At 30.0% G+C, this 72,089-nt stretch overlaps 4 protein-coding genes across 4 annotated transcripts in view; 2 read left to right on the top strand and 2 right to left on the bottom strand.

Moving 5' to 3' along the window:
• The window catches only part of LOC113402576 (uncharacterized), a 6,562-nt gene extending 1,107 nt beyond the window's left edge, over window positions 1–5,455 (bottom strand). Inside the window, exons 1-4 of the mRNA XM_026642867.2 lie at window positions 5,347–5,455; window positions 4,394–4,619; window positions 2,009–2,160; window positions 1,086–1,244 (exon numbers count right to left, since the gene is read on the bottom strand). Of these exons, the coding sequence (XP_026498652.2) occupies window positions 1,086–1,244; window positions 2,009–2,160; window positions 4,394–4,619; window positions 5,347–5,425 (616 nt within the window). The 5' untranslated portion in view covers window positions 5,426–5,455. The remainder of the gene's footprint in view (window positions 1–1,085; window positions 1,245–2,008; window positions 2,161–4,393; window positions 4,620–5,346) is intronic.
• Window positions 5,456–12,581: 7,126 nt separating this feature from the next.
• Window positions 12,582–17,324, bottom strand: LOC113402602 (circadian clock-controlled protein daywake-like). The gene is made up of 5 exons (XM_026642898.2): window positions 17,096–17,324; window positions 16,457–16,682; window positions 15,503–15,657; window positions 14,180–14,338; window positions 12,582–12,779 (listed from the first exon to the last, which is right to left on the bottom strand). Exons 1-5 carry the CDS (start codon window positions 17,154–17,156, stop codon window positions 12,604–12,606), a joined length of 777 nt encoding a protein of 258 aa, XP_026498683.1. The 5' UTR covers window positions 17,157–17,324; the 3' UTR covers window positions 12,582–12,603.
• A 14,050-nt stretch (window positions 17,325–31,374) lies between these two features.
• On the top strand, window positions 31,375–41,936 carry LOC113402598 (circadian clock-controlled protein daywake-like). Its single transcript, XM_026642895.2, has 5 exons — window positions 31,375–31,778; window positions 35,296–35,515; window positions 38,245–38,375; window positions 38,785–38,940; window positions 41,611–41,936. Exons 1-5 carry the CDS (start codon window positions 31,697–31,699, stop codon window positions 41,775–41,777), a joined length of 756 nt encoding a protein of 251 aa, XP_026498680.2. The 5' UTR covers window positions 31,375–31,696; the 3' UTR covers window positions 41,778–41,936.
• Window positions 41,937–48,431: 6,495 nt separating this feature from the next.
• On the top strand, window positions 48,432–66,916 carry LOC113402599 (circadian clock-controlled protein daywake-like). The gene is made up of 5 exons (XM_026642896.2): window positions 48,432–48,672; window positions 59,940–60,159; window positions 64,030–64,160; window positions 64,500–64,655; window positions 66,651–66,916. The coding sequence occupies exons 1-5, from the start codon at window positions 48,594–48,596 to the stop codon at window positions 66,812–66,814; spliced, it is 750 nt and encodes a 249-aa protein (XP_026498681.1). The 5' UTR covers window positions 48,432–48,593; the 3' UTR covers window positions 66,815–66,916.
• Window positions 66,917–72,089: the final 5,173 nt, after the last annotated feature.

Below are 72,089 nucleotides of genomic sequence, written 5' to 3'. Positions count from 1 at the left end.
TTATTTTGTAAAGTTTCAAGCTGTAATGTTTCAAAATTGCTCTTGATGATTTATTAATTAATGATTCATTTTAATACATTATTACTATGTGGTTACTTGCGGTGTTTGTGTTCAGATGCCGTCGTCGAATTAATTTCATTACTATTACCGCTTCCAATACAAAATGGTCAACTATGATTACAGTATGGTTATAATCAAATAATTGGCTTTTGTCAAATCTAAATGATTAACAATCAAAAGTTGAGACGTCAAAGGCATACTTAAACGAATATTGCAAAGTAATTCCCTAAATCGCATTTAAAGTCATATAGAAACTCGATCCATATTTGAATAAAATGTTGCCTGTATTTTTGTTTCCGTATTACGCAGACACATACACACTTATAATAATTATTTACAATTTAGATTAATTTTACTATAACAAATTACAAGTTGCAAATTTGTTGCACTGCAATATTTTTAACCCAACCTCTTCGTATATCAAATATAAGATCTCTGCTAGTGAGATATATTTTCCTTGTACGCCTGGCAGCAATTACTGTGGTAACATATTTTTTTATGGGGCTTAAACCGACTGTATTTTAATTATTACATTTTCATGTGTTTTTTTATAACTGTGCACATTATTATACCAATTTTAATGGTCCATAAGTAGTAGAAAATTGTGTTTCAAAGCTTTATTATATCGATATATACATATTTAGGTCGAATCAATATTATCAAATATGCATAATTTTCTACACAATATAAATTTTATATATTTGTTTACATATGAAGTGAATTAAACCTGTAGCATTTTTGGTACCATAAAACAGAAATAATGTTTAAAATTATAAGCCATCATAAAATGTTTTGGTAGGTACCCGAAGGACGACTAAGAATAATTCAGTGTTTCGACTATTATTTTGAACCAAACGCGTTTAAGGTATTTCAAGGCTTTATACATTAACCAAGAAAAAACATTACCGCTGTTTTTGTTAAATTTGAGACAACTATACAAACAAAACCTTATAAACACATAATTAAATCAAATTTTGCAGAAGTATAATATTGAAATAAAGGAACATAATTCATATAATACTTACTACTATCTTGGCCTCCCAAAAGTATTTTTTGAACTACCAATTTAGCGTTACCAACATCATATTTGTAATTGAAGTCGTCCTTATGACATTTAAAATATATATCTCCATCGTCCTTCTTGATCAAGTCGTACAAAAATTGCATATTCATACGGAGTTTTTCTGAAACATTACACAACTTTATTATGATTATTTTAACAAGGATTAAATTGGTTACACAGCTGTGTAACCAATTTAATCTCTTTTGATCATAGAGAATGATAGCTAGAATTATAATAGATATTGTAGTTGCAGGTCGTTATTTCGTGTTATGGTGAAACTAAGTCAAACTCAACATTACAAACAGCTCTTGATTGTCAAGTAAAAAAAAAACTTCGGAAAGGAACACCTCAGACCTGAGAAAAACCGATGGAAGAAACTCAGCGGGATCGTTCTTTTTTATATATATTTTTAAAAATCGTATTTCCAATTTAATTTTTCATATTTCTGTTTGAAACGGAGATTAGAGACGATTAATGAATTCGTTAGGTGTATCATCATCTAAGAAGTCATCCAATAATACACAAACGCTCATACATTGAATAATTTTGACCATCTTCGGGGATGCTGTTGAAGAAGCGTATACGTTGCCCAACAAAATAATGATTAACCCTGTATAGTCAGAAAACGTTCGTGACTAGCTTGGTCCTAGTACTAATGTATGAACGTCACAATTCCAAAAACTACTTTTATTTTTACGAACATATAACACAATGTCAAGTATATAAGAACCATGCCTGGGTTTAAACGTGCAATCAAATATTAACATTCACTTGTTCCATCCTCAGGACCATCTCGTCTCCATTTTATGAAATATGTTTATTCAAATGATTAATATTTTTTAATCATTATGATTAATAAATAAAGCAGCTATCATTATCACTAACCTAGTATTATTTTTACATTCCCATCAATAGTAATCGGATCACTTCCAAGCAAGTTCTGGAGGAATGGGGTCGGGTCTGACACCTTGAACTTTCCCGTAAGTACGAGATCACATGTTATTTCCAAATTTGCTTCACCTTTTTCAAAGTCATTTCTGAAAGTAAAAGAATGTTTTTAACAAAAAACATATTCACAAATATTATTCTTAACAAGAAATAATTTTGCCAATATGTATCAAACATAAAAAATAAATTCAGCCGAATTGAGGAGGAGGAGGTTACTCCTTCTTTTTAAATTCAGTTAAAAGTAATTTTGCGTGAATAGAATAAATTAATAGTCATAAAACAAAGATATTATTTTAATAATCTGCATATTTATCCATGTTACGCTTAACTTATTAAGCAGAGAACGTATATTACAAAAAATAAAATATTTTTTGTAAGATTTGATATAAACTTTTTGTGCTAATTGTGAAGTTGGAACTCATGACATTTTAGTGGTAAATTAAGCATCTTTGTACAGTCAGAGTAAGAAAACCTTCATCAGTTTTCAAATTCATTCCTTTATCAAGTCGTAAACTCTTAGTATGTCTTGAAACTAAAGCACTAAACAGACAACTGCATATAAAATTAAACTAACATAGTACGATAACTTAGTTCAAAATAGTGTAACATCTTTGTACTACGTCTAGTGTCATATCAACATAAAACCTTTTTAATAGCCTAATAAGTCATTACAAGATTTAAATTAGATATTATATCTTCTACTGAATTGTCAAAGTCTGTCAGTGTCATATATTTTCTTGCAATATCTTGCAATTTTACAACAATTAGAATAAAAACGCTTGTAATATTATTCGGCCGTTGTTTTGAGTGACGTTTAATGTAATGACGTGACGTGTGATGAGAGGTTCCATCGGCACCGGGAAGTGGTGGTGATTCCTTGCAGTTATAAACCCTATCGAAAATCTATGGGGTTTGCTGGTGCAGCGGTGGATAAGTAATAACGATAGAACCAAAGCAGCTGTCTTAGAACATTGCCGAAGTATTTGGGAGAGCTTCAGAGGAACCGACATATACACTCGCCTTGTTGGATCAATGCGACAGTGACTACAAGCTGTGATTGATACGAATGGCGGATATACTTATTTTTAATAAAATAAATAAGATTTGTTTAAATGAATAAATTTTAACATAATTACTATTTATTTTTACTATTTTATTTACTACTTCCGTCCTGCGGTTTCACCCGCGTTCCCGAAAGATTTTATGTTTTTCCGGGATAAAAAGTGTCCAATATGTTATTCCAGTACATATTCTATCGGTGTGCAAAATTTTATCCTCATCCGTTCAGTGATTTTTACGTGAAAGAGTAAAAAACATACATCCATACCTCAGAGAAATCAGCCAGATCCATACATACAAACTTTCGCGTTTATAATAGTAGGAAGTAAGATTACTACTGTGCACCCTCTTTTATAAGAGATAAGACAATGTCCTAATCTCCGATGTTACACGAGCATTCACGAAGGGCTATGAGGTTTCGTGTAAAGTTGGTATTGGTTGGTTGTCATCCCGATTGACGGCTTCTTCTTATTATTATTATAGCTTTTAAACGCTATTATACTCTTTGCTAGATGCGACTTATAATGACATTGCGACGCAATATCTCATGTTCAATCGGTAAAGCAGGTTATCGCTCATACTGAGCACACGAAAATAGATCTTAAGGTGACGAACCTTTTCTTACCCTGACTGTACATTGTTTTTGCGTAGTCTTCAATTTGAAGGTTATGTAGCTGTCAAATATAGGTTTAAATACATGTTGTGGTTGAACATATTGTATTGGTACAATTTATCCGTCAGTTACAAAAGTTACTTATGTACAATAGCATGGCTTTATGCAAGCCCGTCTGGGTAGGTACCACCTACTCATCAGATATTCTACCGCCAAACAACAGTATTCAGTATTGTTGTGTTTCGGTTTGAAGGGTGAGTGAGCCAGTGTAACTACAGGCACAAGGGACATAACATCTTAGTTCCCAAGGTTGGTGGCGCATTGGCGATGTAAGGAATGGTTAATATTTCTTACAGCGCCATTGTCTATTGGGGGTGGTGACCACTTACCATCAGGTGACCCATATGCTCGACCGCCAACATATGACGTGAAAAAAAACAAACCAAAATGTAAGATTACCCGTATCTAATCAAGATATAGAAGATATTCTTGAATTAGAAAAGTAGATATTTAGACATAATTATAAAACCAAACCCATTCCAAAACTAAACCCATTCCAAATATATACGGTCCACATCTGTCGAATCGGTAATTTTATCAGATTTTTTTTTAATCTTTATGACATTAGTATAATTTCTGTGCACACTTACTGATACTTGTTAATCTCGCAATCTTTGACTCCTTTCAACTGTCCCTCTTCCAACAACAAATTTAATAAGCCTAATATTGGAACTGATATATTTTTCAGATGCATGGGATCGAGGGCGGGTACATTTATTTCCTCAACTCCAGTTTCGCTAATATCCTTTAAGATTTTAGATACATTTTCAATAAAGCATTTTTCATCCTTGATAGTACATTTCTTTACAGTCTCCACTAAAATCAATGAATAATTCAATTAATATTATCATTTTTATTAAATTAATTTGATTATAGGGCTTTTTGCAAGCGCATCTAGGTAGGTAGGTAGCTATGTAGGTACCACAAACTCATCACATATTCTACCGCCAAGCAGCAATAAATAGTATTGTTATGTTCCGGTTTGAACGGTGAGTGAGCTAGTGTAACTTGCAGGGACAAGGAACATAACATTAACTTAAGAAATGCTGTTTTGCGGTAGAATATCTGATGAGAGGGTGGTACCTACCCAGACAGGCTTGCACAAAACCCTACCACCAAGTAAACGGTTATGCGAGTATATCTTATGTTATTATTTCTATTTACTTTTTTGTGTTAAAAGTAATCTCTTCAAGAATAATCTCTTTTTATAAATGTTTAATATTAAAAATAAAATAAATTGTTATTCCATAAAAAAAAACTTATTGAATTGATAATGAAATTAAAATTATGAAAGAAATATAGAAAATGTGACATAATCACATAACATGTATTCAAAATTCATTAATATTATATAAGAATTATCCAGAAATGTATTTAATTAACCAAAACAATATTCCTTTAAAATTAAAATATTCGTTTCTCAATAATTAATGATACAATTACTATTAAGAAGAAGTAGCATATTTTTCAGAAAATAAAGCGATAGTGTTGTAATCACATAATGCATTAATCATTACATTTTTATATATTCTATAAAACTTACCAGAAAATGAATCGCAAGCGCTTATAATGAGACAGGTAACTAATATGGCCCATTTCGAAAACATTGTTACGCTTCTCATTAAGACGGGTACAAATACAATAATTAGTTAAAATATCAAACGCTTACATTTATATCTTCAATTGTTATATAAAAACTGAATAAAAACAATACATTAAACTGGTTTAATTATCATTGTATCCCTGAATTTATAATTGCAAACTTTTGTTTGTTTTTTTTTTTCTTCTTAAGGTTTGTGAATAATGTTTGTTATATGGCCAGTATTATATCACACATTCTAATAAATGTCCGCATCTTTAATTTCCATAAAAAATACTTTTAAGACAAAATAGGAAAATAAAAATTAATATAGAGTAGGACGCCCTGTGGTGAGGTGGATGGACGATTTCAAAAAGTTGACAGGTACAAGATGACTGCGAGCTGCCCAAGATCGGAATGGATCGCGTTCTATGGGGGAGATGTCCAGCAGTGAACGGCAAAAGGTAAAAATATAACAAGTAGCTGAATCTTGTATTTGAGTTTAAATATTAATTCATAATAAAGTACTTTTTATGTTATAATATTTTAAAATCTTCACGGAAGAGATCTTTCTCAGCGATAAAACCGTATTTTTTACATAAAATTAATTTTATTTACATTTATAGCTGTATTTTTATTATAACTCTTTTAGTTTAGAACACATCGGAATAGTACATTCTACATACATTCTATTGTCATTACTATATTTTTTTTCTCATTTACGTCTTGTAAGCAAACCTAAAAAAAATTTATTGATAACAATTTATTCAGTCACAGTTCCTTACTGTAAGATTAAGGCCTCTCATGAAAAGCATCAAGCATTTGTGAAGCTCAGTTTTCAAATTCGTTATCTACAAAATCCAGCTAAGATCAACATACTTCACGACTAGACCGTAAAAGTAATAAAAAAAACACTCTTGTAATTTGGTCATAACTTTTACGAATAGGAACTTTATTGGAACTTATCACTGTAAGAAGAATCTCTAAGAATTCTAAGAATTCAACTGTTTAATAAACGAAGCAAATATTTTTCACGTATGCAGATGTACATACATACCTACTGTTAAATTAAAATCCAAATTAAATTAAATTAAATAATTATTAATTGTATTAAGTTTTTGTTTATGGTAATTAATACATTTTAAATGTAAAAATGACTTGATAAATTTAATTATTACGAAATTATGGTTTATTACTCATTAACTCATAATTAAGTCAGGGCTAATTCATAAATTCATCCCATTTTATTAAGGGACTTCAAGAAAAGGGCGAGGCAATTTATTCATTTGTGTTGTTATTACAGAATCTAATCGGTTCCGCAACGATCTGATTAGAGTTAATAAACGGTCGCAAAATATTACTCCATTCTTACGAAATCGCTGTACTTAGTGCTCCCACTATAGGCACAGGATTTCTCGCATATACAGCTTTCTTTAAACTGTCCCAAGCATCCTCAATGGGATTAAGGTCCAGGTTGCGTGCTGGCCAATTCATGGTACGTATCCCAACCTCTTCGCAATATTATCGAACTTGTGCAGCGGCGTGGGGTCGGACATGATCTTGTAGTACAATAAAATTTTCGCAATATAAGGTTAATTTTGACGAATCTTGTCGACGAACACAAGTTCCGTTCGCCCGATCATCGAAATGCCACCCCATAGTACAAGAACCTCCTCCAAAAGGAGCATGACCCTTAATGCAACTGTTGGTTGTATTTTTATGATTACTGTTCATAACATTATGCATACTTATCAAAAATATGAATCCGAAAGTAATCCTGAACTTTGATGTAGTTTATGGTCCGTCAGTGTATATCCATTGTAATTATACTGTGGAAATTAATTTTATAAAATGTTTAGAAGATCTTTCTTTTCTATCTGATAGAATGTAGCATATATAGTAACTTGAGCGATAATACTGTATAAACACGAGAAGTATGGATATTTTTTACCTCAAGTTTCAGACTGCGTTAAGTCAATTAATTTTACCTAATTTCTTTTCCGAATTCGTTTCTATGATAAAAATCTATTGATATTTTCAATTTAACTAGTTTATACTATGTTTAATAAAATATATAATTAATAAGACATATTATGAAACACAAAATTATATAATTATGATTATAATCATTGATGAAAAAAGCAGCTGAGTTTGAGATTCAATGACACTCAGATTACATATTCCTGATAGTGCGAAATTACGTTTTAGTCAATACGTCAAAAGTGCTATCACTTTAATTATTATTATATATAATCTGAGCCACGATAAACAAAAAATACTTATTTTACTAAAAATATTTCATTATCAATTGAATCTTGAATATGTTGTACTGACTCCCAAAATGAATTATCATAAATTAATTGCGGCTAGTAGAAATTAAAACATTATTTATTTAATAACTGCTGGCTTACCCTCTTACCAGAAATGTTTATTACATATAAACCACAGGTTCGTACATACAATGAAAGATAATCTCACGTACGTCTGTCCATCAATCACGGAATTTACAAGAAAGTTTTACAATTTAATACTTATATAGAGCTTGGTGATGAGGTCAAAGAGGTATATCTTAAATAAATGTATCGGGATTTTAGAGTAAAACGTGTAGTTTTCCATTTTTCGGCCCAACATATCATTATTATAAAAGGCTTCGATTAATGACACTAGAATGATGCCGCCCAGCCAGTTCTCCAGTGATTATTCTTCTCAAAGCCGTTTTTGTCTATTGTTATTATGTTTGCCTAGATAAACATATACTTGAACAAGAAAGAGAGATACATTGTTGATAATTGGCTCATGTATTGCGTGTTTGTTAAACGTGATCTTTGTTTTGTTCAGGTTTATTCGGAGGCCTTTTCATTTAGAATCAGCTAGGCTTTCCGGCAAAACGTTCCCGCTATCATGACGATATCGTCTGAAAATGAAAAAAATGTACATTTCATCAATATTGTGATGCATTCTTGCCAAAATCGAAATCATAATCACGTCTTCTAATACTTTAGTGAAACCGTGATGAACCAATTATCCATTGTATTGCATGTTATCCACGTGTAACCGAGGCGTGTAGGTTTTAATCATAGTAGATAAAAATATAATTAATCTGGAGATCACGTTTCACGAGTATTATGTACTATGAGTGTGGGTTCGTTATATTATAACTAATCGTTTTTTTAGATCTAAATGTCATACGTAAATGGTCAAAGGCCACCGACAATTATTGTATGTTCCCGTTTATTACATGCATTAATTACTTACTTATATCGTTATGTATATTCCATGACACACCTTAATAAGCATGTAATTATATAATAGTAAAGATCTTTATAAATGTACTTGTATAAAAAAATTTATTATGAAATAAACAGATACTACTACTAAACAAAACCGTATTTGTAATCGTAGAGCAAATAATATACATACATACATACAATGTACATTTCCGTGAAAATTTTCAAGGTTCAATTTTTTGGATGCAATTGTGAATGCCTGAAATTTGCAATATATCATATAAAAAAATATTTCAAAATATACGTCATACAATGAAACTAACAAGATTATATTCTATCGGTGATGTTAATATTTATTTAGATATATTAAATATCATATAATAGTTGTGATAGCCAGATTAATTTGTATTTGAATTTATTAATTGGTTGAAATTAAAATAACAATATTACTGTAATAATAAGCCGTTACGTAAAATTAAAGTAATATTTCTCTTAGGGATAACACACAATAACCATTTTTTATCCTTTACTTTTTACGACAAATAATGGCTTATTTTCTAAGCGATTTTAAGCAATACAACAATAATCCTTATCCAATTAAGTACCTTAAATACATTGTGCATTTAATATAGATCAAAATGACCTTTATACCATGTAATTTAAATGAATATTTTCGAAGATATTACAGATTTAAAATGCAGGGACATTTTGTATTGTCTAACGACTGAAAAACTGTTAGCGTTGCAAGACATTAAGTAGTATATTTAGTATCAGCATTGCACCCGTGCGAAGCCGGAGCGGATCGCTAGTTCATAATAATACTTATTTAAGTCCAATGGTATAGGACTAGATAATATGACATGATTATATATTGATTTACATGCCAATTACTCGATAAAGGACTACAGATGATCTTGTATTTCTATGTTGTTGAATTATCTTTGCAACTATGTAACTGAGTGTTGAAAAAGAATAACTTCTGCGTATCCAATTTTTTTGATAGTTTTCCGATTCCTCTGCAAAAGCTTTTTTGATTATTCAAATATTCAAAGGTTTTATTTTATTTTGTAAATTATAAAATATTCTGTTCTTAAAAGCGATACTAATTAAATTTAGGTTATTAGTAGTATTTAGAATACCTTATATCACAATAATGTTTTCAGGTATAACGAAACAAGCTCTAAGTCCTGAATTATACCTAACTTGTTCTTTAGTAGAATCAGAAAGAAATAACTATATTTTAGCTTTAAAATCACTCAAGCCCGTTTGGTATCATCAACTCTATGCATTCAAAACAGGTCTCATAGCTTTTAAAATTTGAACCTGTTTGATATTATAATTGAATTGTTTGTTAGCCATTAGTAGAGGTGCTACAAGGGATAATTATGGGAGAAAAACCATTTTTTTTTCTTCGATTTGTTTCATCTCCCATTTGAATATTATAATAAAAAATATAAAGTGCTACTGTGTTTTTGAATATATTTGTGCATTATAATATCTTCAGTATAGTCAGCGAGTCTCTTATAAAAATACGGTCATTAGCGATATCGGTCAGGAGGCTCAAAGAAGAGGCTGATGTAGCAAAACGTTTATGAACATAGAAAAAATAGTACTTACGCTGATATCAGCACAGTACAGTACAGAAGATATCCTTTAATCCAGGAGATGTTCTACCTTATAATAAAATTAATGAAGATATTGAACGACTAGATTTTGGTCTTTAGATTTATTTTTCTTTCGCTATATTAATTAAATATTGATTTTAGGAACTAACTCAGACAAATAGAATTCTATTATAAAATCCGTTAAATTTGCGCCTACAAATCTCAGACTTCTGATGGATCAGAGATTACAATTTGAGAAATAAATAATAATTACTGAATAAATTGTCTTGTTTTAGATAAAATTTGTTGTATGTATCTGAGAGCCGTTTTCTATAAACGAAATTAAGAATTAAATTTTGTTCACCGTTACTATTATAAATTTTAATTACACAATGTCGTACTATGCAAATTGTACATCTCACTGAAGACTCCAAGTTTTTTCTTTTTTATAGGCTTATTATAATATCATGTAAAATTACTGACCTACCGTAGTATAATACGGTAATACGTATAATCAAAAGGATGAGTATATTGAATATTGCTTAGTTGATTTAGTGGTTAGTAAAAAAAACTGGAGATTTCTAGGTGGTGGTTTCTAATCCTTTTCTTTCTGACTTTCTCTCGCTGGAAAAACACAATGTCAATGAATTTATTGGATTTTTCTGTTAATAAATTCTCACTAAAATTTGGTAGTATTAAAATTCCCGTACCTAGAACAACTTTAAGCTGCATGTACCTGAACTCTTACCAGCCTATTTGACTTTTCCAACGGACTATGAGAGTAAAGGAACAGAGCACACTGTTGTGTCTATTCCTTGCCAATCTTAGTTATTATATCATTTTAAGTTTATATTTCTAACATCTAAATATCGGTTTGGGTCTTCATTTCTTCTAGATAGTTAGGATCCATATAATTTTGTTTTTCTGTAATAACTGTGTTCTTTAAGAGCATCAAAGATCGTAAGTTGAATTGACTATTCAGTTCAAATAAAACCAGGTTTATCTTTTAAATACGTTTTTGAATATAAATATTTTATTTTAATTATTTGGATAATAAATGTATCTAAATAAAAAAAAAGTAAGTATGTATGTATTAATGTAGGTATGTATGAATGCATGTACATACGTATGTGAAAAATAAAGTGTCAATTATTGTTATCAGTATATATTATGAGTTTAAAAATGGTTATTTATTAACGAAAGTTGAAAATAATAATTAATTTATTCAAAAATCCATTAATAAAAATGCATTTTTTAAACGTTTGTCACATGACACCAAACGCTCCTGATTGGTCGGGCTTATGATGACGTCACTTGCTGGTTAACCTCGTTTGCCTACTGTATGTTGATTATATGTGCCACAGATTTCAATACAGGCAAATTACGTCACCGACCCCATTGCAGCGCCATATTGTCAAAGTAGCGTTTTCGCGCGCTATTTAAATATGGAATTTTTAATTTGATATTTTTCAGCAATTATGTACTAGAATTTAAAAAAAAACAAATTTTACTGGATTTCTTAACCTATACTAAATAATATAAAATGAATTTTAAAAACCAGTCAAATAACCTATTTGAATATGTCCTCGGACGGACTATTTTGAATACAGTAAGTTGCGGTGTGATAGGTGATAGGTTAACAGGAAAAAAATACTTATATTCACGGTAGTAAAAGATGTAAGTAGTATTAATTCGTTACATACTTGTGCACTTCAATTTGTCATGATTTTTTAAATATACTTATACCTATAATTTTAATTGAAATAATAATATTTAGTACTGCTTTGATTTTTAAATATGTTTTCTTTTTAAATTGAAATAACATTTATTAGTACGATTATTGACACCGTGTTGTGGCACTCCCGTCCCTCTCGTGGCGTGGTGAGGCGAGCTGGTACTACTGCCTGGCCCGGAGAAGCGGTGGATTTTGAACCGGGGAGTGGAACTGAGGACGAGGTTCGGATATTTGCTGTTAAAGTGATAAGTAATATATGTATGTATCAAGTGGTTTATTAATATAGTGGAAGTTAATGTGATGTGAGTTGTTTTATTTTAAATTAGTATTAACATTGTATCATTTTACTCAATGAAATTATCCTTTTCAAAACGATCCTCTTAATTTTTATTAAAAAAAAAAAAAACAACGTTAATAAATCCAATAGCGTTTACTTTTAAAATGCATCTTAAGATGATCATCTTTAATGAGGCTTAAGATGCATTTACTTTTTATGGAGTAAGGGCAAGGTTACGACTATAACGATTACGTCTAAAGATTTTAAGAATATTTGGATTTATAAATAAAAAGTTTTAAGGTATTTTTAATATGATCTTTTATGTAATAACAATATTCAGCACATTTTTTTTATAGTAGGCAGTAAGTCCTAAACATCTTAGTTTTTGATGTAAGGCGTCAGATCTTCCTTGATTAATTGTTCAGCGCCGATATTATCGTAGAATTTATTAATGTATTCAAATAGAATAACAATCGCCTTGTTCACGATTTCTTTTCCATATGTATTTAACAGGGTTTTCCAGTTGTCGTTCACGTATGTCGTCACGATTTGACCTGTCAGAATTAAAAATTAGTATCATAAAAATAACAGCAAAAGTCCAATCCAGTACATACAATTCAGAGTGTTTTGTCTATAAATTACTTTAATTAACATATTTATAAGTAATCATAAAAAGTTGTATAACACCAAGCTGTTGAGTTATATGAAAACATAGAATCACATAAATGTAATACTTTTTTAATAAACATCTTTATAGAAAAATGTTAATAAAGGTTTTTTGATTTCTATTCCAAAACTGGAAAATATAAGTATTGTTATTATTACTTATTTGATTTTACTTTTTTCTTGAAGCTGTGTCTTGGGTGTGAATTTTATACTAGGCAACTGGACCGATCGAAAGATCGACCTTTTTTTATAAGGATATACATATTAAATACAGGATTTTCGAGTTTAGCGATTAAGTTGATTATAGCATATTAACTCTTTCATTTTTTACTTCTTGTGTTTTTAATTAATATCTAAATATTTGAAGGTAAGCAACATATGAGAATAATATTACAATCGGAACCAAATTCTAGAATCATTACAACATTACATGCACTGCACGTATTTAACAATAGCGATGAAAATAGGTACATAAATATGATTTAAAATCTTTTTCATTTTCTTTTGTTTCCGTTTCTTTTGTTTTTCTTTTATACCTATTGACACCATTTGGCCACAGTGATCCGATGTTAGGTTTGACAAGATTTCCTTATTAACGGCCTGACAATTACAAAACACGTTGTCTATACAGGTTGCGGAAGTAGCTGATATTCTTGTAGGTTCAGAAAACATTTTATTTAGGTTAAATGACTAAAATAAATTTATGAACCTTGTACTTATGGAAGATTGCACTAAAATATCAATGTTAAAATCTCCACAAATAACAACATTCTTTCGCCCAGTACAAACACGCTTAAGGGCATCCTTTAGCACACATTCAAACAGGTTAAAATCTGATTGTGGAGGTCGGTACACGCACATTGCTATAGTATGCTCGAGTTCCACACATGACAATTCAATAGTGCGCTCTATGGTGAGATCCACAATGTCTTTTCGGTCTTTACAGTTTATATTCTGCTTTGTGTATATTAATGATCCTCCATGTTTAGCCGATTTTCTAAAGAACGCACTTGACAATTTATAATTGTTAATACTAGGTGGTAGTTGATGTAACAAGATCCAATGTTCTGTTATACAAAATATGTCAATATTGAAGTACTTTAAAAATAATTTTCTTTGCTGGATAAGCTCTGTATATTCTGATGTACAAAAACCTAAGCAATATATATATTTTTCTATATAATTAACTAGAAGTAATCTCAAAAGGTTAGTGAACAATTATATTAAAATACATTTCAAAATTGTGATTCCAAATTACTTCTAAGCGTCATAAGGTGACGTTACTTACTGAGATCATTTTTTCCAATGACAAGATTTTTGGCATCGAATGTGAGCTTCTTTATATCGTAAGTATACTTGGGCTTATTATTCAAAACTTTGAAATATGTTTGACCATCTTCCTTTTTGATTACGGTTACCGGTATTTCAATCTTCATGGTTACTTTGTCTGTAAAATAAATTATATTACATACCTTATAACAAGCATGTTTGAGTGCAATATTTATTTGTTTCTGTTTTTATAAATTAAATAATGAAACGCAGGATATCGTAGAACGGATAAAGATAATAATATATTGGGCAAGCTAAATTATATCATAAGTGGTCTTCAGCACGACAGTAAAATTTATCACACGTTAAAAATTCACAGAAGAATGTGTAAGATTAGAACAATATTACGAAAACAGTATATCATAAAATAATATATAAATATAATAATTGATTTAAATTATAATTCTGAAACCATTATCTATCTTCAATGAAAATTGTTTTACAAAAATTTTTTCTCTATCAACATGATTTTCATGATACAGGTACATACATAATTATGGAAGACTTTTATTCGACATACGAATACGTTAGTTTCCTCACGATGATTACCTTCAACGTCGAACACAAGAAGAACAGAGAAGCACGTGAATATTGATGAATATTAAGCGAATTGGCGTTTTATCGATAACATCACTATAGTGCTATGAAGTCGAGGTTGCACAGATGAACCCGCGGGAATATCTTAAAATTAAATGTATCCAAAAATGTCGGCCATATACTTTTACTTGCAGTTTTAAAAAACACGCCGAACGAAATTCTAGTAAATAGTATTAGAGCATAATTGTATTACAAATATTTACATATATCATATCATAATATAATGTAAAATTTGCTCTTAACCACGTCTTTTATTTGTCCTCACGTCGTTTTAAAATTAAAAATAACTTATAAGCGTCTATGCTTGGCTATTGTGATAGGTTTTAGTTTTTTTTGGGATGTGTATCATTATTTATTTTGATTTTTCGATTTTACAACATATTAATGATATATTATTAATTTTTACATAAATGAAGACGATAATTTAGAATACTTTTTTTGACACTTATGAAGATTAACTCGGCCAAACAAACACGAAAAATATGAAAATAAACCTAGTATTGGTTGGTTGTAGTTGCAAATTGCAATATTACCTTAAAAAGGCTGTTATTTTGAAATTATAGATGGATACTTCTATTGTGTTTAAAATAAATTTCTTCATGTTCTATTATTAAAAACATTATTAAACTCAACAAGATTTTATTACACTTGTTAAAAAAATAATAATAAACAAACAGAAACATACCCAGTTTTATTTTTGTTTTTCCTTCTCCTTTTATTGAAGTGGTTCCAAATAAACTCTGTAGTAGTGGACTCGAACCTTCGATTAAAAAGTGACCTTTGATTGTCAAAACTTCACAAGCGATTTCTGGGTTTGCTAATTGTTTTTCTAAGTCGATGCTAAAATTATTATACAAAATTTAAAAAATATATAATATTATACACGAACATTACACCGAAAATTGCATGTTGTTATTTTTAATTTAATCATTTCAAGCAGTAAGCGTTTGTCGATTATGACAAGAGGTGCGCAAAAAAAATTGTTTACTCAAACATGACAAAATAATATTGAATATATTTTGTAATTACTTTAATATAGTTTTGATACTACTATATTTGATATACTTCTTAACCTTTTGTAATAAATACTCTAAACAACACAATACTTAAAAGTGAATCATGAAAATCGATTAGATTTTTTTTTAAAAACACATCTTAAAGAGATGTTTTAAATTTATTCTAAAGTCACTGTGATTTCATGAACTTTAGTATCACTTAAGAGGTACGATCGTTCGTTTTAATAGATTCATTTCGAATTATTTGCCAAATATTTTAAATAGACTTGAAGTAATAATCACGTCACTTTTAATTTAAAATTATATTTAAGACTTTTTTCCCAATAAAGTGAAGTTTTCTTGGTTGTTCTGTATCTTAATATTAAGGAAGAAGCTTAGTCCTTCACGCTGTGCCACAGCGAGTTGATGTATGATGACTTAACCAAATTTCACGGAACACAAGGATGTTTTTATTAACCGATTACAGGATAAGATGTGTGAGGAAACTGAGCACATGAAAACATAAGTGTTATCCGAGCAATCCCAGCTCTTAAGCATAGGACACAGTGCATATGAATGTAAGAAAAAAAGTGCATATGAATGTAAGAAAATACATTATTTAAATAGTAATAAAATCAACTCACTCGAAACTATTGACCTTACAATTTTTGAAGCCCTTGACGACTCCCTCTTTTATAAGTATAACAATTTCATCCAAAACTTTTATCGATATATTGGCTAATTTCATCGGATCCAAAGCGGGTAAATTTATTTCTGCGATTCCATTTTCACCGTGATCATGGATAACTTTTTGAAATAAATCTATCATACAATCTTTATCTTTAATGCTGCATGGCGTATAATTTATAACTGAAACAAAAAAAATCGATATAATTCTGAATTTATAAACTAATAGTTTATACACACTTAAAATTTTATTTAAATTATATATATATATATATAAATATTTTCTTATAGTATATTGATAATGAAACTAGTATTGATCCTAGCCATACAAATTGTAATTGCGCCAGTCTCCTCTTCCTGACTGTATCGCCACAGATAATAATTAATCTTTCAAACGTTTATTATAATCATTATATAAATATTTATATCTAATACTTATTTTTTATTATTTTTTTAGATCGGTTTTTAAACAAATTATTTCAATTGCGTTGATCCTTTTTATCATATTTTTGGAAATAAATATGTTGAACATAATTTACTTTTAGTTCTCAATAATAAAATTTCTATAATAAAAATGTACTAAAATGATGTCTTACCATATGCCTCGGAAAAAACCAGCGATAAACACGCAAACAGAATGAATCGTAGTGAGAACATTTTCTGTTCTTGTATCTAAATTGAATAATCTTGATGTTCACAAACACTTTTATATATACGCGCAAAAATTGTAGAAAAAACTCACAACCGAAAACCTGTTTCTTAACAATTGCGTATAATATCATACATTTTTTGAAAACCACTAAGTAAGCAGTTGGCATAATAAATATATTTGAAAATTGTGGTAAGTACTTATTATTTTTATCTAAGCAAACCATTGTTTGGGATGCTGAATTAAAAAAAACTTCACTTAAATTAGGTACCTTTTTCTATTTAGTGCCTTAACAAACATATCAAAAGATAATAACTAATTTAATACAAGAAACATTTTGGTCATTGTCATGCTAATGCATGCGAAAATATTTCAGTTTCAGGCAAATTGCTTAAGGAAATATAAATAAATGGAGATTATTAATCTGCACAAAATTATACAAATAAAAAAGCTTAGAGTTAGTATTTGTTGATACAGGATTTTAATTTTTATTATATAATTAAGATTATCACACGTATATGATTGATGAAATAAGTGTGTCTATCTACCGAGATTTTCCGTAGGTACCGGTACTGGTAAGAACAATCTACATTCCGCACAGGTAGCTTTTAATTCAGTAGATCTTTTAAAATAACGATTCAAGATTTTAGATTTAATTTTGATTTCAATCTATTGAGTTAGAAAAGAAGGGATTACAACGGTCTTTTAATCGTCAATCATTGTTCACGTGACATATAAGATAGTTATGTTAAATCTACACACTCTGATGTTAACTACGAGCTCATCAATTAATATGTAACTTGTCTAGATCCACAGTTATATGCTACTGATATATCTGTAAGTGTAACAGATAATGATTGCATATTAATAAATTGTCACATCTACAATATTTATAATTACAAATCACACAGCCTAAACCGGTGGGCCTAACAGGATGAAATTTTGCACAGGAATTTGTAATGGAACGCATGCGAGCACCAAGGAATTAATATATATTTTTTTTACAACAATAAAATGCTTAACGGCGAGACGCGCTTGTTATTACAGAAAAAAAAAATCGAGAAACAAATCCCTTAACTTAATCTTTAACAGTTTTCTGCTTATTTATTTTTTTTGTCTTAGCATAACATTTCTATTGAATAATTTTGGTTGGTGATATGGGACGAAAGTTGTTTGGAAACTCGAAATTTCTGGTGTAAATTGCGGAAATTTGGAATTGGATTTTAAGCAAAAGCTATTGTCTGCTACTCATAAACAGGAGCTTATAAATCTTAGTGAGTAGCAGTAATCGCTAATAGCGTTTTTGAAAAAAAAAAACATCATATAGGAGGTTGAAATTGGAGATGCACGTCCATATAAATTTTGCATTTTGTTAATGTTTGAAATATGGAATTCGATGTTTTTGCATATATAAGTTGAATATTTATGTCTTTAATATTAAAATAAAGATTATTTTTACCAATTTGATCTAAAAAATAAAAAAATTGCGTTAGACAACTCGTTTATTGAGAAGGGTAGATGTGAAAAGAAACTACTATTAGATCAAGGATGTTCACATCTTCAATATGTGTTTGTGTGTGTGACATATGAGCATGTGATTTGTGTTATGAATTCTCGTCATACAATTTAATTGATTATCTCTTTAATTGTATTTTGTTCAAAATTGATATGTCAATATAATGATATAATCTGTTATCAGTTCGTATCAGGCTTGTTACAATAGAATTAAACATAATATAGACAGACTAGTTTTGGACATACATAGTTGATTGGTTTGTAATATTATGTTTCACGATCTGAAAGCAAAGTATTTAATGCGAAGGCTAATAGCAAAACGAAACAAATATTTTGACCATTTAGAAATAATAAAAAATAGCCCAATGTGACATTTAAAATTTAAATATATTATTGTTTGTTAGTATTGGAGAGCCGAGATGGCCCAGTGGTTAGAACGCGTGCATCTTAACCGATGATTTCTGGTTCAAACTCAGGCAAGCACCACTGAATTTTCATGTACTTAATTTTGGTTTAAAACATCATGAGGAAATCTACATGTATCTAATTTCAAAGAAATTCTGCCACATGTGTATCCACCAACTCGCATGGGAGCAGCGTGGTAGAATATGCTCCAAACCTTCTCCTCAAAGGGAGAGGAGACCTTAGCCCAGCAGTGGGAAATTTACAGGCTGCTAATGTTAATTGTCAATAAAGACAATATAAAAATAATTATGTTGAGTATAAATGTTAAATTCTAAAAGAAAATAGATTATTCAAAATATAGTTCAAAATAATTATTTTAAAGTAGGAAAGGATATGGCAGGAACACTATAGACAAAAATAGTCCAGAACAGAATGAAATACATCGTTTGATAAAGGACAAACTGTGGGAGTACAGACACCAGCTTTTGATAAAAGATTCTAACTAACTAATTATTTCGTTTGTAACTTGGGGTAGGGCTTTGTGCAATCCTGTCTGGGTAGGTTCAACCGAGAGGTACCACCCACTCGTCACATATTCTACCATAATATTTCTTAACGTTAATTATCCTCTGTCATTTGTATTTTTTTTTTAAACATTGGTTTTATCTTTTTCACCAAGAAATAATTTAGGTGCAAGAACAGCTGCTGATGGTGCTATCCGAGAGACGTGGGTATACATACTACCGAATTCCGGGCCGCTACTGACAACTGAAAAACTCAATATTTTATTTATCGCCCCGCGTAGTGTTTGAACCCAGGACCTCGGGATTTACTGCGTTTTAACTGCATACGGCAACGCACCTGCAAGCCCCCCGGTGTTGCAAATGTCCATGGGCGGTGATAATAACTTTCGATCAGGTGAGCCTCCTGCCGTTTGCTATCTATTACATATATTAACATAAGTAAAAAACTAACCGCAAGACCAACGATCAACCCACCTATCCTACCCATCCTAATTATAAAATTCCCAGAAAAATCGGATTACTAACAAATACGAAGCAAAAAAGGATCAACGAATAAACAAAAGCTACCTTTTAATATAATTGCGATAAAAATACCTTTTACACAAGCGTTCCAATCCAACAATAGCCTCTGTATAGAAAAAAATGTGCTTGTCATTGATTCTTATATTAAAGTCATTGATTGTGACTTTTTAAAACATTTATTATTTATTAACCTTATTAATAAATAATAAATGTATTTAAAAATAGAATCCTACTCTTAAGGGTTTTAAAACAACCTAAAATCGTACCTATCGAATGGCAAAAAATTAAATAATTTAATATCTTCAAAAGTTATATTATATTTGATTTGTCGATTCGATTCGTTGAAATGTAGTTGACCTACATTTTAAATCATCAAATTAAACAATCATGAATTATGTAATATATTCCATCGTATCAAATTTTAATAAAAATTAAAACTTCTTGATTGGAAGAGAGTTTTATAAGCCCTTTTTATATCATATAATAAAGTAGCTACATTTTCAACCAATTCACTCAAATACATACTTATTTTTATAATACATAATGCGTACTGTTTGCGTAATCTAATGTAAAAAAGCAACTCTAAATATTCACAAATAGTTATTTAAATATAACTGTTACAGTAGTATTTTCCGAATGAGTTTGGACTAGGTAGGCAATGTATATGTTGCAGGCAACTAGCTTAATTAGCCATCCAATGAAACGCCTAGCCACTTTACTATACGCCACTGTTCTGAATGATAGTTAGCCAATTCATTCCCGTTCATAGAAAAGGAAAACTTGCTTTAGACTGACCTTTGTTTAAAATTGGTTAAAAACCCCGACTCTATAACTCTATTTGGTCTTCTCGGTCTGACACCTAACATAAAATGCTCCGTTTCTGAGATATTGGCAAAAATAAACATTCTAATTCTAAATGTGAAATTAGATTGTTTAATAATTTCGAAACTAAGTGGTCTTCAGCGCTTTCTTGAAAAATACTCTAGGGGTAAGATCGCCAAGACCATATTGAGTTAGAGTTAACAGAGTCGGTTTTGTGACAATTTTGCGCTATTAAATGTATGAATCTGATCCTTCCTGCAAAATGATCAAAAGAAGCCACAGCAAACATATTATTGTAATTAGGAACCACACTTCCACCGTATACAACACTTTGGTTCCCCAAAATCGTTCGGTGGAATTCTAAGCCCAATCTTTTTTTTTTGCTGCGGTGGCGTTAATACGTAAGTACCAAGAGTAGTTATGGTGTTAAAACATTTAAAAAATATATCGGTATCAATATATTATAAATATAAGGCGCGATATTATAAATATTTAGCATTTAATCAATTAATTTAATTAATTATGTTCCAACCTAAACTATCAATATAAATATTTTTATTTATATGAGAGTCCCTATTCTATGTATGGAAAATGTATTGGCCGGTGTCCTTCGGGAAGCTGGTTAAACGGCACCCTTTTAGTAAGGTGTCTAGGCTGTTAATTAAAAGGCTATTGATACACTCAGATTGATAAACTCAGCTCAGTAGTAAGTACAACACGACAACTAACCGATTAATACATTTAAATCTCATGTCAAAAAAAAAACATTGATAAAAAAGGCATATTACTCAATACAAGATTATATTAATGATCAAAAAGTGTGGACGTAGTGCGTAGTGGAGTACCTAAGTGCATTTGTTGATTTTCAGGTAGGATATATAAATTTAGTTCTTTACTGACATACCTACTCTGTAATTTAAATGGTGAAAAGAAGTTTTTTCTGAGTTATTTCCAGTTCTTCTAGGTACTTTCCGAAATGATGGTAGCTTTACCTACATTTAGTTCAATAGTCTAATAAATATTTTTTTGCTTTAATTTGAGTAGCATGATATAAAATAAACCTTTGTTTAACGATAATTTAAAGACTAACGCGTACATTATTTTTTTTATGTTTAACAATTTTTATAAAATATAAGCGAGTTTTAATCTTTCCGCAGATAAATCAGCAGGTAATGGCGACAATAGTATCTTAATATCTTATGAGTGTCGTCACAAAAAACGTTAAGTATAGGCTAGAAACAATTATATTCAGATAAAAATTAAGTACCTTATTGTAGTAAATATATCAAATAAAATGTTGCAAACATTTCAAAACACATATTAACATAAAAGTTTCTTCATGTAACTAAGTACTTAAACCAAGACGTTGATATTATTATGTTTGAAATCAACTATGAATATTATGAACTGTCAGCATTTACAAACGCGGAGAAGCAGACGACTATGTTTATATAGGATCAAGCTGTGCTGTCTATTGTCCCCATAATAAAAGATAAATCTCTTTTTTAATTAACATTTCCTTTTGTGTCCACATTATTTATTTACTGTTTTTGTTTGTTATTTTTTAGTACATTATATACATATTATTTATATATTATAATTGAAAATTATGTATTTTTTTATAATGTGTACTGAGTATATTTGCTTCATTGTACTTTTTTTTAAACCTAATTTGATATACTTTCATTACATATTTATTATCTTATTTTAATGTAACAGTGAAAACTTTGTTGGCTTATCTAAGACTTTTTTGGTATCAAATGTGTTATATTATGCTGTAGGTATGTTTCCCGAAAATAAAATAAAAATAGATAAATATTTTTAAGTATTATGAGGTTCGAGTATAATATTATTTACTCGATATTATATATTATTTCAGTTTCTAAATTTTATTTTTATTTTTAATTTTTACTCAACAAATAAAAGCACAAAAATATAGTGATATAATTTTCACAAAAAGATATTTTTACGATGCTTCCGTGTAAAAGTTATTGAAAAAAATTAAATCGTTTAATTGAACTGTTCGTAGTTAAACAATAACATAATTATTAATTATAACTACCAGCTATTTAATACAGATAACTTTAATAAAAATATTTTCATTCCATCTAGTATCAATTGATCGATGAAATAAAAACTGTGTCGTTCGCTCTTAACAATTAACAGATAATAATACTCTATTCTATTACAACATTCTAGTCAAATAAAAAATAAAAGTAGATTAATTTTTGTAGTCTAATAGCATAAATACTAAACGACATTGTTGCTCTTTAAAAATTATAGGCGCTCGTTCCTTCTTCAACAAATTTGATGTACTTCATCCATTCGCACATGTCACCTGTTAAACATCGTATTGACTCTTGAGAATTGAAGCGTAAGTGAGCCAATTCAATATATCATTACAGGCACAATGAGATAATCAATTAGATTCCACCTTTGGTATAATAATTATGTCCTCTTAACGGATTGCGGTGACACCAGCTAATATCAAAAGACAGTAAGCAAGTGTGCTCAAGCTCAGTTACACTCGCTATTTCCTTTCTCTCATAAATCAATTGTGTGACAATCCAACACAACCGGAAAGAGTTCAGACGCATGATCAAACTTTAGCTTTACCTAGGTTTTACTACTTTGCCAAATTTTAAGCTTCCAGGACTTCTGATCTATTAACAACCTTATAGCGAAAATACCAACTAGGCAGTCGATTCATTCTGGTTACGTACCTCCCATTTTATCACACATTCTTCAAATAGCAAAACTTAATCTTGTTGTGTTTAGGTTTAAGGGTGTGTGAGTCAGTGTAACTACAGAAACAAGGATTGGGTATAATATCATACATATCCCAAGGTTGGCGCAGCATTGGCATTAGTAAAAAAAAAAAAAACAACAATTATCTCTTTTCCATACAACTGAATTCAATTTTACTAGATAATCAAGTTATATGTCAATATTTCTTGATCCTTTACTAATATAAATATATTATAATATTGTGGTGCTATTTATATTCCACACAATATATATTATATACCATTCCAGACAACATATATTATACACCTAACATAGTATGACTGATATAGTTTTGCACTGTTCAACAACATTATTTTTTAACATAACAAACATATCGGAAAGTATATATGGTGAGTGGGTATGAAGAGCATATCGTCCAAGTCAGTAAGAATAAGAATATATAAGATTTTTTTTATATTAATGGACAAATATACGAAGGAATATTCTTATCTCTTTCGATCCAGGAACCTTTGCGTATGTAGAGCAACTGACAAAAGCTTGATCACAATCGAGTGAATGGTTTATGAACTCAAAGAGGACTAACAAACAAAACATTATTTTTTATTTAATTCATTCATATAACTAGTGACAACGATGGCCAGTGCACATATTTTTAATGGTATTCGTATAAAGGTCACATTCGTCAATATACAAACCTCTACTTAGAGCGTTTTGCGCCGCTAAACACTGGATTGAAGATGTTATGTCTGTTTGCATTTAATTACTATGGTTAAGTTGCAATTAAATATAATTATATAAGTAACAATAAAAATAATCAGATTTTTCCACAATATATCATTATTTTAGTAATGAATTTTTTGATTAAAATAATTTATATTAAGTTAATTGTTGAATTTAGGTACTACCGTGACTAAGAATTTAAGTAAACAATTTAGCAGTTATAACTATGCAGTATGTCAATACAGAATTAATAGAAACATTAGTTGTAATTGCTAAGTTTGTTTGCTTATTACTTAACAAACAAGTTCTCTGACCGTGTTGAAATAGCGAATAGGGGAAAGTGGGGCAATTGCAAACACCTTCCATAGGTGATGTATTGATGGAGAAAAATCAAGGAAATTGTATAATTACATTTGGTGAAATTAGTAATACATGTGATTTAACGTAAATAACTATTACTAAAGAAATAAAAAATAGAACGTATTAAAATAATACTTTACGAAATTTCTCAATGCTTAACTTAACATAATTAAACAAAATAAAAAACCTTTAAAGTCTAGACTATAGTTTTAAAACTTTAAAAATTAATCGTTATAGTCAGCAAGGCATGGTAGATCTATTCAGTTGCGGAGACCGGTCCAACTGACTGCTTAGGTAATTGTAATATTTTCATAGCTATCAGCAGTTTCTATTTTAAATTTTATTTGAATACAATTAAGGCCTTGAATAATTCTTGTGTAAATAAATAAAAAAAAAAAAAATTATAATAAAAAAATAATAAAACGAACCGTTTTTGTCCAAATAATCTGTTCTTTAACGTATTTAAAAAAAAAGGTTTTATAAGTAGTAGGTAACTTGTGTTGTGTGTTTTATTATTTTTCATTTTTCATGTTCAATTATAATGAGGTATTATTATTGTACAATAAACATGAGTAAACATTCCTTCCAAATGTTGATATAAGGCAGTAACTATAGCTTATTTAATCAGAAAAAAGATTGCATTAAATTTTCTCCTAACATAGACAAAAAAAAACAAGTCTTCAAAGTCAATCTTTGAAGTCGGCTTAAAATGAAAATGAAATAACGAGTTTTATGACGTGTAATTATTTTTTATTTATGCAAATCAAGTCACTAGTCAAAATGTATATCAAAAGTAAATCAAAATAAACCTTAAAACTGACAAAGAAAATTACGGATGGGTGTCTGCTCCCCTGCATGTCATTCGGATCACAAACTTGGAAATGCAACAACTATGCAAGGTTCAGAATACAGAAGACCCAGTGTGTGATGGAAATCAGTATCCTGAATGTTATTAGGATAAGCAAAATCAGATAACATACGCAAAAAAAAACAAAATGATAGATGCTCCAGGAAGTTACAATATTATTCAAAATAATGTATTATTGAAAAAGAAATGACAGGTTACAGATTAAAAAAAATGTTTTTTGGTAACGTGTGTTTCTTATTATTTGAGAAGATATATTAAATCATAAAATAGGTAATATGTATCGATTAATGAATGATTTAATAGTTTACATACCCTTAATATTATATATGATTCGAGTAAGCGTAATTACTAATAACTAACTAATTACTGAGTAGGTAGCATTGTCATTTTTAAGTTCATTTTATTTAAATTATACTAAACTGTCGATTTGAAGTTCTTACAAAAACGCACTTTTTGAGATACGGAAATAACAACCAAAATCCATGCAGAGCTACCGAGAAATTCTTGAAAGAAAAACTCAATAACAACGTATTCGTGCTGTTGTTATTATTGTTTTATCATATTATTATCGAATTTCAGCAAACGCTCTTCAAATCAAACCTTTGACTGCGTCGAAGAATTTTGTAAAATATGGTATTTTAAAAATTCGAAGTCCTTTCGTTATTTACCTCCCTTCTAATACCTGATTACCGGATAACGATCATTGTGTAGTCAGGCCGTGTTAATTAGACCGTTAATCTGATGATCATAACTGTATTGTAGGACTATATAATTTCACACCTACTTATTCGGTCAAATCGGCATTATCCTTTGTACATATTGATTCTCAAGTTTATGTATGGGATCAGGAAATGAACAATTATCTTGAACTGTAAAGTTATATGTAGTATTTCTTTTATGAAAAATATCATTGTATGTTTAAAAATTATATTATTAAAAAATAAATTAAAACTGATTCGAATTAATACTGCGAAATATTCACTAGTCAATTCATACAAGCATTCGAAAAAATATATAAGGAAATAAACTGTAATATGTAATTCCTTATTATTATTATATTATTTATATTTATACGTTAAATATCGTCTGATTTATCAAATGCATTTTTTTATTTATTTATTTAATTAAAAAAAATTATAATATTTTAAAATTATATTATTTTAAATATGTTTAATTTTAATTTAAAACTCCTGTTAATTAAAGTATTTTTGCTCGTATCCTTTTATGTAAAATTAGCAACCGAGTCGCGGGTTTACGCAAAAAATCAATATAATCAGTAAACTAAAGTTAATTTTTTTTACAAAACCGAATATATATCTCCACATTTAAACTTACATCTGTCTCTACGTGTGTTGATGTGAGTGAGTGCGCGTGCGTGGGTTCATACATAACATAATACTTGAAATCTATATAGATTTAAAGTATTAAGGTTTCAAGTATTAAGTTCAAGGTATATACCTAAGTATGTTTTTATCTATGTATTTTCATATTATGTCAATGCTAATGTTTTTTTCTCTTAAACCAATTTAATTAAACGTGTACAAAAAAAGGAAAAAAATACAGACGTAAATATAAATATATATAGTGTGGAGTATTTGGTTTACTCACCTACGTCACTTCACATAATTCATAGCTAAAGAAACTTTGAAGATTAATTGCATTATTTTATACTACTAACTCAGTAGTACAGTCAAATATTCAAATATTCGCTTCTGTTCAATAGATTATTAAGGATCATGTAATCGGTACTATTAATGAACACTTCTCATATATCATCATCCTCCTGCCCTTATCCCAATTTTACTTGGGGTCGGCGCAGCATGTCTTCTTCTTCCATACTTCTCTGTCGGACGTCATCTCACTAGTAACATTCTTTTTAATCATATCGTCTTTCACACAATCCATCCATCGTTTCTTGGGTCGTCCCCTACCTCTATATCCATCCACATCCATTCTCAAAACCTTTCTCACAATATGGTCCTCATTCCTCCGCATAACATGCCCATACCAAGACAGCTGGTTTCCAGATTTCTTCACTTCTCATATAGCATGTTCTTTACTATTGGGGGGTATTATAAATTATTCTGAAGCTTTTAAGTTATGACCTTTTTAAAAAAATGTATTTTAGTGTGTGCTGGATAAAATAATAATTTGCGGCGACAACAGAAGGCTGGCAGTATGATTCTCACTCGTGAATGTTGACAACCGACATAATGTAATAATAGGCCATATTGATACGTGTTCTCTATGAACTTTATAATTGTTATAGTCAATGTCATATATCCAAATTTTAAGCAAATGTAAAAGTACTCGCTGATCAACAATCGCTCATCGATTGGAAGAAATCAACTACTTTTGCATTAAACGCACGTCGAGTTTTTCTAAACACAAAAAGTATTTTAACATTTATTTTTGTCTTGGTGTTCTTGAAGGAATTACATATCGAACGGAAATATCTATTATAATATAAGTTGATGAGTTACATATTGTGTATTCCGCGTCACATTTGTTGATTCTCAAAAACTTAAATTACATAAGCAAAAACGTAAAAATTTAATAAAACCTCTACACACAACTGTAAATGGTTATTTTTTATAAATTACTCAACATTTACTGTATAATTAGTCTATAAATAAACATCCAATTCTTAGGAAATGTAAGTAGGACGTTCTTTCTGGCAAATTCCATAAGATTAACGTTAGTCTATGTAATTGGAGACAGCAATTAGTTCTGCTTAATAAGACCGTGACCTAAGCTTAACATTAATGTAAAGACATTATTATTTGTTTATCAGAAAGTATTATGTATAAATATATGTATTGTTATATACAACGAACTATTACATATAATAAAGTACCTAAAAGCTATTCATCGTTTAAGGTATTTATTTATGCATTTAATATATATAAAACGTAGTTTCCAGAAATAAAATTCATATTAAAAAGTCTTTAGTGAAATAAGTATAAAAGACGTGTCTGCTCGCAGAAGAGATTGCTTTCAGCACACACAAGAAGTAAAAGAGGACTTGGATAAATAAGAGCTAGATGTAAAATTATATATTTTTTTTGCGATATTAGTAATATATTTTCATAGATATTTACCCACCGATGTCTCTATCTTTCATCACTAATTTGACATTCAAAATTAGACGACAATTACATTGTGACAACGACGTTAGTGTTATAATTTTAGGCTAAGTATACATACATATATATAAACACAAACTACATACTACTGTTGTTCATATATAGAAACTATTTTTACACAGAGCAAACCAGTGAACCGAGGAACTGCAGGGACGTGGAACACCTATACGAAAACCAGCCAAAGGGAAACCAATAAATTTGCTTGATAAATGCTTTCACTAACGAAATTTGACTCTCAACACGATATAAAAATGTCGGCTGTAATGATAATTCATAGATAATAAGCATTATTGATTATTACAGGAACAACGTACATTATATTAGATTCATATCATTAGTTTAAGACACCTCAAGAAGGAGATATGTTTATCAACAAATTATGAAGAGTGTATTGCTTTGATCAATAAAGATTTTGAATTTTGAATAGATAAGTAGTTACTAGTGTTGATGTTGCATCATTAGAAGTGTACTTTGTTGTCATCAACGAGAACACTTAACTCGGCGTCGTGGAAGATCTGAAGAACTTTACAGATGATTTTTAGTTAAGAAAAGCAGTGACACTTTCCTAAAACCTCAAAGTCAGCAACTCGCTCGTCTCGCTCGCCGACAGCTCTTTGCAAAACGACCTTGACCGAAAATAAACTCGCCTCTCAGTTTTCTAATATATCAACGGTTTCACAAAGAAGTCAGGCTATTTACTGGAGGTGTTAAATAAATAAAATAATAACTTTTTTTTTAATTAACGTGTTCTTTATTAAATAGTCAATAGCAAATAATAATTCCCAGTATTGCCGCTGTAAGAACAGGGTTAAAAATCCACAACTGATTTTATGATTTCAAATGCCTTACACCACATAATCTTATAATATTTTTAGGTTAGTTTAAAATCCTTTAAGATTCCATCTTGATTACTTTTTTTCTGGGAAAATAAATTATCATTATCACATACCTTTGCTTAATTAGGCTTAATAAAGTTAGGAACTAAAACAAAGTAATTTCAAAGTCAATCAGTGTGACGATTTTATCTGCCTACACAAATAACTTAACGCACTTAACGCCTTGAAAGGGAATTTTCATATATTCTTAATATCCCAAAACATAATTTAATTTTGGATTAATAATATAAATGATCCAAATCCACTTTATTGTGATAAATTTGATAGTACCAGTAATGAATCAGTTAATTAAAATATTTAGTTAAAACTATAATAAAAGATCAGCCTTATATTCATATTTTAATGCTCAATATTACAAGAAGTCGTAGAGATTGGGTTTGTGATTTTACTTAACTCGGTGGTGCTATAAACCACCGAGTCTTATCTGTTACTATATATTTAAATGATTTCATATTCATATAAATACGTATCGAATCACATATGTAATTATAATTATGTATATTTAATGATTAGTTAGACTAGCAAAAAGATTAGCATTGTTAAAATAGCATCTGGTTCTGAGTGGACTCCAAGGTTATAAACAGAGTCACCAATCTTGAGAATTTAGATTCCTTCAAACAGAATCACAACAAGGCATACTATCAATTTCCGTTTGGTGATATATTATGAGTGTTTGGTGTCTACTGAAAGTCTTCCCCAAAACCTACCACCTAGAATATATACAATATAGTATATAAATAAAATGAAGTAAAACTAGTACCGATTGGAAGCAAATTTTAACATAGCATTTCTATAGTTCGTTCATTTTGTGATTACCAACATTTAAATACAAGTGTCATTGAAAATTATATAAATAATAATATTGTAAACTAACTATCATAAGAGTATATTACGCATGCGGATATATAAGTTTCATTGACCTTCATTCGTACGTATTATTTTTCCAAAAATGATATCAGGAAACGTTATAGTCAAACAAGGGCTTTCGACAGACGAAAACATAACTTAAAAAATAAATTCAGTGGAGTTTTCATTTCTAGTACATTAATTCATATGGTATTTGAAAACATACCGTTTGCACTTCATGAATCTTTGGAATTAAAGTAATTTTTTCAAATTCTTCACGTTACAAACACACATGACATAAAATAAATGAAATTAAAGGCAATTAGTTCAAAACAAAAGTTTTGAGCTAATTGCCTTTATATATGTTTAATTCCAATATTCCACCAACCCGCATTGGAGCAGCGTGGTGGAATATGCTCCAAACCTTCTCCTCAAAGGGAGAGGAGGCCTTAGTCCAGCAGTGGGAAATTTACAGGCTGCTAATGTAATGTAAAAAATGCTTTAAAAAACATGTCATAAGAAGCAAATGTAGTATTAAAGAGGGAGAATGGAACCAAGGTCGTCTCGTTTATACATATCTATGAATAAAAGATATTTTAGGTTGAGATCATTTAATCTAGATATTTTACAAATGCGGACTCTGTACTAAGTGAAAATACTAATAATATTTCAAAATTAAGTCATAATTTATTAAAAAATGTAGCTCATTGAACTCCAATTTAATACGTCATAAACCAGTGTATAAAAATAAAAATAAGAATACTAAAGATAACCTTTGGCGGTATAAAATTCCTTCCGTAAATTGTAAAATTATAGTAAAAGTCATATGGTCGCAACGTGACGTAAAATTTAGTGGTTACACTACACTAGGATCGGCTGCGTGTTCAGAATCGGTCCATTTTTGAATGCACGCCGTCCAACGCATAGCGTGCGCTCGCAAAACTCGCATTTTAAAACGGATTAGCGGGCAGTGTTGCGTGAAAAGCAGGCTTCACATTGGCAAAGAGCTATCCGAATTTATGCAACCTAAAATGAGAAAGAACTCGTTTCAATTTACATAAGAAGTACTAACGTTAACGAAGGTCACCCGTCAGTGCGCCCGTAGGTCTTCGATCGGTCGACGCATTGTTCAGGAATCAAAGATCTATTGGATTGGATTGTGCACAAAAAATTACAATGTGTGAGAGACATTTAGCAGTTTTCACTGTAGTGGCGGTTACGCTGGCCTTCGTAAGCTGCTCCTCCGCCCGACTTGCGCGTAAGTTATACTCTGTTTAGTTTCTAATTATGAAGGTTTTAATTCCGTAAAATAGTTAGAAATTTAAATGATTTCGTTAAAACAATTGTAAAGTAGTTTTTATAAGAAATAAACAATTATTTTTCTTTTCCTATATTTTCTCGAGTCTTCGTTTTAAGTAAGCTGAATTATTTTTTCAATTTCAAATAATTTGAAAAATAATTGTATTAAAAGTTAGGTAGCATTGTCGGCGTATGTAATGTAATTACATTTATTTATTTTATTTGTTGTGCAATAGTGTATTATTATTATTGTTCCTTTAAAATTTGATAAGTTTTAGCAGTCTTAGTGATTTATTTATTTGTCTTTAAGAATTTACGAGTATACAGTTTCCAAAACATATTTCTATCTATTGAAATGACTATCTCGACCAAACCTTGACCTTCTCATTCTTGCGTAACAACTTTGAACCTGGAAGCAGGCACCAAAAGTCATAGCCACATAATTTTTTCTACATTTCGAAAAACTAGCGCCATCTAGTTTTTTATTTATTTAACAAAGATGTCGCAATAAGAAAATATTGTAATACAAATATTGCAATAATAGGTAAGTTTACTCATAGATTTACTTAATGACGATTTTTTCATTAATTTCGAGAATAAAGCTGCTATTGGTTGTATTAATAATATAATTAATCACGCCTACATTTTCAGATCTAATTCATAATTATTAAAATATTATTAATGTACTAATTATAAAAAGTTAGCTACTTAAATTGCAACTCATGAAATAAAAACAATTTTTTTCCTATTCTGATTACCACAAGATATTGGCCCTTTTAGAACCAGGCCACATAAATATACCAACGGTATACAATCTTGCAAAGTTTACTTGAACATTTAAAATATCGCATGTACAATCATACCATCCTTGAGGTATAATAATCATGACCCAACAAGTACCGAAATAACAAGTACAATGCAACACAGGTGTGTCATACTGTATGTCATGTTGGTTGTTAACGACACGGAGACTCACGCAAATATACCATTACTTTTAAGGCCATGTCAACATTATGATTTTACGATTAATTAATTGTTTTGGTATATTGTATACAATTCCTTAGCTAAATAATAAATTGAACTCATTTTAAACTCAAATTAAACATCATTTCGTTAGTGGAAAATTAAGGCGTAAAGTTTTTATTTTAAATCTAATTTATCCAAAAGTGACCATATGGGGCTTAAGTTTTTTTTCTTTCCACAACTGATATATTATTTTATTATTTATACTAGCTACATCTCGCAATATATTATATTAGAAGTATATTCAAATGCGTAGGTTAATATTGAAGAATGCGATATTGAATTTCTGCTAGTAGGATAAGATGTGAATCATTGTGCCTTTGTGTAGTTATCATGGAATTAGATTTTATTTGGAATTATAGTGAACGAATGATAATGTCATCATGATAGTTGACCTGAGTCAGACAGTTATAATCAGTCAGAATTCACGTGGCCAGTAGTTTTCTTTTAAACTAAACTAAATTAAAATACGAGTAAATGAGAACAAAATATTTAAAAGATAATTAAAATTTAATGTTTTTAAAGAATATTAGAAAGTATGCTAATTTCAATGAATTGATAATGTTTCGTCAAATTAGGCAAAAGGAGTTAGAAGTATGGACGTCATTGACCCAAGTACTCAAGTTCGAATCTTAGACGTACAACTCACCAGGTAGCCCCAATGTACCGTTGGCCTGTTGAGACTTAACTCATCAGTTATTTATATTTTATATTCGATGTATAATAAATTCGTAACCCTTTATAATTATTAGTACTCATTAGCTTGTTTTAATGTTTACAAATTATTTAGTTTGCCTTTATTGTTTAGAACGCCTGAAGGCATGTGTACAAACCGTTTAGATCCTCAAGTTAGAACGCGTTTTATTTGTTTACAAACTTGTTATAAACTTTTCAAATTAACTTAAGTGTAATCAATGTGCCTCCAAGCCTTCATACTTCTAAATATATTTACCTAATTTTAATCAAATGGGGCAAGCTATCTACTGTTTTTTTATATCCTCACGAGGTAATATAAAAAAGCGAAAATTACTTTTTTTTTGTTTTCACGTCTGACCTTCGCAACAGAACATCATAAAAAATTACATAAACGTTGTCAGGGGAACAAAAAAAGACAGGATGCCTAACTCCTACAACCCCCCCCCCCCTTCACTGGCGAACCCGCGATCTCAAACTAGTTCAGGGATATATCTAAAAAAAACACACACACAAAACTTTTAACATTATTTAAAAAAAAAACAATGTTTCATAACAAGTTATAGCGTTATATGTTTGTAATATTTGAAGTGCAAATAAATGCCTTAACAGATCGCGTGCATTCGATGCGAAATTTGTAATTGCCTAACATAGTGGCGCGATGTTGACTTACTAAACTTTATATTATTATCGTTAACAATTTGTGTCACAAGACCACGTTTTGCTTACAGTAATCAGCTGAATCGATTAGAGGACATTCACGTATAATCAACACAAGTAAAATACCATACCTTACTTAGCACATCGAAATAATCTAAATCTTCCTTAACCTTAAGGCTAATTTGGCTAATACTTGGACCATTACTACTGCGTTTGGAACATCTAGACCTTGAACTTTAATACTGAAAATGAAATCTGCACTTGCTTTAAATATGTCTATAAAATCGTAATATAAATTTTTACCTAATAACTTTTTCTGTGTCGTAATTTCTAATAATATTTATTCATGCACTAACCTCATTAACGCCACAATCCGATTTCTCGTCTTTGTTGCATGACATAATTACTGTGTCTATGTATACGATTTGCAATTATATTCATATAGATCATTGAGACGGGCTTGCTTTCATAAGGAATTGTAGCCGATTAATTTGTAATATTTGAAACAAATGACTTATGTTGTAACTGTTATTTGCACCGTTAAAGCTGATCTCGATTAAAGTACCACTTAAATCATTTCTTAATTATAATTCTTGCTTTTAATGTTTTATATTTTACTTATTATTTAATGAAATAAATTAATATTCATTCTTTCATTTTAAAATATAACTTTTATGGGGATAGTAATATATATTTTTTTATATTTACCTCAAACTCAAACTCGAATTCCTTGATTCAATATAGAAGCATTACACTTACTTATCGGTAGTCAAATTAAACACTACCGCCGGTAACATTCAATGACACATTCGTGACGCTTTGCAAGTGCTTTATTTTCATATATTTTTTTTTTATTATCGGCAATGATTTATACGAGTAATTATATTCTTCGTGTAAATAATTATATATATTAGACAGCAATCAAAATATTTTTATTTGATTGAAGTCATGGTTAAATTAATCTAAAGATTTGGTCCATCAGTTATTAATCTTGCTCCAGTGTGCATGAATATTATTTAATGAGTTAATAGTTTGGCACGCAAGATCAATAAAAAAAAATCTATTAAAATTATATTCAGTGATTATTATCTTATTTACAGCTGATTTTATTCATCCTTGCAACAATACCGAGTCGACCTGCTTAATACAGGCAACACAAGATGCGATCCCGGACTTTGCCAGAGGATTACCGCTCTTGGGAGTACCCGCCTTGGACCCCTTCGTCATTGACGAGTTACCAATACAACTGCCTGGTGTGAAAGTCACATTTTTGGATGGGAAGGTCACAGGACTACGCAAGTGTCAGGTGCTAAATGTCCAGTAAGTGTAGGTTTATATAAAAGTGAATTTTACGAACGGTTTTAAAATACAAACAAAAAACTTAACCTCTTTTATGATATTAAATATAATTAAGAACGTTTTTTTTTAAAAGTAGGACATATAATATTTTAAAAAAAATAATTTGAACATAGTATTACACAAATTTGAATTAAGCACCCAATGGTATCTGAATATAAGCATCGGAGAGTAATCAGGTCTATAGTAAATCAAATACATAATATCTATTCACAATAGAAGCATTACATCACATACACTCGCTTATTGATTGTTATAAGTGAACCGCATGTACGGAAACAAATACGTCAGACCCGAGAAGAACCGGCGAATGAAACTAAGCAGGATTACAGTTTTTGTTTTATTCCAACATATTTGTTTATAATTATATTTTATTGATTTGTAACAACAGGAAGGGAATGTTACTTCCGAGGTATATTACATTTATTAGTCGTTCGATTAAACTTAGCACATATTTATTTTAATATTACAATTAACAATTTTTAAACATTTTGAGCTCATGTGCAATATACGTTATTAATAACTTATAATCAATATAATGAGTGATATTTTTTCTCATTTGCCTCGATTATATTAAATGTAAAACTACTATAATATGTTATGTGTGTTAGGTTTACTGAACTACTTTTTAAATGATAAAATAAAATATACCTGTTCCTTTTAATAATGTAATATAGAACACTATTTCGTTAAATATTATGTATGTATACTACTATATATACAGGGTTATTGGTAATTCGACGTATTCCCGTTAGGGGGTGATAGGGGTGAGTATTCGCGATAATTTGAACCCCTTATTATTTTAAATCAATTTTGTAAGAATTTTAAAGAGCGACCTTTAGTACGAATTCGGTCATGTTCGAATACGAATTTCCACCAGCGTCCTTTCTGATCATTTTATTTCGGTTGCTAATGTTTTTATGTTTCATAATGTTTTTTTTGTTCAGGCATATTTTAGGGAAAAAAAGAATATTGAAATAATATCGTTTTCCGTCTCGAATTTTTAAATTTGGACCGATAATTATTGTTTAAATATTGAAAAATATCCAGTGTTTAATCGTTTTTATAAATCAGAAGAAAAAAATAGATTTTAATTGATACTTTTTTTTTTAAATAAATTTTTGAAATTGCAATTTTGTCTTATTTTGAAAAAATCTGAAAAACGTGATAATAGTCATCCCTATCACCTCCTAACGGGAATACGTCGAATTACCAATAACCCTGTATATATAAGCAAATATTCTATTTTTAATCAAACAAACATCTTTTAATGTTGATACATTATCAAATAAATTGTTATGAACCAAATAAAATTAATAAATATTTAATTCATATCAGAATCATTATAAAATGATTTTAAACTATTTTCTCATACGTGACCAAAATTTGAAGATATATCAGTTTCTTACAAAAGTAGTAAGTAGTACTAAGACCTTCACTGTTTCCTAAGAAACCTTGGATTTGGACCATTATCTTTTTGGAACAGATTACATACACATAGTCAACTATGAAGTATATTTATTAGATATGTTCTCACATGATTTTGATAAAAACGAATATATTGGCGCTATTTTGTTGTGAAACCGTTACTTGCGCGTTGATGTGAAATAAACACAAACAAAGAATAAATTGATTTATTCCGTTACAGAGATCTCACCGATATCGTTTTTTCATCACATGTGAGAATATAAGCATACTTATTTTGGTATTCGTTTATTTTAACTGACTTATGATAAAATATATTTAACAAAAAAAAAAATCCCAATTCAAGCAAGCGCGCTTTATTTGCTTGTATTAATTAAAGAGTTCCGGTGTCTGTCTCCGAAATTCGTCATCAGATTATTATTAAATACGGATATTTACGATGTCGGAATAAATCTCATTCGAAAAATAAACAAATTTTCCATCCATCGATATATGACGTTGTGTTTTGTCCGCCTATACTTAAAAAAATATATAAACATAATTATTCAGAACCTTTAGAAGAAAATTTTTAGAAATCAGTTAAAAAGGATCAGCTTTATTGTCAAATTCTTAGTATCACAGGGCGGGCTTGGAAATTGGTAGTGGTTAGACTCCCGTTCTTCGAAAATCAAATCCGTTGGTCCTGCTCCTGTATAATCTTCTATTGTATCAAATTGTAGTGTCAAAATGATTGTGAGGAGTAAGGTGGCACTTATAGTTTATATTGCTTAGCCAGGTGTTTTTTGGTATAGCAATTTGAATATTTTTATTTAAAATCTAAAGTGCCAATGACTGACGTTATGCTCAATGATAATATAGTTTTCCGTGTCGAATTAGTGTACTGTGTTCCGTATTACGTACCCATGTCGTTCCCGTGCACATACTTTTGTGCACCCATAACTGCTGCACAGTTGACTAGTCTCCGTCGATATTGGACCGCCAGGAGGACAACGGACTAATTGGTATTTCAGAAAATGCCAATCAAATATTTAAATATTTTAATGCAATCGCATGTTCAAAAAAAGGTTCTGTAGTTTTCACCTTTTTTTATTATTTAATATAATAATACGGATTCATGCATCTGCGTGTTTAATTTATGCGATTTTAATAGTACTTTTTTAAAATACTGATTCGGAAAAATCTTTTTACAGACACACGTGATTGATGAAGTATGATATCTCGATGGGCTTATGTGGTTCGATATTTAATTGTGCATTTTCATGTTTCAGAGCTTACCTGGAAAATAATATCTTCGTTCTTGAGATAAAATGTAACATAACTATTAAAGGAAAATACACAGCTGTTGGAAGACTTCTATTGTTTCCAATTAATGGCGAAGGAGATTCAAAAATTAAAATAGGTAACTAATGTATTTTTGTTTTAATGTTTATTATAAAAAAGTCAACCCATATATTTGTAATAAGTATAATATAAACTAATGACGTAGAACTAACTTATTTTTAAAAACGTTAACTGAAGATTGTAAAAAGAAGGCAAAAAAATTAATTCCAATATTTGTGGAAAGTGGGACAGTTATGAAAATTAAAAAAAAATACTTGTATGTTATCTCGTTTAAAAATATATAGCAATTTCGCCTTACTGAAAAATTGCTACAATGATAATATAAAGAATCGATATTAAAAATTACATATTATGTAAAAAAACAAAACAAAGATTTAAAAATAGAATAAAATTTACACACGAGAAATATCATGAATATTAGGAGCAGATAATAAAGTTTTTACGACTTATTTCCTTTCTTATTACAGTTAACTCTGTCATAAAACTGAACATTAAGACCATGTACTTTAAGGATGCGGAAGGCCGAGATCACTTCGGTATAAAAAATTACAAATACACATTCGATTATGGTGACAGAGTTCATTACACCATCAATAACCTATTCAAAGGGAACCCGGAATTGAGTGAGTATTAATATCATTCTATCTTCTAACGATTTTTTATATAATAAGGTATAATATACTCTTGTAGAGGAAACATTTGTATGTCTCACTTAGATTTATAGTTTATGTTAGATATTTATAAATATATACAATATTATATATCGAAAGAAGTGTCAGTTCATTCATATATTATAATAGAATAATTGCCAATAGGCAAGCAACAATATTTATTACAGTTGTATTCCGACTTGTAAGCGGGCGAGCTAGTGTAATTACGAGGACAAAAAATATATTTACATCTTAGTTCCTAAGGTTGGTACAGCATTGAAGATGTAATGTACTTAATATTTCTTATAGTTATAGTATTTAGTAGCGGTGGTGTGCATATACCATCTAAAAGCCATCCAGTCTGTGTACCTTTTAAAAAAAAAAAAATAAACAGTTTTTTGGATTAATTTGATTTACTACACCCGTAACTACTAATCACATCGTCGAGGAGAATATATTTTTATGTAATGTATATAAAACTGACCGAACCCGCAGTTTTACCCGCGTGAAATTTATAAAACTTTATAGCACATAAACGTTCACTCGCGATCAATTCGATTAAGGAGCACAGATTACGTATATTGAAATTAAAAGGTGTTTGATCGGCTTTGTATTCACGATTTTGGTTAAGATAATCGAACTAGGCCATCACGTCTTTTACTATATATAAATAAAAAGTTTCGTTAAAAATTTAAAGTATAGTTGAATTGCTACAAATGAAGTCTACAAATGACAAAATTATGCATTGCGCAGTTCCCGCAAACGAATTTCATAGTCCTTACCGAAGTTTCCACAGCTTTGGTACTAATTAATTCATATGAAAGTTAAAAACTCAGGATGTACAAGGCGTTTAATGATTTAACAGATTCAAACGTTGTATTTTTTTATTTTGATGCAAGAACAAAATGGAATGAAATAAAAAAAAATATGTTTTTTTTAACACAGTTATGATATTGCTGAAATTGAAGCGCATGTGAACATTAAAAAAAATGAGAATAGTGAAAACATTATAATGTTTCCTTTAAAGATACAAAGATAAATCTTTCGTCATATAACCTTACGGCGAAGATAATATTTTATTTTTTGCCAATTTATGGATTTTTTTAATAATATAAGTAGGCGAACGAGCGTATGGGCTACCTTATGGTAAGTGGTCAGCAACGCCCATAGACAATGGCACTGTAAATAATATTATCTATTCCTTATATCACCAATGCGACACTATGTTATGTCCCTTGTGCCTGTTGTTACACTGGCTCACTCATCTGCATTTTAATGTATTTATGAAAGTCAAATTCGCGGCGGTCCTTTCTATGCTTTATGTGAGACTCAAGCGATTCAGAATGTGCTAATGTAATCTGCAAATCAAACTCAAAAGTAGAATCATCTCTCTGATGAACTTTATAATATAATATTTAGAATAGTTATAATATAACGTTATAATAGAATAGTTTATAATAGTCATATGATCGCATAGTTGATCTTCCTGTCTTTTAAGTAGAAAGACTTGCATTGTCTAGTAAGTATAATACGTGAAACCGAACTGAAGAAGCTGGTTCAAGATCGAGAAAAGATCACTGAATTTCCTTGTGCTTAATTTGTTCTTATCTATTCGATCTCGTGCTCGACGGTGAAGGTAAATATCGTGAGCAAACCTACATGATGCTACTTTCCTTGTCTTTATTTCTTATATTATTAATATAGCAATTTCGTATCTCATCGTATAGTGTATTTTATCTACTATTGAATCACAATGCATAATCATAATTATAAGACAAAATATTATAGTATATTTATCGTCTGTGATGCGTTTCAAAATCCTTGTTGTCGCCGTTCACGAGGAGAATATATTTGAAAGGAATATACTTTTTTTGTTTTTTGTCAATCACTTTGTAAACCCATCACGATTAAACTAAGGTACAAGATTAACGTCAGATTACCTCGTAGAGTGAGGATTACAGGACACTTCCTGTTTAAAGGGACTTTTTGCTATCGTTTTCAAATAGTACTATCTCTTTCAGGAAGTATGATCTTCCAATACAAAATCAATTAAATTGACTGCGTCTTTAATTAATCGTTAGCACGTACAGCATATTTTTTATATGATAGGCGAAGGCCCTGCCGGTGGTAAGTGGTCACCGCCTTGGCCACAGTACAAATGTGTATAGACATTGGCACCTGTTATAAACATTAAACATTCCCCATTCCCCACATTGTCAATGCGCCACCAACCTTGGTATTTAAGATTTTAAGTTATTGTGCCTGTAGTTTCACTGGCTCACTCACCCTTCAAAACGGGACACGGCACTATTAAGTATTGCTTGTCGACGGTTCAATATCTAATCAGAGAGTGTATATAATCAGACGGACTGGTGTTTCTAAAAATATTTTCGTGAATATCCAAGTCGCATGAACGTATTCTATTAAAATACCCCATTGACTCATAACTCAAATACTATTACAAATACTAATTGTAGAACTATAAGCCATAATTTTCTATGAAATTAATGAATTGCAATTTTTAATATTGTATTGGTTTTTCAGTAAGAATATTCGTTACATATACGAACCCTGTATCTATTATTATTAGTACGCATAATAACTTATAAAATGATACTGAAATAAAAATGTATTTTTATCCAGGTAATACAGTATTACAATTCCTGAACGAAAACTGGAGAGTGGTGACCGAAGAGTTTGGACAACCAGTTGTGGATTACGCAATGAACGTGACCATAGAAACAGCTAAAAAATTCTTCAGTGCTGTTCCGTACGACGAATTATTACACGTACCTATACCAAAGTACTAACGTATGATAAAACATTGATTATGTTTTGTAAGTATTTGTTGTATTAACAGTAATTTATTTAGCTAGTAAGTACTGACCACCTTCAAAATGATTGATATTAGATAATACTAATTAATTCGTTCATCACTTTGTTTATAGTATACATTTTTTTATGATGACATTTCGAAATTTTTAGCCAGGGCCGGATTTAGGTTAATCTGCGACTGTAATCTCGGTCTCTATAAGATATGAGTAAACTTCAATATAATATAATAAAGTTGAATTCTTTGTATCTAAAAGAATATGTTTGTTAAAAAAAAAATTGTCCTGTTCCCTCTGGACCTCCCGACCTCTAAATCCGGCCCTGATTGTAAGGCACATTTCATTTATAAAAAATAGCTTTTGCTATCATATTAAACTGTGATTTTAGACTCGTTGAAAATGTATATTTTGTTGTTGTAAATATTATATTTTATTATATAAATATTGAATGTGCTCCAAATCTCTGATCAGATGTTCTGTATGTCCATTTAATGTTTTGCATAAGTGTAGCGTTGTCTTTACAAATATGGTTGGACTCTGTGTTGATAACTAATCAATTCAAATGAATCAATAATCGCTCTAATTAACCCTTAATGGTTATCACAATCAAGCGCTTTGATTATAGTGTGACTTTGTACTATTATTACCCATATTATGTTAGTTCTTACGACTGTATTTACTGTAAATCTATTAAACTGTAGGAACAAACTCAAACCTCACCGTTAAACCATCGTAAATTGTTATAAAGTGATATGCGATACTAACTATAAGATTTAAAGGACATACGTATCATCATATAATAGTGCGTCACTGTGAGTCAAATTGGTTTTTTAACGCAAGTGTATTTCGAAGTGATTTCTTTCAAAATAGTACTGCTGTTGTTTGACTTATAACCTTTAGAAATAAGTAAGCTAAGCCATATTATACTGTGGATTTTTTGTCACTTAAGTTTCATACATAAATTCCTTATTAATTAGTAATGTCAAATATAAGAACTTAAAACAAAAAACTTGGAAGTGTTTAAAGTTTAATCTCTTAACATTTATATATAGACATTACTATTCTTAAGATATGTATTTTTTGACTTTGTACATTAGCTAGTTTATAATGTAGAGGTGGTATGTCTAATTATGATGTTTAAGTGAACCGATCAATATTAGCAAACAAGTAACGATATCTCAATAAATGTATGATATTTAATAACTAAGATGTATATGATTAATAAAATTTGTAATATAAACTATCTAGTTTGTTTGTAAATTGTAATGATATGGTGATGATGTACGTATAGATTTCCACGAGGAGATAACTGACATGCACCCCAAACACAACCTACCTAGGCCGGCTAGACCAACCATTGAATAGTATGGTGTAACTAACTTAAGATATCTATCATTTTCCACCTCGACCAAGACGTTTTTGATTATATACCACTTACCATCAGGTGGCCCTTTTTCTCGTCTGCTTATATATTATAAGTATATATGAATTTAGTATAACAACATTTCATACATAATATATAAGAAAAAAATGGACAAATACTGGTAAATAATAATGAATGTAGAGCCACCAACAGAATAATTGAGTCATACTTAAGTGTGTTTGAGAAGTCGACATCAAAAATGAAAACTTTTCTTTTTCCTTATTTTTAGCGCCTTAACCAAGACGAAGGTGCACTTCTATTCAGCTTTGATGTTTTCTTTTACCCGCGTTTTATAGTCTGCTAATTAGTACAGTGACTAGACAGCTAATTGTCGAATATAAGCGAAACATATATGCAAGAAATTCTGGATCTCGAGCCTCGGGCCGAGTTGTACAAAGTGCTGCCCGAAGCTCCATCTTCCATCCAGGATCAGGCCCAGATACTTCATCTGGGCCTGCACCTTGATCACCGTCCCGTGGACGGTGATACTCGCCCCTCGTGGAGGTCCTTTCCGTGGACCGTAAAAAAGGAGGGCCTCCGTTTTGGTTATGGAGACCCTCAACCCAGCATTCCCATACGGTCCACGGTGAGAGCCGTTCCGACCTCGGCAATGCGAGAATGTTTTTGTACCTATCCCAGCTGGTACTAACCCCTAGCACCATTCAGAAGACATTCTATTTTCTTACATCCATTATTAAATAATAAAGACCATCCCATACAATTTAGTGGTTATTGTTTTAAAAAAGATTTTTTTTTGGTCTGCTGTTGACAGGATCGCACATGTTTCTATCTTTTAGGAAAAGGATAGTAATTTAGTGTTGAAAAATGTATTTTTGACAAACATCGTAAATTTTTTGACAAAAAGCCAAACATCATTTGTTTTCAAAGCCGATGACCTTGAAAATTGTATTATAATCATTTTCTTGTAATGAACTACAACAAGAACTAACATTACAAGAAAATGATGTTTACTATATACTTTTCAACTCGTTTATTTTCGTATAACTTGTGTAAACATAAAGTTCTATCGACACCGATTACATTTATTTAATTTATTTTTATTAGTAAATAGGTATAGTAACTTAAATATACGACTATTTAAATAATCATCTAATCTTCGTGACATTTGTAACAAAAAATCTTTACACAAAAAAGTGGAAAATATTTTTTAAGCGAAAGATTTACTAAAGAGGTTTGAAAGGAAACAATTTAAAAACTGTCAAATGATTTATTTTCCATATAGTTGTCTATAATTTTATGAGATCTTATGAGAAGTTTAGATTAAACCGCGGGAAGTGCGTTTAATTTAATAGGCTACCGTACAATGTTTATTGTAACGAAAGTTAAATAAAATAGTAGCTTTTCTCACTAAATATAAATGCACTCACCTGTTCTTTTAAAAAAAAAACTTTCAAAGGTTACAGCCAAAGGGTTACTAAGTATTGATGTGTTCCGGTTTGAAAGACGAGTGAGCCAGTGTAACTTCAGGCACAATGGACATAACATCTTAGCTTATATTGGTGGTGCATTGGCGTTATAAAGAATGGTTAGTATTTCTTATGTGGGCGGCGGTGACAGCTCACCATCAGGTGACTCATTGACGGTATATATAAAAAAAAATGGTGTCTTTGTGAGCTCGTAATTAGCGATAAGAGCATTTTTTCTGGCACTCTTATGTTGTTTATTATTTATACCTTGTGGCATAAAGTATAAATTAATAAATTTATTTATAAACCTGTAACATATACACTGTCGGCTTAAGCTTATATTATATATATAGCTTATTTTATTCATGTTTTTTTTTGACTAAAATACTATATAGTTACTTCATACTTATTATATAATTAGAATTAATATTTTACGTTTGCATACAAAATATATTCATAGGATAAAAATTCAAGTATTTATAATTTTAATATTTGATTTTTTTTTATCCAATAAACTAAACATAAATATTAGAATGTTTTCAATATTTATATCATCTAAATCGCCTTCATTTTAACACACAATAGTTTGCCATTAAGTAAGACAATTATCAATTAGCCGATATCTATATTTAATGAACCATTAGCGCGTATAATTGTACTGATATGTTAACTTAATTATTAAAGTATATCACTCTAAGCGTTCAATAAGTAAACTTAGGATTTGCGTCTATGTATTCTAGGATTTATGTATACTAGGGGTAGTATGTTCTAAATTTGAGCTTTATTCATTGCTAATAAAAATGTGACATATATTGGTTTGAAAGATAGGAAAAATGAGGCTCAGCTGGGCGATACCTTGTCATTGTTATAATAAAAAACCTTAATGTCATAAAAGCTGTAATAATGTCTGCCTTTCTTTTCCATATAAATTGTATCAAAATTCATACTCCTCCGCCTGCGTTATTTTTGTATAAAAGAGGCACAAATTTTTCTATTCACGCATCAATATAGATTATAATAAAACTAAAATTAGAGCCTAGAATCGAGTTTAAATAAAATAAATGGAAAGTAAATAAAGACAGAAAACCATTTGGTAGGGCTTTATGCAAGTTTGTCAATCCACTGTTCATTCATTATACATATCAAACACTAAAAACTATTGAACCCCCTACAAAAAACCCTAGGGTTTGGTGACAATAATACAATAAACATTAGTCTAATGACAGCGTAAAAAGTAGTATATATACTATATACTTAAACTATTTCAATAATGACGACAATCGCCTTCGAATTTTAAAATACTGAATTAATTTTTTTCTGTTAATAACACAATATAATGCTTATCAATATGATGAAACCAAGATGAAACAGACTATTGGGAAATTGGTATAAACGATCTTAATTCTGGACGAAGCAATTCTGGTTTTATTCGTGTATTACAGAAATGTAGTAGAATCTAATGCATTATGCAAAGTTCCTTCACTGCATATGTTCATGAATCATGACACGATTGACGATTACACCCGATACGTACGAACTTGCAATAAAATATATTAAGAAGAATATCCTATCAGACTGTATTTTCAATCGCGTGATTTGCTGCAATTGGCATTTTTACACTGCAAAATATTATTATTAAAATGCATAAGCTTTACTCAATATAGAACACTTGAGAACCATAAGTATTTAAGACTTGAGAATACCACAAAATAATTTAAAAAAAAAACTTTTTATGACATCGGTAGGTGGATCGGCCATGAGCCACTATACACTAGACTATACACATAGACATTAGCGACGTATGAAATTTTAACTATTTCCTGCATAACCAATGCGCCAATTTAAGAATGTAATTTTCCTTTGTACGTGTTGTTATACTGGCTCGCCCAGCCTTTAAGCCGAAATACAAAAATAATAAGTATTGCTGCTGGATGTTACAGTTGGTTTCCTAATTTACATTAGACTAAAAATGTTCCTGAACTTTTTTATTGTTATTTTATACGGATTTTTAAACGTTTTTACTAATCTTAGATTGTTGTATATTCCAATCAAAGAAGTAAAAAAAACACACTTTTTTCAAGATTTTCATCTACCATGCGATTTAATAATAAATCAGGTAAATTTTGGACTAAAAATAGTTCTTGATGTATTTATTTACAGCACGTCAGTATTTTACTTAACTATATAAATTCTACTTCCAAACGTCCGGTAGCAACTTAACCGTCACTCAAAATCTTTTTTTTTCAAGGAGTCACCTCGATTCTAAGTCAAAATTGTTTATTTGTCTTTATCTTGTGATTAAAAATTATTTGAGTGCTTTAGGACTTCTATAAAAAAAATCAAGCTAAACTAGTTTTTTTGAGTTATCAACTTATTTCCTACACGGTTAAGTGATTCTGTTACACGTGAGTTGCTTTTATTAATTTAATTATACATGTTGTTTTCATTGCGCATAAATACTTCCACTGTTTTTGTAATTTTTTTCATCGATTTTGGAGCACAAAACAAAAAAAAGCTTTATTTTAATTTTTAACTTTAATTATATTTGAATCTAAACTAAGATGAAATTTTTTTAAAGAGAGAGATAGCATATGATTACTTTTAAAATTTTGAGTGATATATATTAACTGATTCGAGAAAATTAAACAAAATAATATATTTTTTTTTCTATGAGAACCGTATTCAAGATCAATGTTGTATAATTAATGTAATTATATATATAATATAATATTTAAAACATAATAATTGTGTTTTAAATACATACATAAAACGAACAAAACAATGTAATCGTATTTTAATTACTTAAAATACATTGTTTTTAAAAGCAAAATCATTTTTAAAATTCGATATTAATTCAATCACGAATATATTACATTTTGGAGGTCATAGACTTTAATGCTAACGAACCAAGGCCATCATCGTTAAATAAATTAAGGCTTTTATTTCTGCGGTTTAAAATAATTAATGGCATTAAAGATATATTTTTTAACTTCATTCAAACACCTAAACATGATTTTATTTTTGACAAGCGCACGGATATTAAAAAGCTATACTTGGTGGTACCCAGATTAATATTGATATCTATCTGATGAGTGGGTGAGGTTTTCTATGACCGACGGTGATCGACTGGCTATATATATATATATGTATTTATAATAGTAAGCGCGATTAGTACTAAGGAAATATAGTTGAATCGAATAGACATATAATAAATACATAAAAACATAATAACATAACATATTTTTATTACATGAAATGATCATAAAATTGTTTACGTGATATTCATATTGTAATAATATCTTGATTAAAAATTGTCAAAATATATATATAGGTACTGATGTGTACTATAATGTAAAATCTTGTAATATATAAATCAAAGGTTTTCATTTTTCTTTTAAGACGTAACTACCTATGTCTACCAAAGCGCTGTTCCGACCATATGAAAACACAGGTGTAATCTCTATTCCGTACTTTTGACTGTCAATGGGAGATTTTTCTCTTGTGTAATATTTTAACAAGAAAAATTAAAACAAAAGCTATTACCGATTCCGTAAACTTGAACCAAGAAACCTGGAGACTGCAGCCTTTTAAGTGCCGAGACTAATAAAATAATGTTACAACGAATGTATTCTTAAATATCACTAATAAATATTATATACCCGCAAATCATTATTAATGGTAATAAATTCAATGATTTCCTCTTCTACACTATTTGACAGTATTTACCAGGGTCGAACGCTTTTGAACAAGAGTCATTTTTTATCTCGCCTGTATTTTTTTTATTTTTAATTTGGCGTTAAAGTCCACCTATAATCGGTCGGCTACAATGTCAGATTGAAAGTTTAATATCTATCAGTTAGACGATATATAGCAGTTATTTGCTCCGCGACCGGTGCAGAGGTGAAACCACTGTACACAGACGAGACACAGTTAAAATAAACAATCATGATTTTAAGAGAGATCTTCGGTATTGTTTTGTGTATTTTGTTCTGTTTTTGCGGCTTAGGCAATGCGAAACTGGCGCGTAAGTATTTTTTTTAGTTTAAACATATAAAGCCCATTATATTTTTTATATTCTTAATAAATAAAAATAAATTATTCGATTATAAAGAATAAAGTAATTGATATACATATATATGTGTACTATACTTTTATGAAAAAAATATTGATTAAATTTTCTTAATTTTAGCTAAATATAAATATATATAAGTATATAGATTTAGATGTATGATATTTGAGTGGTATTTATTATGTTTTTTTTTTAATTTACAGACAGATTTAAATTCATATTAAGATTTAAATTATTTTCGATAAACATTATACGATTCAAAATTAATTTTAAATACACATAGATATGTCTTCAAACAAAACTAAACATGTTAAATAAATAAATTCAAGAAAGCAATTAGAATAATGATTTCTGATTTAGTTTTAATAGTAATGACTATTAAATAAAATACCTCTATAAAATTATAATATATTTCATAAATACTTTTTGATAAAAATACTTAGTTCTTAGTTCCTAAAATTGATGAAAATGTGCCAACATTGAGTAATTAATTAATTAATTGCTAAGATTTATACACTATAGTACTATAGTAACTATATTTAATTCATATTTGTATATATATTTAAGCACTTAATATTATCATTTCTTATAATAAATAATTGAACTAGTTAAATAAAAAAAAAAAAACATTTAGTGTGTAAGGGATGATTGATATTATTCATGGTACATGCGGTATATGGCATTCTCGGTGGTAACTATCACGTTCCTCATTTATAGCCTACATATATTATATAAAAAAAAAAAAGTTGTATAAGACGTTTTAGTACTTCTTATAATTTCTTTGACAATTGATACTATAAAACCATATTTTTATTATATTATATGAATATCATCTCCCCGAAAATATATCTATAATCTCTAATGTTAGAAATAAATCAAATCAAAATATTTTTTGTAGTCTACTACGCTCATAAAAGCATTTTTGATGTGTTGAATTAAATGTAAAGCTACCGCCGGTTCGGAAACTAGATTCTACCGGCAAGAAACTCAGTCGCTACTCTTTTCTACCATTCCAATTATAGAGTATGTTAATAAAGTAAAATTAAATCAACACATAGTATAAAACAAAATCGCTTCCCGCTGTCTGTCTGTCCCTGTGTACGCTTAGATCTTTAAAACTACGCGACGGATTTTGATGCGGTTTTTTAATAGATAGAGTGATTCAAGAGGAAGGATGGTTTATATGTATAATTCATACATAATAAGTAGAGTAAACAGTGATTATTCTAATGTGATGTCGTAAATAAAAAAAAAATTGTGCTTACATTGCAAACACTAGCGGAACCCTACGAGATAGATCAAAATAATGTACGACAGTCCTGTACACTTTAAAAGGGGTCTCAAAAAAATGCGATGGTGCGCGAAGTGGTGGTATATGTCTCTTAGGCACCCACAATAATCATTTTTTATCGTTTCCTTTTTACAAGAAAAAATGGCTTATTTAAGCGATTTCAAGCAATACAGCATTAATCTTTATCAAATTAAGTACCTTAAATACATTTTGCATTTAATATAGGTAAATATGGCCCTTTACAGTGTGTATTTTAAATGAATATTTTGAAAGATATTATGGATTTAAAATGCAGGGACATAGCGGTTTGTATTGTCTAACGACAAAACAGTTGTGAACGTTATTTATAAAGACAGTCTGCAGTATATTTAGTATCGACATTGCACCCGAACGAAGCCGGGGCGGATTGCTAGTTTATATATATATATTGTCTAGAAAACAACAAATACTAAGTCCACGCCTTTTATCTTTAGTATAATCTTGTTTTGAGTAATATGCCTTATTTATTTATTTATTTAACTCTTTATTGCACACCAAATATACAAAAAGATACAAAATATATTTTGTTTAAAAGAAAATTGGCCAAGCAAAAGGCGGTCTTATGGCTTATAAGCCATTTCTTCCAGACAACCTTTGGGTTAGAAGGATAATGTGTATGGAAGACGGCAATATGGTGGTGCAGTAAAAACTTACATTATGAAATAATAACGAATACAACTCAATAAATATAGCAAATACATAAATACAAAAAAATATAAAAAGAAGTCTAAATTATTTATCAATGTTTTTTTAAGATTAGCTTTAAATTTTAATTGTTATCCTCAAGAAAAACGCTGGAAGATATACTACTATGAAAGTAACCAAAGTATACTAATCGAGCAATATCAACATCAAACAGTTGTCTAACTTTTCTAACCGCGCATGTTGCGGAGCCGAGTCTCCCTATCAGGGATCATAAATGAAAATTCCACTAAAGTTATGAGTCTAAAGTGATTCAGAAAAATACTGTAGTATCAGTTACGTTTCGGTCACTATTGTTTAAAGTTAACTTTAAATTTAAGTTTATGTTAATTAGTTATAGTTAACATGTTAAAGATTTTTTTAAAGTTCATCACTGTAGACGGTGAAATTCAGAGTGAAAGTTTGTAGAAGTTCGTAAGTTTTGAAAGACAAATATGAAAATTGGGATATACCTAGACTTCTTTTTATAAGTAAAAAACAACATTACAATGGTACACGGTTGATTTTAAATAAATAAAAAAAACCTATCGAATGTATAACACAGTCATACATTACATAGATTTTTAAGAAGAGTTATTACGGCTGAACGCGGTGATCACAAGAACTACTAGTCAAATTTTAAAATTTATGTACGTGCTGTCCATTTATTATGAAACATTATCCAAAAACTATGAGATATATTAAACTTATATTGTTCACGATCTGATCGCGCAAAAACAGCTAATCCGGATCCGCACACATACATATATAGTTATAATCTGGATAGGATATATAATATAAAGATACTTTTATCTCCGTAAATTGGTTTAACGAGCATTATCAATTCATGTTAAGATTATTTTATTTATAATCCATAATAACTAATTATCATTAAATAATTGACGTTAGAGCTTTGTGCAAGCAAGTCTGTGCCGATACCAGTCACTTATCTTATATACTACTGCCAAGCAGCAATACTTTGTTTTGTTGTTTCGGTTTGAAGGATGAGTAAGCCAGTGCTACAGGCACAAGGTACATAACATCTCAGTTTCTAAGGTTGGTGATCCATGGCGATATAAAAAATGTTTATTTTTTTTTACGGCGCCAATGTTAATGGACAATGCCGCCAATTGATATTTTTATGCCATATATGTACCATAAAAAAACTTCACAGCTATGTTATTAACATAATTTCAATCAGTGATAAAACAAAATATTTGAAAAAAAAAGAAGAAGCTTGTCTATTATTAAACAGGTTTTAGATTATAAAAGTAATATTAAAAAGAAATAATTTTTAAATCGGAATTTAAAACAATATGATGCTTGTATAATCAACTAAATTACGTCAACATAAAATATTTGTTCGTTAATTTTATAACAATATCTCATTTGCGCAGATAATAACACAAAACCAGCCTGAAGGCTATGTGGCTTGTTTTTAAGCAAATAAAAACGTTAATTAAATTATGCCGCGAGATGACATTTATATATATGTTATATATAAGATGACATTTTAATTCTGGGTTTTTAAACACTGAATTAAAATGTTAAATTATAAATTAATTTATCACAAACATAAAACAGTATGTATACAATTAATTACTAGTTCCCGCCCGCACATTAAAGGGGGTCGTTGGTTTTAACAGCAGCCTATGTTCTGCCTTGGGTTTTAAACTTCGTGCTGCACATTCTGTATGCGCGCTGTCTACTCAAACATTCCTCATTTTTATATTTCAACGCCAAACCCACTCGTCTTGAATCCAAAAAGGTACCAAACAAAACAGATTGGTGTACATAAATATTGTAGAATATCAATCGATATAAGCAAGTTTCGATCACATGAAAACTCACTGGTGAATCGGTGGTGGGTTTAACCCGCAATCTTTGCTCAAAATTCCAAATATTCCTAAAATATATGCAATATGTGCCTACTTGTGTAACGCATCACCACTCATTTTCCAGTACACTCAGAAATAAAAGAGAGAGTGAGCCTCTTTTATTTCATTATATCAAAAAATATATATATTACATCACAATAAAAAGGGCTCTGGCCTCTATCGATGTTCCTGCTCTTACTGAGCCTCGTGGAATTAGTCGTGATGATGGTAAGAGACCTGATGAACTGAAATTAGTTCCCTGGGAACGAGGACGGGCTCTTGTGTGGAACGCTTGATGCGTTGACACGTTGGCCTCGTCTCATATCCAAGAAACAATGTTAAGAGCTGGTACCGCTTTGGAAAATGCTGAAGCAAAAAAACGATCTAAATATTCGTGTCTTATGTCAAATTACTTTTTTGTCCCATTTGCTGTCGAAACACTTGGCTCTTGGAGTAGTGGTGGAAAAAGCTTCATTAAAAGTATAACACCTCACCTTATTGCCTCCACTGGAGATAGGAGGGTTGGTTCGTTTTTTGCCTAGAGGATCGGAATTGCGATTTACGGGGAAGTGTTGCTAGCATTCTTGCCACCATTTTACACGATCAGGATTTGTACAGTAACTATTTTTAATTCATATTTGTATATGCTACAAACGTTGTTAATAGCTAACCTTTACAATGAATGCTATGATATTTAAAACAAGCAGATGCTACACGCGAACGCCGGATGACCTTAGATGTAACATACCCATTTAAAAACACAGTCGGACATTTACTCACTTGTGCATGCATTCACTTACTCAAGCACATGAATGGGCGTCAAAATAGCGTCAAATAAACAAATTAATTATTTACATATAAGATGTAATTTAGTTTAAGTAATAAGTACCCGAAAGTCACTTTGACATTATAAATCTATGGCGGAAACTTGTTCCGAATACGCAAGAGGATAAGACGCTAACAACTACACGTACCACCAATTGGTATTATACTTATACCCACATTGCACATTATGATATAAGTATAACTGTGTATAAATTGATTGTATGATCTCTCTACTCAACATCGGATGAACTCTTCTATTTCTCACGAAAAACGCATATACAAACATATGTACATATATATATACACAAAGTGAAAGGGAGGGAATTTTCTTAAACATGGAATCAAACTAATTTAACAGGGTTTTACTTTCTCGAAATCTTTTATGATATCTATGTGTGCTTTAAGCGGACAGGCAGTGATCCTCAAAGATAACATAATACACAAATTAATAACTTGTATAATATGAATGATAATTATAAAACTATTATTTAATAATTTACGTCATTATTTTATAATTAACATAAACTCGAAATACATTTCGAACAAAAAACGTCTCTAACCATAAAATCCATTAACCATGACGACACTAACATAAGATAAGATTTTTGTGTATTTTTTTGAGAAAAACGTCCATAATAATCTGAAGCATACGCCAGTCCATCTATTAAAATTGAATGTAGAATGTTTGAACGATTTAATTCATTTGATTATTCCGATTAAAAGTCATAAGCAGTATTCTACAAAGAGTACACGTTTTCTATAAAGATAAATTGATACAGATATAAGATAAGTTTGTATTGGAATTTCAATTTGATCAAATGTTAAGTAAAACATTTGTCGGTGAAAAGGTATTCCTGTAGCCATATAAACTTACTGCTGCTCGTCCCAACTTCACTCGGCTATATTAGAGATTCTGTCATACATCATTTTTGCGTTTACACATCTCACGCAACGGAAACTTTAAAAAGGAATGATTACCGATGAATCCCCCCCCCCCACCTTCCTTTTTGCAACATTTGTCATTTATACTCTACTGTCTATTGGTAACATAATCTAACACTGAAAGATTCTTTCAAATAGGAATAGTAGTTCCAAATAACAGCACAATTCAACCAAAACACATCCTCTTCAGCTTTATAATATTAGTATATATTGTCAGAAATACGGAACCAGCAAGAGATTTATTTTTTTACCAATTATTTTTGAATTAAAAATACATGCGTAACCCTTTGATTTAACACCTCAAAACAACTCAAAATGTCTAAATAAATGAAATGTCAAAATGATTATGTCATGATTTTTCAATGTCATGTCCTTTACCTTCAGTGGATTTTTATGATAAAAGTGCTATATACTCGTATGTCTTAGAAATATTTATTTGCGCAGTTATATTAATATGAATATTATAAATATTTCAGATTTCAGAAAGCCATTCGTATTGCCTTAGTAATTAATACAAGACTTTTCCCAAATCAAATAAAAATAAAATATCTGTTACCGATATAATGCAAGTGATTTGAACGAACGATTAAAATGTATTCCGTGTATTAAATATATGTATGTTAGAATTAGTTAAAGCAGATTAAATTGTGACTTTTATTGGCTTATATTTTATTTATTTTTAATTGTTCGAGGTATACAAAATTAAAAGATCTAGTAGTTTCATGCAACTACACTACTACACTACACTCAAATATCAAGCAAACTCAAACTCAAATTCCTTTATTCAATATAGAAGCATTATACTTACTTATTGATAGTCAAATTAAACACTACCACTGGTTCGGAAAAGGAAACACCCTGACCTGAGAAGAACCGGCGAAAGAAACTCAGCGGGTCTTTTTTTTTTGTCAATCTAATTAAGTACATATATTGAATATGATTAGAAATAGCCAGGAGGCGATCGTTTCATTCTCAAGGTGTGCTATCAATCATAAACTCACTAATTGTATAGTAACCTTTCGCACACAAGCGTTCCTTAACATTTTTTTTAAATTTGCCAACAGAAGCATTCTGAACGCTTTCTGGGAGCCTGTTGTAAAACCGTATACATCGCCCCACAAAAGAGTTACTGACTCTATGCAGTCGAGTAACAGGAGTGACAAGTTTGTGTTTGTGCCTTGTACCAATGCTATGAGAATCACATTTTCTCATAAAATCATTAATATTTTTCCGTATATGCAAAACATTACAGAATATATATTGAGAAGCAACAGTTAATATCTTGATATCTTTAAATTTATATCTTAATGATTCTTTGGCTCCTAGCATATAGATTGCGCGAATAGCCCTTTTCTGCAACACAAATATAGTATGGATAGCGGCTGCTTTAGCCCAAAGCAAAGTCAAAGCAGTAGTTAATCCGTATATAGACTTCGTTAGTCCTAACCTAGATATATAAAACACACATATAACCTTGTCCAATGCAAAGACAAGGCTCATCATAAATGTTAGCTACGGATGTTATCGTGACCGTTATTTCACTCAAGGCAAATAATGATTTTGGTATTATGAATTATACTTCTCGACTATTTTAATTTTTAAGGTCATATATCTTTTATTACTTTAATATTACACTGTCATAATGGGGTAGTTAAGCCACGAAGTAGTACTGATGGATGCCACAGACCCGGAAGTCCTGGGTTCAGCTTTGTTGAAGGTTGAACCCCCAAAAAGTTGTTGGATTTTTCTGTAGAGGAATACTCAATAGTAGCCCAGTGGCTGGATATTGGCTGTGATGTAATCACTCGTGCCTCGGATACTACGTAAAGTCTGCGTTTTCGAATCATATCGAATCATGATAGTGAGGGAATTGAGAGTTCAATTGTATGGGTAGCCAAACTAGGTTAAGAGGAGATCTGAAGAACATCACACTATATATAAAAATGTAGAATCCTCCAGATTGAGATAGAAAAAGTCCCGTATAACCCCGTACATATCAGTAAAAATGGACATTAATACTAACAGCGTGGAGTGACTCCACAACCCATGCTTTCGGGAATCCAACGCAACTAGCAAACTATTTCCAAAGGGAGTAAGCATCAATGACCCGTATGCAGAGTCTTCCTTCTCCTTTAAGTTTCTCGCTGGTGTATAAAAAAAACACAGCCTCAAAAATAAATAAAATTCCCGCAAAAGAAATTACAATCACTATGTACACTATAAAAATATTAAATTATAATATAAAACTATAATATAAAACTTAGTTAGATTAAAAATATAAATGATTTGTTGAAGATCTACTTAGCTCCTAGTCTGTGCTTTATCAACGTAGAGATAACTATGAGAGGTCAACAAGATGTAAGAGCTGCTAAAATTAAACGAATAAGTACTTAAACTTAACTAGATTAAGATGTAAATTTTCATACTTCGTTTAATGTTTGATACTTAAAAATATTTTATTTTATTTTACATCAATACTAATATTATAAATGCGAAAGTTACTCTGTTTGTTACCTCATCCGCTGAACCGATTTATATGATATTTGGTATAGTGATAGTTTGACGAAGGCTACTTTTTAAATTCACTACTGGAGGGTGTAGAATTTTAACATTTAAATTTAAATTTCAATGCATTTCGCGCGGTTAAAGCCGCAGTTTCAGTTGGTTTTATATGTGTTATTTTTTTAGTACCTGCCCTATTCTTCTGCTAAAATTTAAATTATGTCATTTATGAATAGTATTTATTATTTATTTTGGTGTCGATATATAAAGGTGTTTATATAATAATTTACTTGCATTAAAACATTGATCTGAACAACTTGACATTTTACTAAATTAATGCTATTGGTGTTTAGAGTCGTAGAATTTTATTACGTAACGTGTTAATTTACACACATAGTGGACAATGTCAACAATAAATTTTACAACAAATGACTGCATATAAACGATTATATAAATATTTACATCATTTTTACTTACTACGTCATTAAAGGTATCAAATTATATTTGCTTTTTCAGTCTTAAGCCTTGATTAAATAGATTAAGATCATGAACCAGCTGCTTATTCAAAAGGTCACAAGTAACTGTAGGTGATGAACATTATTTGTAATAATTGTATAGTAATTAAATATCATAAAGATATAAAATAACCTGTAGTATATTATACACATATACATAATGCACGAAGAGCAGAGGCCGACTATGCACCAGATGGGCAGATGAAATAGTGGAGACGGCAGGTAAAATCACAGCCATAGATAGAGAAAAATGATATACCTTGGAGGAGGCTAGTTTACCCGTAAAGGAGTCCGTACAAAATATCTAACCTAATATTATATACCAGCCCTTTATACTGATTAAACTCTTTTTATTTAGTTTAGTTACTTAGTTTTGTTACTTGATTTTTTTTTGTCTTTATTTTTAAAGTGTTTCTTTCTCGTTCTTAAAATTGTATATTACTAAATGTACAGAAATAATAAAGCAAATAAAGGAAATTTCAATGAAACTGTTCCAGGTTCGAACCCACGCTCTTTGCTTAAAATTTGTATGTTCTAACTAGTCTATCTCGGTTGTGCAGCTAATAAATGTCAATACCAAATACGGTGATTAAATACTAATCCATATTATACTTAAAAATATAACATCCAGTGAGTACAAGTTAGAATGTTTTGAAAATTAAAAGTTATAAAAATTATGCTGGGCTAAGGCATCGGTTAAGATTCACGCACGCGGTCTTACCACTGGGCCATCTCGGCTAAGGCCTCCAATAATAATATAGTTTCTAGCTTATTCCTTTTAAAACACCGGTTGGCGGATATACGTGGGGCAGACTTTGAAATGAACGATAAACGCAAATTATCAAATGAAATTTCTGAGCTGCTTGCCGAGGTTTGAACCCGCAATCATCAGTCAAAGTTTAGGTACTCTAACCATAACAATCGATAGACAACAAAATCGACTTTGTTTATCAATCAACTAGTCTTTACTTCCATAACAATAAGACATATATTGGCTAGATAGCTATTTAATTTATCTTTGTTTACTCTGCTGAGGATCTGAAATGCAATTACAGGGAATTGCACGAAGCGCCGTCCACAAACCCGAAGATTTTCTCATATCATGAACAATATATGGCGCGGCTTACACGAGATTGCATATTATAATTAATATTCTGTACTGTAATCCTTTTAACAGACTTTTAATAAAGTCCACTTATGATAATCAACTTATCTCACAATTAAACCCTTAAATGGTTTAATTTGAAACCATATCAAGACAGCTTTGCCTTACTGAATCAAAATGGCATCGAGACGGTAGTTATTGGAAGAGAACAACCTCTTAGATTGTACTAGAGGAATCGTATAAATATTTTGGAAAGCATCGTGGGTTAATCTGCACGTATCGAATATATTTTAATGTAAATGTGGTTGAGCAGCGCGGTTAATTTCCGTAAAAGATGAAAAGGTATTGGCCCAGAATTGGTGCCATTGATTTACACTTACTTTAGTATATGATTACCATCCTTTAAATTACTCTCAGAATGTTTATATTTAATAATATACATGTATTGAAACATATACCAACACGCTAATGCACTGCGGATTACTGGATACACACGTGGCACAATTTGATTACTTTTAGGCTTCCTTACGATGTTTTCTTTCACGGTGAACACAAGATTAATTAAAAAAGCACATGAAAATTTAGTATTACTTGACCGAATTAGAAATAGACCTTGATTAAGATCTTCGTAGTCTATCCATTGGAATGTAACGTATTATTATATAATTAAAAAAAAAAAAAAAAATTATTTACAATTTTATGTTGGCCCTGAATCTCAAACTAGCATTAGCTGTATGCCGGGAATCAGTTCCTTCCCAAAACTTTACGAAATCATTATATTTTTTATGATTAACGTAGAATAGACAACAATACCAAAATTTATAAAGTTTATTTTATACAAAATTAAATTAAACTTCAATTTTTTTATTTGTATACAATCGCTTAGAATCATGTTTAATTTACACATTCGTAATACATTGTTTTCAAAACATAAGTTTATCTTGAAATAAAAAACAAAATTAATTAAGAAAATATTGATATAACACATCAAATGTATACGCAATAATTGATACCGTTTCTTGCAATTAACACTTAACTGACGAAAACATAACAAACATTATAGTTCAAATAAAACATACCTTGTACCGTCATCGTACTGTTTACAAAGTTCATTGCTATATTTGCAAAGTATCATAATAAAATGTATTTTTTAGGCATAACTATTGCTACCTTTAAAATAAAAATAAAATGGTTTTATTTTCATCTCGTCAAATACTTAGGTTTTGGATAATACTATTATTTTAGTAAATTCACATTATTAACTCTTATTTTATCTTTATCTCATAATAGTAGAAAATACATACGTTCACACTTAGTGGGCACATCATGAGATATTTAATCAAGATGATTCGTTGAAGTTTAGTTGTTACCATATTTTGTAACAGATATATTTTCCTGTAAATTTTGACCCTATATTTCTAATACGACAAATATTTTAATTGCAGCGGACTTCATACATCCCTGCAACGCAACCACAAGAGAATGTTTGGTGAAATCAACACAAGATGCCATCCCTGAATTTGTGAAGGGCATTCCACATCTCGGTGTTCCATCTTTAGACCCCTTTGTTATCGAGAAACTTTCGATACCTCTAAACGGTCTCAAAGTGACGTTCTATCAAGGAAAAGTTACGGGATTCAGGAAGTGCATCGTTGACAATGTTATGTAAGTTTTTTTTTTGCTCCATAACATAACATAACAAGAATATTCACTGAAGATGTAGTTCTATTCCCTTACTATCATAATCCAAAAATCCGAGTCAACCTGAGAAAGAATACGCGCAAGACCAATGGCTTGACGTGCTTTCGGAGGTACATAGTCAACCTCCACAGCCCAGGCCTGCTAATGAAAATTTCTTCCTGAAACGAGCCACGATTTGAACCCAAAACATAAAAAATTGCAGCCATAAGCTAACAATTAAACCAACGAAGTCACGTTTCCTTTTAAGTTATGTTGTAAACATTCAAATACAATAGAATTACATTTTAAATTACGGTTTTATAATTCAGCATAATCATAAAATCATAGATGCAATACAGTGCATTCGTACACGTTTTGAAGTTAATCAGTCGCCGGTCAAATTTTGATGGATTGACACAGTTGGTCACGTTGGCTGATTACCAGCCTTAATCGAATGTGACAAATTGCACCATAAAAATGCGGATATTTCAGATATCACTGTCAAAACAATTTGTCTCAAATAAAATACACTGTCAACTAAATACGATTCAATTTACACGTCATGTATGGAAATGATTGAAAACTCAATTCCACGCTTTCTTATCATTTACTTATTCTTCTGTTTTGTAAAAGATTTTATCTCTGAATGTTATTTTAACATAATCATAGTATATAATAATATAACATGTTACGTTTTGGTATTTAGGGAATTTTTATTTTTTATGTAAACTATTCGCAATAAATTATTAACGATGAATTTGTCTACAAAACGAAAAGGAATACAGTAATTAAATTGGACAACTCTCTCAACTCGAATTCAAGACTTCGTTCGTTTAAGCTTCGAGATATAATTGTGAACGGGTTTTAATATATTATGTATAGATCTGTTAATTGGAACTACATTTTATTTCTCGATTAACTAGAAAAGCTGTTTCTATTTAATATCAAATTAGCGATATGATTATCTTTTCATTCAGCGTACTACGAAAGTACTCTCAATTCATTGATTACATATATCGTTCGAAAGATACGTTGTCTCGGATCTAGCATAAAAAAATATTGTTTGAATTCCTTTGTTTTATTGATTTGACATGATTTTGTTGTCATATCTAGTTATAACAATAAAAATGTCAAATGTGATATCAAAATTAATGTCAAACGTGGTCACGGTTATATGTATAGGTATTTTATTATTATCATTATTCAAAACTATAGAATACGTTCAACCAATCCAAGATCAAAAATGTTTCAATTAATAAACAATTTATACTATCGTCATTATAACCTTCCAATCTCAATACAAATGTCATCTGCATAAGCTAATGTCTTTATTTTTTTATATTTATATTAAAAATAAATATTGATATATAAAATGATATATAGAAATGCTTGTTGCTATATCAGTTTATTATTAATAGACATTGACACAATTTCACTTATATGAAATTGTGTATAAAAAATATTTTTTTTTATAGAGATACTTTTATACTATCTCGAAACTATGTTGTAACTCGCCACTAGATGGCGCTTTGGCACATCATCTTTATAGCGTTTAAGCTCGGTTCAAGCGAACGCCATGACAGTTGCAACACATTTGACAACTAAGATTATTTTAGCGCAAGTCTCCAATAATAGTTAAACAACAAATTTAAAAAGATATTATAAGGCATGCCGACCATTAGCTGGTCATAAATAAAATTATTGACTGTAGTTCATTAGGTTATAAACAACATTTGTTAAATTTGTTTTTAATGTACATTAAAAGTCATCAATCAATTTTAATAGATTATTATCGAGTTTAGATTGGTGATTTACTATCGCAATTATGTTACTATTCTCGATAGATATTTCTTTTTTTTTTTTAATTTAAATTTATTATTTTAAATTGATAAAACCATCGCATATATATAATCTTAAAATTCTTATTCGCTGAATTTTAAGTTTATAATTTATGCGATTACTTGTCTCTGCGGCAAATTTCACATGGGCAAGCACAGGTGCTTCTCTCTTCGTCACGATCCCATGACATGATTGGACAGAATAAGATCGAGGATATATGTACGTGATTTCCGAGGATGCGCAAAGCACACCAGGGATGTTATGGATATGTAATTTTGGATTTGAATATGGATTACGGATATGTGAATAATATTTTTACTGTGTCAGATTGTGGTTACGGATACAAAATTATTTCGGATTATCCCATTGTTTCGGATTATTTTAGTTACGATTATTCTATTATTTAAAATTGTAAAAGAGAAAATAACAAGGTAACAGTTTGACTTTATTTGTAGGCAATTTTTTGGTATTAGGTATTACAATAGCCTTAAAAACAAATTTAACTACACTTTTTAAATATAAAACTAAGCAAAAAAAATATCATAAACATTTTTTTTATAGGATTCGGTAACAGTTTCGGATAGATTTTTATTTCGGATATCCGATTCGGTTACCGTTACGGGGCTCCATAACATCCGTGCTGTCATAACTTTAGTCTGCGATTGAATTGCAATAATTGTCATGTCCGGTTCTTTCCGAACTCGGGATCCAGAGCTTTATACGCTAGCAAGCAAGATACTGAAACAAAGATTATTATGTAAAAATAATTTAAAACTTTAACACCTATTTTTAACAATGTCTTATTAATAAATGAAGTCTATAAGTTGAAATACGATAACATATTTGACGAGTATTTCAATTATGTTTTATTATAATTATAATTTAATGAGTTTCTAGGATCAGATCTATTAAAGCATTGTCTTCGAAATTATACCTGTAATAACATAATTACGTATTCATTCGAGCAAGTAAGCATATTTATAGAGCTACAATGTTTTATAATAATTGTACGTTACTTCACAACTATGTAACCGTACTTGACCTTAGTAAGGTAATAAGCAATAATGCTTTATAATGGGAAAACTGGTTATGGCTCAAGTTTAAAAATATAAGTTTGTATCGTTTCGATTTAATTTATATTCATTTGAATGTATTTTTTTTTTTTTGATTTGTTTTTCTAGATTAATCCAAAGATATAATTTTATTATAAAATTTAAAATGTCCTCAACATTTTCAATGATTGCTTATTACCTTACTAAGGTCAAGTACGGTTACATAGTTATGCAGTAACGTACAAGTAATATAAAACGTGTATATAAAATTAATATAAAATGTTGATATATTTTTTTATATAGAATAAAGTTTAACTTGGAAATGTATTGGCAAACATATATATTTTGTGTACCATTTGTATTCAATTATCTTAAATTTCGAAATTTTTTCGAATCTTTGGTAATTCTTTGGTACTGTACGTAAACTCCGCCCTCCTTCATGTAGAATTGTCGTCATCTGGTTATGCGAGTGAGGAAATTGAAAGTACACAAATATGAGCACTATAATATTTCCTGTGCAGTTTGCTATTCTCCCTTGATATTAACGTGATCATTTAATTTCAACGTATGACATTTTAGATTCTGATAAACGATTTTAATTAGCTATCAAGTAACTTGTGATTTATAATAAAAGTAACGTATACATTTTCTTGAGCCGAGATAGCCCAGTGGTTAGAATGCGTACATGTTAACCGATGATTACGGGTTCAAACCAAGGCAAGAACCACAGATTTTTCGCATCATTTATGTTTATAATTCATCTCGCACTTCGCGGTGAAGAAAAAATGTCTAATTTCAACAAAATTCAGCAACATGTGAATCCACCAACCCGCATTGGAGAAGCGTGGTGGAATATGCTTCTAACCCTTTCTTCAAAGGAAGATGAGGCCTCAGCCCAGCCGTGAGAAATGTACAGACGGTTACTATTATATGTTACATAATATACATTTTATATAATTTTCAGATCAGAATTGGAGAAAAGACATTTCGTATTGGAGTTCCACTGTAACTTAACCATCAAAGGACAATATGATGCTGTTGGAAAAATCTTACTTTTCCCAATCAACGGAGAAGGTGACGCTAAAGTAAAATTAGGTGAGATTATTTTATATTTCGAATAAATTTAGAAAACTCGAAGCAAATAACAATTTTATCTGAAATCTGTTCTTATCTTAAACATTAAAAAAACAAACTATATTGGGTATCAGTTCAAAATTTTCCATTTTTACTTTCAGAAGGATCATTTTCATTGAAATTTACACGAAACCAATCTTAAAGTATCTCTTTAATAAGCAAAGTATCATCAAAATCAGTTGACAATAACAAACAAAATCGAAAACAAATATATCCCATAAAAACATATGTGAATAACAATCACTTTAAATAATATGCAAAAATTTCAAAACAACACTTTTTTTTTTTAATTAATTCCAGTAAACCTCAGAATGAAAGTTGACATCAACACAAAGTATATCAAAGATGAACAAGGAGTCAATCACTTCGCCGTTAAAAACTACAAATACTCATTTGACTACGGAGATCGTGTCATGTTCGACCTAAAAAATCTCTTCAAAGAAAGTCAAGAATTAAGTAAGTATACATTTTTAAATAATACTATTATTTAAGACCTTTTGTAAATAAGTATAATTGCATATGTTTCATGTATATAAACTTAGAGAAAAATATAGCAAAATATAATCCTCCTGATTGATTTTCGACCACGGCCTCAAAACCTAACCATGTGAGGAAATATTATTGTAGGTATAAATGTGTGATTCGTTTACCCTCATAATCCAATAGGACGGCGTTATATGGCACGCGAGTTTACCAGTGGTAGTTTCCCAATTCAGGGTTTTAGTGAATCCTTTGACCAAAAAACTAACCTTTTATCCCGACCTGAGATTTAAACACCTTAACTTATCCTTAAGTAATCTTTTGTCTAATAAGTAACTAGACCTTATGATATTTCAAGTATTAAAATATATTTTATATCACTACATTGTATAAAACAAAGTCGCCTCCCGCTGTCCGTCTGTCCTTATGTATGCTTAGATCTTTAAAACTACGAAACGGATTTTAATACGTAGAGTAATTCAAGAGGATTATATCCATAATACATGCATATACTAGAGAAACACTGATTATTTTAGAGGTTTCGTATGTGATGTCGTAAATAAACAATTTTTTTGCGCTCACATTGTAAACGCTCGCTAAACGTTACGAGATAGATCAAAATCATGTACTAGAGTATTGTACACCTTAAAAAGGTCTACAAAAAAGTCTACCTATCTCTTAAGAATAACCCATAATAACCATTATTATTCTTTACTTTTTACGAGAAACAATGGCTTATTTACGAAGTGATTTTAAGCAATGCAGCATTTATCCTTAAACCGATTTAGTATCTTGATTACATTGTGCATTTAATATAGAGCAATATGGCCCTTTACAGCATGCAATTTAAATAAACATTTCCGAAAATATTACAGATTTAAAATGCAATGACAAAAAAGTGCAACTGTGAACGTTATATATAAAGACATTCTGTAGAATATTTAGTAACAGCATTGCACCCGTGCGAAGCCGGGGCGGGTCGCTAGTGTTTCATAAAGGAAATAAATTTAATGTCACGTATTTCTTACGAAAGACCTTATCAAACTAAAGACAACGATAAAAAAGGCGTAAGAATATTTTGTTACATAATTTGTGCGACCAAAATCCAATATCTGAAGGAATTTTGTTCCTTTATTGTATCTCGAAAAAAAATTGGAGGAATTATTTTTTGAAGGCTCTTTTGTGCTGAATATCTTCATTAATATTTTAATAAACCTTCTATATTCGTCTAGAAAATTGCGCAAAAATATATATTCAAACCGGCTTATAACGGATATTATATATACACGGATATTACATTACAAGTGATCATAAAACATTAATTTTTGAATTAAAACATTGATATTTTATTATAAAAATACCTCTTTAAAATAAATTAAATACCAGGAAATCTAGGTAGATTACTTTTAGTCTGAGATCCGAACTTAAAACGACCTTCACCGAGCTGATAATAAAATGAAACATATTTTATAACAAATTTAGTATATTAGAAAATAAGTCAAGAATGGTTTGCCTGAAAAAAATCCTGGACAGACTATTTTTAAATTAAAAACATGATTTTTAATTAAATGTTGCAACATCGAGATAATAAGATTTTTTTACCCTGACTCAAAGTATCAAACGTATAGAATGTGCAGCCGTTCGGTTGCCTATTCTTTGCCTATTCTTGCCTTTGGACAAACTACTCGGTTGTCAGGTGTAAGCGGGTTTGTTGATGCGAGTTACCTTCTTGCTTGATAATAAAATCATCAAGCGTCATATCAAGTAAATTAATTTTTTGCTATCCAGAAAAAAAGTCTTTCAAGCTATGATTGAAAGTGGCAATACATTAAATGGACCAATAACATGTCAGAACGTTGAAAAAGATACACTCATTGGGGCAGCCTACTTTACCGGTGGACTAAAATCAATGAAATACTATTTTAAATTTTATAAATTTAGTAATAGTAATAATATGTTATCTTTTTTCAGGTGAAACAGTGTTAAAGTTCTTAAATGAAAATTGGAAGACGGTAGCAGAAGAATTCGGGAAGCCTATAGTTGATTATTCTGTTGATTTAGCGATACGTACGATTGAAAAGTTCTTCCTAGTCGTTCCGTACGAAGAACTCATAAACGTGCCGTTACCGAAATAATTTAAGACATCTTATATTATTATAATATATAGCTGTCTGTAAGAAATATTTATATAATTTAGAACTCAAATATAAGTTTAGTCTGATTGATTTGGTTTTGTGACAAATTAAATGTGCAATAAATAGGAAAACCATAAACCCATCACTCGCAGTTTTTTTTTTATCACTGTTTTTTGCTAGATTTCTTTCTACTAATTCAAATATATTAAGCCAAAATTTAATTATTGCAAAATTATAAAAAAAAAACTTATTCATTTTGAATATATTTAAGCCTTCTATTTAGTGTACTAGATTTAATATACCCAGCAACGTAAATGTGTCCGAAAATTCATTTCAATTTGTTGGACTACGAGCAATTTAATAATTCGTTGGAAGATTTAACACATATGCACTAATAGACGAATTTAAGGTGTATCTCCTCTGCTCTTGGTTTACTTTGAAAAAATATTTGATGATATAAGTCTGTCGGCGAGTTAATAAGCGTGAAAGGGAAGGTTTGTTATTCTGCATTGGCAGCCTTGATGCAGCTCTGCCACTTGATTCACTAAACAGGTAAATGTAGGTCGATTAAATTGATTTAAGGTTTCTCGTGACCGTGTCTCGAATTTTTATTTTTTTGAGTATGCTGTGATCTTGTATGTAAATGTTTTTTTTTTCAATTAAGATCATCTTAAGTATATAAAGAAATATATATTTTTAGACAAAGAAATCTGTTAATAAATTAAATTTATTGAAAACTAGAACGATATATTTCGATTTGCTCTATCTAAAAATATAAAAAAAAAAACATCTTCAATGCAATACACACTTTGAAATCTCGTTGAAAAGGGGCACGACTTTCTGAAGGTCTTTTACGCGTTACTCTTTGGAGATAAAGCATAGAAGTTATATGACTAAATATTTCCTTCGCCCTTCTATCGTTGGACAACTACGCGTCGTTAGTGTTTGTCGAGACGGAATCGAGCTGATGGAGCCAGAGGTGGATAGTGTAACTTAGTAATAGCGATTATAATCAATAAAGGCAATTTTGTTTTTATTACAAGACTTCCAAAAATGTTGTGTATAAAAGTGTTTTTTCTTAAACTTCTTATATGTAGCTAACATATTAAGCTATACGATAATTTACAACTACTCGATTAGGGTCGACAACATTGGAATTCGCTACTGATGTCGCGGCCAACAAGTTCATGCATTAGTTAAATCGTATACTAAAAGAGGGCATAAACATTTCGGCAACAATTTTAGTTTGTAATAGTTTATTGTAATTTTTATGAGTTAATACAACGCAATATTTTCTTAAAAATTGTTTTGCTCGGATTTTATATTATTATATATAAGATTTTAAATTAACATGGTTATTTTTATTAATAACAGTATTTAAAACGGGATATTTACCACGTTTTATATTTTTATTTGGTGGAGCTCGATATTTGAAAAGTATGGAATCCAGTGATAAAGTTATGCAAACCCTTGAATAATAATATAAAAAATTCACGAATCGATACGGTGAGTTTCGTTTGTAAAACACGGGATCGAGTTTCGAGTGTAAATAAAACAAATAGTAGGGGTGAAAGTGACAGTGGTAGTGGTAACCAGTGTTTACGCAGCAAACGTACGAGAAAGGAGGTAGTCCGATATGGACACTTCTAATGCCGTCAACATCTACCCGCAAACGTCAGTCTCGTGAACAAGACATTCGTAGATAATGTCGAAATATCGAGCTCCACCAAATAAAAATATAAAACATGGTAAATATCCCGTTTTAAATACTGTTTATATTATTATGTTTTTGGCCTTATAATTTTTGTCAACGAGTACTGATTCTAAAGGCGTATGAAGAAGGCATAAGAAATCCATCAAGATATCTCTGCTTTGAACATTACCGTTCATATTACACACAAATTACATAAAATAATTATAAGATATTATAGCGGTTAAGATAAAAAGTTTTATACACTATATTTATATCCATACAGAGAATAGAATATTGAAGATTTTTTTGTCCAGAATAAAATACGTTTAGTCATCAGAAATGAATGTAATGTAAGTTAATTCCTGGGCAAAAACAGAGCTACTGCATAACCATTTAACCAATATGTCTTGTTCAAACAATCATCAGTCACAGTAAGACAAGATCTAGACACGCCTTTTCCGAGTCGCTGCCTATTATACAGAAACTCGACATATTGCGTTGACTTTTTACTTCAACATAATTTATTATTACACTTAAGTGTTATATAATTTAATATTTGAAGAGACCACGAGCTTTTCGTTTGTCTAGTTTATAAGACCACAGAACCTGGTCAAACCCAATGTTCTGGTTTCAAACCCAATCAAAAAAAATATGGGGATCTATTGAAAATACTCAATAGCCGAAAGTTGGAAGTTGGCAGACTTCTTGGGCAGTCAAAAAGTATTTCTGATCATATTGCATTTGAGGTTATTAGAGCAGGGGATTAGATAGTGCTTTAATGTTTTGGAATACATTTGTGTACTAAAATGTCATGCGTAGATTCCTTGAGTAAGAGCGCCCCGACTGAAGTATATCATATAAACACATAGATCACCATTTTGTATGTCTCGTAGTTTTGTTTAGTTCAATAACGAAATGTTTCACTTTTAATGGGATATTTTTAATCTTTTCAATGGATTTTCTATTCCATAAAGGAATATACTACGTTTCCGCAGTTTATCAAGGATATAAAATCAGCTATGCTGACCTTTAAAAACTATAGTTAGCTTAGACAGTCACATCAAATTTTCTAGTACGTATTATAAAATATTAAAATTAATTCAATCAATATAAAATATTTGTTTCTTAAGTACCAATAAATATCATATATTTTTCGACGTTCGCGTCTTCATTATAATTTTTAGACGAGAGTGCACACGACATTCGAAAATATATATATACCACAAGTCGAATGTCGCCTACATCATTATCTCTGAAAATATATTCGCTTGAACATCCCTTTCGAAATTCCAATATTTTGCCTCAAACGTGCAAACTTGAGTTCGAAATAAGTGATGTACAAACCACTTCATAAAAATTTTGAAATATACCTTCTATTTTATTTTATTATTAAACTAGGTTTTATTCAGTACACGCTATAAAGCCTAAAATATACTCAGTTGTTCATTTAGTTCGACCGAATAACAATTGTTGGAAAAAAGATCTTGATTCTTTCACCGGTTCTTCTCAGGTCTGAGATGTTTATTTTCGTAATGCTGTAGATAAGTTAGGCTTTGACTGTGGATACTCGGCTGTTTCGATTCTGAATAAAACAGATTACGTAAATTTGAACTACAATACAGTGCAGAAGAATACAGCCAGAATATTACTTGGCGCTATAAGATATTAAAATTTAAACGATAATAGAGGTTTATAGGCCCCCTTGCGACGTAAAAAGTAGCAGGATCGATCACAAATAGGAATATTAGTAATTCCTTATAATGGGACACACTACAATTATTTTTAATCACGCGATTATATCACGCAAGAATATTTAAATATCCTCTTTATATATTATATTCAGTACAATTCAATAAATCCGCTAAACATTTGGATTACGTTTCAACATGTCCTGAAGCTAGCAACGTGTAACTAAAATTAAATTGCAAACTAAAACCTGAACCCTCAGGGACTTTGAACATGAGGTTGTTTTGTGTTTAGAAAGCAGTTATAAAATTACTAGGAAATTCCCTTTTTATTTAGACAAAATATCTTTGATAAAAATTCCTAATCGTTTAATTTCAAAGATCGCATATTATGCGAGTGTATTTTAACATTTTGTTTACGTTAAGAAAGTAGACCTTGTTAAAAGTTGACCTGTTATATACGGACTGAAACAACTCAAATGGTTTATTTTAAGCCCTTCAACCGCAAATAACAATAGTAATTATAGATTATAATACAAACGTAACTGATCATACTAATTCTATTCATTAAATAATTACCATTAGTATTCAATAAATGTAATCCTAAAAAGCTACTTACGGTTTTACATTAAATGTAGCCTAATTTTTAACTGACAATATTCTGTAACTTTTTATAAGGAATAATTAGAGAGATGGGTTTGAAGAGCTTTAAATTGCGTGATTTGTTGTTAGTACAATTTACTTGTTCCACAGCATTGATCCAAATAAATAACAAATACATTAAAAAATAATAAAATTACATATATCCTCAATTATAATATGTTAAGCAAATAAATATTCTGCACCGCACAAATTAAGATAAAGACAAAAAATACTCTTTCAAAATTTTTAACAAATAAATTAGACTTGCGAGTGTGATTGGTTGCGCATTGGTAAATGAAGAATTATTAATATTTCGTATAGTACCAATATCTAACAGCAGAGGTGACTTACCAACACGTGACACATTTGATACACAGTCGATTAAAAAAAATCGCAATAAAAAAAAATCATTATCGTTAATCGAAAATTTATCCCAAAATTACAATAACAGTAATAAAGTATTAAATAAAAATTACAGTATATTATAATATTATCTTGTTAGATTAAATTATACAACTAGTTAGATTCTGCACAAGACTCAGCTCATTCGAAAACCAGCGACTTGTGGCCGTAACAACTTGAATGAACTTGTTCAACTAACCAAACCCTAGCTTATTGTCCAATGGTTCGGAGAATGAAAATTTAAGGATTTCCTTGAATTTACGAGGTATCTAATATGTCTTCGATAGACTATTGCGGTCGGTTATTTCTTAATTTATGATAATATTATATTATGATAAAGGTATTACTTAAATTAATAATGTAATTAAAACTCAACTATAAAATATCTAACAGAAAAGACATTTCTCATTCACTTTATCATCATTGATTGTCTTCTCTTCCTTCTGTTTTTGGAGTGTGTTAAATTCACTTGCAAGGATTTTGCGGACTTTTATGGACAGCTTTCTGCCAATCGCATTGAGATTTGGTGTTCTGCCACCAATGAATGTTCAGCGCGGATAGGTCAAAAATTTGTGTTATTTAAGTAATTAAGCATATACAAAATTTCCTTATAGACACTTACAACACTCATGGATTTTGGTGTGGTAACTCTATTTAACTTTATACAAAATAAATATCAGTAAAAGTGAAGTAACACCTGATTGACTAATTGCTGGGCCTCCTCTCCCTTCTGAGGAGAAGGTTTGGAACTTATTCTATTACGTTGTTCCAATATGGGTTGGTTGGCATAAGTGTGACAGAACTTCATTAAAATTATACACATGCAGATTGCTTCGCGATGTTTCCTTCAGCG

The sequence above is a fragment of the Vanessa tameamea genome, chromosome 11, assembly GCF_037043105.1.
Source record: "Vanessa tameamea isolate UH-Manoa-2023 chromosome 11, ilVanTame1 primary haplotype, whole genome shotgun sequence".
In the NCBI taxonomy this organism is placed as follows: domain Eukaryota; kingdom Metazoa; phylum Arthropoda; class Insecta; order Lepidoptera; family Nymphalidae; genus Vanessa; species Vanessa tameamea.
Note: the sequence above shows the minus strand (reverse complement) of the source record. Positions and strands in the feature narration are given on the sequence as shown.

Coding starts and splice junctions, on each gene's coding strand:
- LOC113402602 (XM_026642898.2), bottom strand. CDS start 17,156: ATGTTCTCACTACGATTCATTCTGTTTGCGTGTTTATCGCTGGTTTTT. Junction 16,683..17,095: donor GGTTTTTTCCGAGGCATATG/GTAAGACATCAT, acceptor TTTTTGTTTCAG/TTATAAATTATACGCCATGC. Junction 15,658..16,456: donor TGTAAGGTCAATAGTTTCGA/GTGAGTTGATTT, acceptor TAATAATTTTAG/CATCGACTTAGAAAAACAAT.
- LOC113402598 (XM_026642895.2), top strand. CDS start 31,697: ATGTGTGAGAGACATTTAGCAGTTTTCACTGTAGTGGCGGTTACGCTG. Junction 31,779..35,295: donor CTCCTCCGCCCGACTTGCGC/GTAAGTTATACT, acceptor TCTTATTTACAG/CTGATTTTATTCATCCTTGC. Junction 35,516..38,244: donor TGTCAGGTGCTAAATGTCCA/GTAAGTGTAGGT, acceptor TTCATGTTTCAG/AGCTTACCTGGAAAATAATA.
- LOC113402599 (XM_026642896.2), top strand. CDS start 48,594: ATGATTTTAAGAGAGATCTTCGGTATTGTTTTGTGTATTTTGTTCTGT. Junction 60,160..64,029: donor TGCATCGTTGACAATGTTAT/GTAAGTTTTTTT, acceptor TATAATTTTCAG/ATCAGAATTGGAGAAAAGAC. Junction 64,656..66,650: donor CAAAGAAAGTCAAGAATTAA/GTAAGTATACAT, acceptor ATCTTTTTTCAG/GTGAAACAGTGTTAAAGTTC.